Source organism: Heliconius melpomene, chromosome 20 (assembly GCF_056956725.1).
Source record: "Heliconius melpomene rosina isolate 202511_hmr_F chromosome 20, ASM5695672v1, whole genome shotgun sequence".
Classification (NCBI taxonomy): domain Eukaryota; kingdom Metazoa; phylum Arthropoda; class Insecta; order Lepidoptera; family Nymphalidae; genus Heliconius; species Heliconius melpomene.
Window position 1 is genome coordinate 7,952,955 of NC_140408.1, and position 72,089 is coordinate 8,025,043.

Below are 72,089 nucleotides of genomic sequence, written 5' to 3' on the forward strand. Positions count from 1 at the left end.
ATTAAAATATAACTTCTAATAATATATAAAAATATATATACGAAATATAATTGATTATCTTCGTTCATAAGTATAAAAAGATAAATAAGATAGATTAAACTAAAAAATGCGTCTCGATAAAACACATTACAGCTAAACGACATTCTAGGTAAATGTTATGTTATATATTCATATGTCAAACATCAAAGTTCATAATTTAACAACTACCCTACCATATTCATTTTCGTAACATTCTTCTCAAGCTATCGATCTAACGTATAATGTAACAGTATAATGACATCAAAACTAAACCAGGTTACGCACTCATTTCTTATACTGACAATAAAACTCAGAATAGTCATGTAAATTCATCTTCTGGATGGGAATTAAGCACACGAATTGTTCAGTAAAATAACATAGTTGGCGCAGTTCCAAATGTTCCGACTAAAAGCCTTACTGCTCAGTGAATTTGTCAACGTGGTCTCCTCGTTTTTGGAAAGTGTTCGTTTAATAAAATACTTGTTGTATTCATTATAGTTATTATAAAAATAAACATCGACATAAGTGTGTGATTGTGGGGTCGATTACCGCTCGAGGGAATGAAATATTTAAATTTATTTTTTTCATTTTCGCTCTGGTGTCTCTCTCACTACCCCGCTAGGGAGACAAGATAGACAAAATAGAAAATACAAAATATATAGGTACAAGTAGGTACTTATATGAAACGTCATGTTGTCAGTGTACATAAATATACTAAAAGTTGAAAATTGTATTTAATTTCCCAGCTATCAAATGCAGATTGTGCGCCGGAGGCAGCCATTGCTAACCTCCACATGCTATATTTTGAATTTTGTACATTCAATGTACATAAAATATTAACAAAAATTGGAATAGATTTTTTTTTATTTTTAACTTAAATTAAATTGAGTGGTATTTTAAAAACTATGACTTCGACAATAAGCAAGAAATAGCAAATTCTTTGTGTTTTTGAAACTTTTTAGAAATATCTCGAAAAGAACGATCGAATATGGAATTGTTTCTTTCTCTAAATTGCTCTCCAGAAACTTGCTTCAATAAAAATGACAAAAATGGTTAACCCTAAAGATTTTTAATTTTTTTTAATTAATATACACATTAGGTAATATGCCAGGAAAACTGAAACAAGCCTGATATTTTACTTTTAAATATACTAAAAAGATTTAAGTCTATAATAAACGTCCGTACTTTCAAAATGCATCTAAATGAACATATTTTTAATAGTTTCATTGAAATTACAAAATTATAAAAACTTTACCTGAGTAGAAACGAAATGTAATATTCACGTTATTATATTTTGAAGGACCCAGGAGTACTCTGCGGACATTTTATTAATTTAAGTCCCACTCACACTGCCAAAAATAACAGTTTATGTAAATATTGTATTAAATCAACTTAATCTAACTAATTCAGGCCTGTCCTGGTGCAAGAGTTCGACTGTAAACGCGACGGGTTGTGGTTTCGATTCCCACTTGAAGGAAAGCGCGGCGTTGAGTTCCGCCACTCAACATGTAATGCTTCGAGAACTCGGTGGTGGTGGGAAGGTGGAACGGGAATAGAGTGTTTTAACACTAGGTGTCAAGGTTCCCTCTAACCTAACTAATTCTGTATATAGAATATTACTTTTGAAATTACTTTTGATTAGATATGTTAAAGGAAAATGAAAACGGTACTTCTTCAACCCACGCAATAACTTTATGTAAATCCAATAATGGTTTTCGGGTTCCATACATTAATTCCATCATCCGAATTAATAGAATATAAGAAAATATGACAAGGATTTGTGTGTGTATAGAAATGTAAAAAATCGTTTATATAAAATGTATTTGTATAACATACAAAAGCTTTCTTGAAAATTAAAAATACCTACAAGGGGAGTAAAAAAAATCTTTAAATATTATTTTTTCCGCATTCCGCATTTTAGCGGGGTAGGCAGAGGGAACTTAATTTTAAGATACTTCCCTCGTTCCCCACTTTCTGCCGAATTTTCGAGAAATTGCGTGTTGAGCGCCGTTACCAGAGCGAAGAAATGAAAATATTAATAAATGATAACAATATTATTTTATCATATCGTGTTTCATTAAGCTCATCAAAAATGCCTTACAAAAGGATCAGTCGTTTTAATATATTATTAAAAGCTTAGTGGTAAAATATTCGTTTATAATGTAAAAACTACAAAAGGGCTTAAAATGTAAAGCAAATTAATAATGTAGCGGCACGTCAAATATGAGTCTGACGATAAAAAAATTATCTATCCTCTTTAATTTTCACGTGTAGGTATACTTTTTTTATTAATTTCACTCTGTATCCCGCATGTAGCACGGTAGGCAGAGGGAGCCTAGTGTTAAGATATTTCATTTTACACTTTTCACTGAATTCAACCCCACGCTTTGCCTCGACGTCAAAGCGGAGAAGTAAAAATATTAAAAACTAATAATTCCTTCCCCCGACTGGGAATCGAATCGATCGTCACGTTACAATCGTACACTTTTTTTCCACATGTTTTAATTATGTTTAACAACTCGTTATATTTACAGCTAACGACGAGAAAGAGGTACCATTTAATGTTATCTGGTCGACACAATTATACCACGCTTTGTGTTACAAATAAGGGAAGGTTTTGTTTATCTTGATCTTCCCTCATTGTTAGTTTAGGTTCCCATGCTTACAGTCCCTTGTAATATTTTGGTTGTAATTTATTTCGCTATAAAATAACTAAGTGTAAAATTATTCAGTTTTCTCGAAATTATTCATTGTAATGGGTCATTTGAACGGAAATGATGGAATCGATGAACGGTATTTTAAATAAACGTGGCGAACTGAATCTTATCACCAGGTTCCGTTTGCCTGCCTATTAAACAGCGGGATACACCGTGAAGCTGATGGAAAAAATATCTTAAATAAGCCATACAATATCAATATTTTGATAAAGAAAAAATTGACCAAACACGAAAACCTCTAACATTATGACCTAAGAGCCAAACCAAACCAGAATTCGTTATTTTATAAAGCCTTAAAGTTTCTGTCCGCGTACATCCAACACTGGTAAGTACTATTAGGGAATAAGGATCTTAGATGGTAGTTTTAGGTAAGTAAGATGCAAAAAATAGTACCTAACTTTCGTTAAATTATAAAGCTCATTTTGTAATATTTTCTTGAGAATATTATTAGAAATTACTCTTTCGTTCTATTGGTTCTCTCTCTATTAGTTTCATCAATCATCTATTTCACAAAACAAGGCGTATTTCATAATAGAACGATAACACAGAATTTATACGTGAATCATGCGCAACTGCATTAGCATATTGCTATTCCATCGTCCACGGCCAGGCAGCATATATTTGCATAAATTACCTGAAGAATTCATGTCATATTGGATATATGCTTCAATGTTAACCAATCTAGACTTTGAAAAAAATTAAAATGTAATTTTCAATATTCTTGTTTTAATATCAACTTGAGGCCAGTTGTGGCGCAGGTGCACAGGTGTGACTGTAATCACGACTAGAAGAATGGTTGTGGGTTCGATTTCCACTCAAGGAATTGAAATATATATTTACAAATAAAAATATATAATGAAACCATGAAGTTATAATTGCAAATATTATTACATGATTATACAATAATTTAATCAAAATAGTAATTTAAAAATAACTACAGACGAATTAATTGAAATTAATTATTTAATTTCTTTTTAAATGTTTTATTACGGTCGTAATCAACTCTAATTTTAAAAAATTGTGAAGCGGTGGATTTGTATTAAGCTTAATTAGGTTTATTCAAAAAGCTAATTATATTTTAAGTTAATTTAAAATTATTAAGGTTACTTTAAATAGATTATTTATTGCTAATACGTTGTCATGAAAACTCTTTGTACAACAACTATTTTACAATAATGTAACTGAGAAATATGTGAAATTTATGCATATTAATAACATCTAATGAGGCGGTCTTGGCACAGTGGAACTGACTGTAAACGTGTTGGTTGTCGGTTCAATGGCTACTCGGGGGAATAGTCAGCCATTCGTTCGCGTAGCGTTAGTTTTTATCATTTAATATGCAATGTCTCGAAAACTGGTTAAAAAGTAGAGATGTCTTAAAAGGTTATTCTTTTGAAATATTAATTTAAATTTATATTTTCATTTCTTTGCTCTGGTATCGAGGTAAAGTGCGGCGTTAAATTTCTCAATTACCCGCAATACTTCAAGAATTCAGCGGAAAATGGAGAACAGAGTGTCTTAACACTAGGTTTCTTCTGCCTACTCTATTGTGTATGGGATACAGCATGATTTGATTTTTTTTTAAAGTAAATAACTAAATGACGGTAAAATTGCCATAATAAATAATATAAAATTTCAATTTACATATACAATTCTACAAAGGACCGTTAATTCTTTTAATGTTTCTGCTTGTGAATGTTTCCTTAATGTAATAAAATTAAGAGGGTTTCGTTTTCTACGTAGTAATGGAAATTTAAATATAGCTTACGGCAAAATTATTCTTGCTAAATTACTTGAATTCAAAAATATCTTTTCTAAAGTGGATGAATGCTTTGAATTTATGAATATATTTTTATTTTTTATATATATATATATTTATCACTTATAAAAAGTTTATATTGAGGTTATTACGTGAGACTGTACTTAATTTGTATAAAAATACAGTGTTATATTCTTTTAGAAATTTCGAAAGACTTAAGAAATACCAACATTCTGAATAAGACTACATGATGAGACACCACGCTACCAAGATAATCTTAAAAGATAAAACGTTAATGTAAAAAAAACATTACTGCCATTTCATAGAACCATACTTAAGTGAAGAATAGATTATTACTTTCTCCAACTTCAATCCTTTATTGAATCAACATATTCTCACGTAATTACCTCAACGAAAACAAATCTCAACCATTTTTCTAATAATAAACACGACAATTCACACAATAATACACCTAAGAGCTAAAAACAACGTTATAATTTTAACAATCGAGCTCTGATTCAAAGTGAGCGAAATAAAATCCAGGGCTAATAAAAGCTATGGCGCAACTAGGCGACGGGCACATCCGGGAACGCGGCCGGGTCAAGGTCACGGCCCGCGATCGATGCAGCTACGCCGCTACGCCCGCTACGACGCTACGTAACTACCGCTTTACGATATAAATGATACACGGTTTATATTTAGATTTTTGATGTTTTGCTTTTTTTAAATTATTTTCTTATCTAATGGCGTAGTTGGATAGTATAGTGCGTATGGCTGTGAGTTCAATTCCCGCTTTGATGAATTAAATATTTTCATTTTACGGATCTGAGCGTTGAGTTTGACCATTCAACACCCAATGTCTCGACTTTGGACGGAGAAAATGAAGAATAGAGTATCGGGACACTATGTTCTGTCTACCTTGATGCATACCATAGATATCAACTTAAAGATAAAGAATAGTTAATTTTAGGCATTCTTCACACATTATATAGAGTTCTAAATCACCACTTTTAAGCGTAGCTTGTGCTCGCTTGGGATATAAACTACTACAAACATAGATCTCTCATATCGCAGCAATTTCACGAGTTTATGTTCTTTGTTATTTTTTCTGTTAGTGCTTACAAAACTTTAATATTGGGCAGAAATGTTTGTATAGGGTACTGGTACAGATTAGAAAAATATAGAAGATCTAAATTACTAAAATATGTTTGTAGCCTTAAAGCAAAAGTTTTCTTTTGTATTAATATTTGTTTTAATACAATCATATACATAGGCAATTATACTTAAATTTGTTATCTTTTCTTTATATTTAAAACACGTTTCTTTTCAAAATTATTAGACGAGTGTAGGCCTATAAATGGCTTAAGTATTACAGATAACGTTGTTTAGTTAAAGTGGTTCCATTATTTATCACGCAATGTTAAAAAAGTGGGCCGAAAGTAAAGAGCGACATGAATTATGATTAAATTTTCTCTACCTTTCTCATAAAATATCGGGAGCATATTATATTTTTCTCATATAATACTAGCTATTGACTTCGGCTTCACCCGGTCTAATAGAAATAACTGAAAGATGTATTTCACACAGTATAGGTATTCTAAGTTATAACTTTGACTAACTAACTCTGACTGTAAGTATATTATATAGAAATATTTCTTGATAAAAGAATTATCAAACACAAAGAATTTTTCAATTCCAACCAGCAATTCCCGAGATGATCGTGTTCCCTTAAAAAAACCTGTTCAGCTTAATAAAATAAGTAAAAATAAGTAATTAGGTCAAATATAATAATTATAATATTATAATGAGATCTAATTAACAGTATATTTCAAAAACATTCATTTAATATCACCATGTACGTATATGTATTAGAGTACTTATATTATAAACTTTTTTTTCAGCTGTATCCTGCACACAGCAGAGTAGGCAGAGGGAACCTTGTCTTAAGACATTCCGTTCCCCACTGTCGCTGAATTTTTCTAGACATTGCTTGTTGAGTAGTGGAACTCAACGCCAGGCTTTGGTTTGTTACCGGGGCGAAGAAATAAGAATATTTATAAGAAATAATTAATTTCCTCGAGTGGGGATCGAACCCATAATTATCAAACTCAATATAGTCGCGTTACAGTCACGAACTTATGCTCCTGCACTACAATGACTTAATAAATAAGCTATACACGATAGAGTAGAGAATATTTCTTTTATTCTCACTATTTTGGTCCTAAACGTCTCCATTTATAAAAAACTACAAATTGCTTTAGTTAAATTAAAACACTCCCAGCTAGACGTACAATAAAGCTTAGAGTTTCTGAGGTAATCCATCACGTACCTCGTCACAATTTGGCAGGTATAAATGTCTTATATAACTCTAACTCTCGTTTCTAAGTTTCGTATCTATATTAGAATATTATATTTTAATTTGATATACAGTAGATTTAAAAGTAAATTGAACTAGAATATTAAAATTTATATAGAAAAATAAAGTTGTGTTATAATTCAATAAATAATTAGTTGTTTCTATCGAGTCTTTTTTCTTTATACGACCTTCATTAATCGAATAAGGTTTTATAACGATTGAAATAAAATGTAGGTATAAATCTTTAGTGGATAATCATTTACTCACCTTACCTTACTTTTAAAATGTTACGTTTCAATACAAATATTCTACATTACAAATCCATTAAAATGAACGAGAAAATTTAAATAAGGATACAAAAATACGAAATACGAACAGACAAAGAAATAAATGTACTGAAACATCTCAAATTCGTATGATTTTTAAAAAAAACAAAGTTGCATTCGCTTTGTTTGAAAGGTATTCAGTTTTGTGTTAACATTATTCTGAATTCGTTATAATATGAACATTAAAAATAAGTGCACTTTTACATCACAGTTTGCAGAGGTAATGTATAAAAACTGCTTCCGTAGTAGTTTTAAAAGCTGCTTTAGATAAAAGTTAATTGGGTTTTTGTCGTTTCATTTTAAATTGAGTACGATGTAATGGAGCCGTGCTTTCCGCATGCATAACAAAATTATTAGCTTCACCCTTTACCCCAAACACAGCAAAGGGCAGAGAGAAGAACTCAACCCCCGACGTAAATTATAAGCGAAACATACCCGTAACCATATTATATCTATACTAATATAATAAAGCGGAAGAGTTTGTTTGTTTGAACGCTAAGATCTCTGGATCTACTGGTCCGATTTACTTTGTTTTTGTTTTGTATGAAAGCTGCATTCTTCAGAAGTGCTATAGGCTATATAATATTACATTACACATATATACTAATAAATTAAAATACTTTCTAATTTGACATGCAATTTATTCTGCCATGTTAATAACAACCGTCGTCGCTACGCGACCGCGTTCCTTACCGCGTCATTTTGATATTCATCCTTATGAAAATAAATATAATAGTCACTTTTAGCATTTCATCTAGATTGAAATTTTATTTCTATAGAAATTATATTCTTATATTTCAAGCAGGCGAAGCCGCGTCCGGGTCCACTAGTGTTGAGATAAGAATGTCTAAAATACCGGACAAACGTCGGTAGAATAGGGGAATATTTGTTATGTCAAAAATACGTAATACGCCAGCACGCCGACTACGGAATTCGAAGCGCTTTGTACGTATTACGTACGCAAAACACGGCCTTTGAAGTTTTATTGGGTCATGCAAAAGCATTTGTGAAATAGAATGCGGGTGATTTAAAAGTATTCAATTTGATTTCAACTTACTAGTTTCATATATCGATTAATCATATCGTATGGCCTATTTATAAACAATAATATTATCTAATGACGTAAATTATGGTTATTGTGTAATATTAACCCCTATGATACAATCCTTTAAAGCATACAATCTTGTATCGTAACCTTGAGAACGCTTTTATAGCGAGCGAGCGTCCACCCCACACTTGAGGCGGTCACGGCCGCGCTAGCTTTGCATTGAACGAGCGGCGTCCGTCCATCTAGGGAGCCGGCGGCCGAATGGCCTTCTGTTAGACAGTGGGGTGTGTTTACCCGCCTACCCTCCCCCCCACTCCCCCCGGTGCCAGCTGAGCAGCGGCACGCTATATTTAGGTTGCGCTGTAAATATTCGCTCCAAGTACGGAAAGCACCCCCTACCCCTTTGGGGGTGGCAGGTAGAGGTGAAATCCCGCGCTACACAAGCGGTAAAAGTTGAAAGTTCACCAACGCCCGGCGTATTCCCGTTCGAAAAACGCTTTCTTTATTTAAATTCCAACTTATTTGTTATTTGCCGTTGTAGTTTCAACTGAGTGTGCACTGTGCAATTGTATAGCACCGACACACACTAATTTCTTTTAGTAGCTTTTGTAAGGAATTTTATGTAACTAAAATGTTAGAAAATTCTTACAATCTGCTGTTAGAAAAGCAAATGCTGTATTTTAATTAAAATTCAAAATAAAATTAATCAACATAGAATGTTAAGAAAAGTTACAAACATTCTTTTTGATATATGTAAACCAATAACAATTAAAACAGATATCAATGAAAATAGCCTTTCTGTCCGCGACATTGTCCAATTTGGCCGACACGTCTGAATATAAACTCGGATAGAAATAAATTTGCTCTGTATGAGGATTACCAAAATATGAGTTTCTCTTTGGCTAAATTAAAACAGATTACCTCCACCGTGATGGGTGATTTGCGTGCGTGAATAACTGGGAATGGCGGTATTTTTTGCTATATCATGCGTCATTCGACAAAGTCATTTCGATAATATAGTTTTTGTTTAATATTGAAAATTATTAATATTTTCCTTTTAGGAAAATTCCTTACGAACAATTTTTTTTAAACGGAATATTTACATGTTATTGTATGAAAATTAGAAATATTCAAATATTTTAGAGTATTTTTTACTTCGCTTTTAATCCTCTACCAAATGACTTGCATTCTGTTTGTATTAACCAATATTGGTTATCAAAGAGGAAGCCAATGGTACAATATGACTAATGAAACATGAAAAAGCTCTACCTGTAGTGAAAAATTGGAACCTAGAGCCATTTTGCATAATTAAATATATTTTTAATGTACTAGGACGATGTCCATTTTTGAGTTGAAAGCATGAAAAATCATAAAATATGATTAAGAAGCTTTTAAAGTTTAGTTAAATTGAATTTATGAATTTAAATGTCTGTTCCGAATCCGCTTAAATGGCTTTGCTGTTGAGTACCTAAAGACTTTATTCGACTGTAAGTAGTTTTCAGTCAAAGAGTTTTTGAAGGACGGCTAAGGTCACATTCAGTTCTATTTAGCACTAAATTTTAAAAAGTGAACTCCTATTTTTTTTTATTAATAATTATTTTATACCATATGTATACAATGAATAAGAAAAAATTTACTATAAATAAAGAAATATAATTATTACCATGATATTATCGATTACAATTTGTGTCCATAAATTATTATCAGACAAGTTGATAGTAAGAATCAATCCGAACTATCTTCAAACTCTTTAGGCCAATTAAAATTTTTAAAATTAAATTCATATTCTGAATGCTGTTCGGATTTATACTTCTCATGTTTTGGATCATGGAAACTGACAATGTTGAGAACAGGAGCAGTACCGCCAAAGGCAATTTTGTCCTCGTGACTTGCTACAGCCAAAATCGAACCTGGAGCTTCATAGGAGCAAGCAATGTATCGGTTGTGAAGGTTAATTACTTCAACACAGTTGGTGCCACTGCCACCTATAATAGCATATTTACCTTTGCGATTGAACTGGAAGAAAAGGAAAATTATGTAAATACTATTACATAAACATGTTATCATATTTGATGGTAAGATCGTATATTTGAATCTCGTGTTGTGCAAATAGCTTTGTATAAACAACTTTGATTTGTCAAAATTAACGTAAACTCAAGAAGAAAATCTCAATTATACAATATTTTGACTAATAGGTGTATAATATAATCAAATAATGTTTATTAATATTTTTTTTGAGCTTCACGCCGTACCCCGCATATAGCAGGTTAGGCAGAGGGAACATAGTAAATCCTACTTTCCGCTAAATATTTGAGGCATTGCGTGTTGAGAGGCGAAACTCAACGCCGCACTTTGCATTGGTACAAGAGCGAAGAAATAGAAATATTGATAAGCAAAATAATTCATCCCCCTGAGTAGAGATCGATTCTACAACCATCGCATTTATAGTCACATGATTGTACTACTGCGTCACTACGGCGTCGTATAAATAAAAAGCAATTAACTATTCACCGTCCAAAACTCTTGAAAGTTGAATTGAACTATCCAAATAATATTTAAACAAGACCACAGTCGACCTTAGAAAGCATAAATTTCAGCTTACACAATACTTAGTAATATTCTCGGAATTAAGTCGAAACACCCACCCTAAAATCTTGCCCCGAGTATGAAAATTAAAATTACAATATATGTTTATTTTGTTATTCGTTTAATACGGAGAATCGTCGTTAAATATTAGGTTTTATTTGTCTAGGTTTCATGTTTCATGAAATGTGTGGGGATTTTTTGTTTAATTTTAATAATTTATTTACATGTATATTTCCATTTTTTCGCTCTGGTGTCGAGGCAAAGCGTGGCGTTGAGTTTTGCCATTCAACACTCAATGCCTCCAGAATTTGGCAGAAAATGGGGAACGGAGTGATTTAACACTAGGTTCCCTCTGCCTTCTCTGCTGTCTGCGGGATACAGCGTGAAGCTGATAAAAAACTACACAATATTTTAAATAAATATACCATTTTAGCACAATTTTAGATAATTATATTTAGCATTGTTTTGGCTAAGGCACTTTTTTCAGTAAATCACATAGGTATTACCTACACATACAATTTCATATTTTAACAAATCCATCGTATATTTTTATGAATCACCTGAATTTACGGTCGGAACACAGCGTGCCTACCGACGGTAAATATAAACGCAATATCCAGGATAAAAATGAAACATCTCCAAAGACCAAAATTGAACTAACCGACTTACCATATTACTAACATAAATATAAACATTCTTTATTTGACAGATATATATATATAATAACCTGTTTAGACCTCCAATATCGGCACGCGTATATATATTCTCCGTCGACATCAGGACGCCTGTTCTGCACTCGTACGACGTGTAAACGCTTCTTGGCAACCAAATCCCACACCGTGAGGGCCTCTGTGGGCTGCCAGCTGCCAGCAACGCAGTGATCCCGCTACAAATATTTTATGACTTTTTTGTTGGTTCCTTTTTATGAAATTAAATATTTTGATTAGCTTCCTTGTGTCATCCATGGTTGTGGAACTAAAGATCGTGGGTTAGATTCCATCCGGATTTGGCGGGATCTTAACAGTAGGCCCCCAGGTTCCCACTGCCTACCTTGCTATTTGCGGCATACAGCACAAATACAAAAAAAAATGAACGAAGGATTTCGAATTAAAATTATAATTTCTAGCGAATGAAAGAAAAAAATATCGACTTGTCAATTATCCTATAAATACAAATGAAAAACCTTGATACAATTTTTTTTATAATAATAAAATAATTTCTAAGTAGGCTTCCTAGAATTTATATTATTTAAAATAAAATGTTATACTACTACTACAATAAAACAAAAACCGAAATCGTAGAAAGCCTCTACGGTACGGTACGTATATAGAGCACCGAGATATAATTAGTTTTACTCGATTAAATAAAGGCGGTCCATCCCAGTGACCTTTCTTTCAGTAAAATTAAATTTTACGAAACGAGAGGTTTCATAATCTCTTTAGAGAGATCTTATAAATACAAAATACCGAGACGGTTAACTTCTCCATGAGCACACACTAATGGAAAGTATTAAAAATAATATACCTCAAAGGCTCCGAATAAACTATGAGGGAACGTCAAAGTTGATAACGAGGGACAGAACTGGATGAGACGAAGTTCTCGACAAAGGCGGAGTTTTTAATTAAAACTACCTTGTCTTAGCTATATAAACATCAAGTGTTGCCAACTATAGCAAGTGGTTCAGACCGAGATTCAAATTGGGGGTTTTATTGTTTGTCGCGATCCAGACTTTTTGGATGGACGTGTGAAGGTCACTGCGACATTAACAGAAATGTCAAGATTTTACAACAGATAAATTATGCCTGATTATCAATATACTAATATAATATATATTTTATGCAACACATATTCACATAGTCTAAATAGTCATAGCGCAGGGGCACGAAGCCGTCGTGGCGCAGCGGCGAAGGGTGGGGCAGTAACGCGACGGTTGTGGGTTCGATCCCCACTCGAGGAAGTAAAATATTTATTTACGCTTATATTTCCATTTCTTCGTTCTGGTTTCGAGGCAAAGGGCGACGTTGAGTTCTGCCACTCAACACGCAATGCCTCCAGAATTCGACAGAAAGGGGAACGGAGTGCCTTAACACTAGATCTCTTCTACCTAACCTGCTGTGTGCAGGATACAGCGTGAAGCTGATTTTATTTGATTTATCATTCATAATACTCGTATATAGAAAATAAACGTAATTTCATCTACTAAATAATAAAAAGAACCATTTTTCTGTTAAAATACATTACGCTGAAATCCTTTTACTGCCTGTATAGATTAATTTTTCCGTATAATTTAATCCCAAACACAAAAAATGTACATACATATTGAACACAAAGTAAAAGATGCCTCGAGCACATCAGCCAAAATGCCTATCTATAAATTTAGCACACGATGTGAATACGCGCGCGTAATTTCATAACAGCCTTCATTTATCACTTGCCTCCACAGTACAAGAGGAGCCCGTATTTTTCGATTAATCTTACAAAATCCACGTAATGTGTTAAATATACGAAAGCGGCTTTATCATTACGAAAATGTGTATATACAACGGAAACGCCCGTCTCTTTGTGTGTACGCTAATTAATGTTAGGAAACATTGAAAGGAAATGTAGACAGAATCAAGTTAAGATTTAACATATAGTATACGTGTGCAATTATTTTACATTCATAATTGACTCGAGAACTTGTTATGTTGAGAAAGAAATGTATATGAAGGTATAATAAGGTTTTTATGATCCTTTTAAAATAAAGCCTACCCTTTTATTTATTTAGTACAACTCTTTAAAAAACCTTAATAAAATGCTAATATCTGAATCGTTATAGATTTAACTCGAAAATTGAGAAATATTCTTACATTGTCAATCTAAAAATAATCTTATTTGAATTTGTAAAGGAAACCTTTCTAGGTTGCCTAAAGTCTGCAAATTACACGAGGCCGCTATAGAATAGTGGCAGCATTCAATACGTTCTTGACGACGTTGACAATAAAGAAACGCTAACAGAAAGAAAAACATGGCAAGATCGTCAGACACATAAAATATCTTGTTTTTCTCGTAATGATGTGCCTACGAGTATGTCTACTAACCAAAACCTCGTAGAAAATAAGTCAAATAAACAATGCTGTATCTATTATTTCATTTTATACATTATTTAAATATTTTCTTTTCTTTTTTTCAATTTAAATGTTTCTATTAGGATATTTTAAATTATTTAGCCCTGGGCACTGTAAAATATATAAAACGCTACTTTTCTCACATATTATACAACAATATCACCAATCTACACATAAGTATTATACAATGCTGAATCAACGTAACATACTTATTATTTGCTTAATAAATACATAATCAAAACTCATATATCTTTTTCATTTCTAACAAACTTAATATTTCATCACAACACAAACACTAAATTACTCAGTACTAAAATTTAACAACGAAAGTTTCTACAATCTAGGCTAGACTACTTGCACGATAAATATTCTATTACATGTTGAAATGAGTAAGGCTACCTACAATAGTGTTAAAAATCTTGAAGGTGACCTAGAAATCAGTATTAAGACAACTTTCAGACATGTAATCAGATGGTAAAATAGACGTAATAACGTAAATTGTTATGCTTCAGGCCATGAAATGTAAATGTCGTCTACAAGTGATAAAAAGTCACAGAAAAAAGATCGTAGTAATAATAGTAAAAGAAACAGTAGAAAAAAATCTTTGGCTATGATAGGATAATAAAATTTTGGATAATTGGGTAATTGTTGGGCAAGACTTTGATTGTGTGCATTAGTTACGGGTTCACATCTTAGTAAATGAGGTTTAAATGTCTTTAAGTGTAGAATGGAATTGTATATCAAGCGGTTCTCTATGAAAAATTGGAAGGGAAAAAAGCTTTTAATTACCGGTGGTATTCTTATATTTGTTTTTTATTTTTTTTGTAAATTATGAAAAAAGTCTAAGGTAATACCTAAAACAACATTAAAAAATTATATTTGAATAGACCAAACAGTCCAGAACTCGCAAAATATTTTGAAATATTTATTACCTGTAATACTTCTATAACCTTAAATTTTACATAGCCCACCGTCCAATAATATTTTATACGTGTCGTAAACTCTAGATAAAATTATATTACATCAATTTCACATTCCTAATAGTCTTATCTTATGCCTATTTTCAAATTAAACTTTGATGAGACATAAAAATTTAATAGATATTAGACACTTACATTGAGATCAATGCTATCGCTGCATATGTTAACCCCTTCGAAAGTCATCACACACCCGACTGGACATCTTATATCCCAAATCTAGAAAAAAAGTACCTTTATTATATCAATCTATCTCATTCATATACTATAGTCTTAGCTCAGGGGCACAAGCATGTGACTTTAAAGGCGACAGATTGTAGGTTCGATGACCACTAAATTAATGAATGAAATATTTTAAATTTTCATATCTTCGCTCGGGTGTCGAGCCAAAGTTCAACGTTGAAAGCTGAGTGTTTTAACACTGAGCTCCTTCTGCCTATCCTACCACATGTGGAATACAGCATAAAGCTGATTTTATGTTACAAAACCAAAGAATAACGCCAACTCCTTTGTGAATCACACTTTATAAATATTTAAAGCAATAAAAGCTGCAGAAATGTTGCTTTAAAAATAATGCATGCACGACTCATTGTTAGATCTAAACGTTAAAGGGGCGTTTAATAAATAATTTGAACAGTTAACTGTTAAGCAAAATATTTTAATCTCGACAGAGACGCTTTTGAATTCGCGGTCATTGTCCGCCATGTTTTATTTAAGCTGCGTTTAGACGCCGACAGTTGAGACTGACTACTAAACAGCCAGCAAGTGTACTAAAGCACACTTTGAAAAATATTTACATATTTAAACATGGCTACTTGCTGACCTACTGGAAGGGTTCAAACGAGTCATTAGGAAAAAAGGTTCGTTTAATTTAATCGTCATGTCCACCACAGACCTGTGTCAAAGAGACTTTTTCGTTATGTTTTTATTGTATTGTGTTTTTAGAATTGTCTCTTTCAAAGGGGGAATATATTACGTTCTAGCTCTTTTGAACGTTTAAGAATTTAGACCTCCATTTAAGATAATTTAGGAAATGACAAAGTAAGATCATTACTTATCTACTACTTAGTTTTCTAACCGACTTCTTTTTTTTCTTAAGAGAGGAAGAGGGCTCATATCATAGGGGATGGTCCGGTAAATATACCCAATATATAGATCTTTTAATTTTTAAAGATAAAGTATATTATAAATACTGAAAATTATGCTAAAAATAATTAATAATTCTATGAAATTATGGTAAATATTACAATGCAGCATATAAATTAGATATTTAAATAGATAAGATAACCAAACTAATTATTATGAAGTATTGCCTAAGCTTGGCTGATATTTCGTAACAAATTTGGCAAATATGTTAATGTTCATTTTATAGATTTAAATTGCTAATTACAGAATAATGTAAATAGATTAATTTCTCACAAACCTGTTAGAAAATATTTAATTAAATAAAGAAAGAAAATTTAAATATTAATTTAATTAAAAAAATAATGGTCTTATTAACGTTACTGAAAGTACCTTTTATTTATATAGGTAGTGTGATATTCTTAGGCCCTTGCCTCGAGGATGGTGAAGTTGAAGGGCTGTTAACTTGTAATAATATTAGAGTGGAATTTGTTACCACAAAATTTTGAGTTATTTCACACGTTAATTTCTATCCTATTCTAATAAAATTCATGTGTTTATCAGTGTCTAAGTAAGTGAGTTATTAATAAAAATAAATAGAATGTACCGTGCCTTAGTGTAGGATATATTAGAATTTAGACATTGTTTTCATATTTATACCAGAGCCCCAGGGCCTTCTATTATCATAAAATAATATTTTTTCTAATAGTCCTCCACATTAAATGGATATGCCACGAAAATCATAACCAGCAGCTAAATACCCGAAAAGGATAAATCGCCGGAATAAAAAGGGAATAAAAAAAATCTGGAGGTAAAAAAATATTGTGATGTAGGTCCTAAAACCTTATTTAAATGATGTATTTGCCCATTTGGAATTCCCAGTGGGATTATTACAATCATAATTTGAATATAACGATAGTGATTAATCTCTATATAATTCTAATTACATATTCCAATATACTTTATCTGTTTACCTAACACGTTACGTAATTTAACGCCGAATGTGGAATCACCACTCCCACACTTTCCGCAAAATTCTGACGGCATTGCGTGTTGAACGGCGGAGCGAAGAAATGAAGAGATTAAATATTTTAGTTTCTTTTGTGGGAATCGAACCACAATCTGTAGCGTTTACAGTATACACGCTTGAGCCACTGCGCCACTAGTGGCTTCCAATATGAATTTACAAGCTATATAAAGTATTTGCCAGCTATATAAAGTAAAATCAAACTATTCGTACTCTCAAAGTGTTATCCCACGCGCCACTCGCGAACATGAACTGCTTCTGATCGTGACATCGCAATGCGCACACCTGCCCAAAGTGCATTCTTTGAAGTTTGCTAGGAATGAACTGCAGGCGCAACTTATGCACTTTGTACGTTAGGTCCGTCTGAAAGAGCGTTGCATAACTTTCACCTGCTATTTGAATAGAGTTCAACTTTTAAGTTCTGCCAAAATCTGTCTATGACCACTTGCAATGCTAAATATGTCGGGAAATAAGTTTTTATTTTGCTAAATGCTATAATACGAAAATATCTTATCAATTCCAAAATATTTATATGAGAATTCTAAAATATTAATATGATATTGTGGGTTCGGTACCCATTCGAAGAAATGAATCATTTATTTAAATTTATATTATCATTTCTTCGCTCTGGTGTTGAGTGAGGTTGAGTTCCAGAATTCGGCGGATAATGGAGAACGGAGTGTCCTAGCACTAGGTTCCCTCTGCCTACCTTGTTGTGTGCGGAATACAGCATGAAGCTGATCTTATAATGTTCATATTTATGATTTATAATTTATATACCTATTTTAGTATAATCTACTTTACTAAGTTTAAGAGAAAAAGATAAACAATACACACAACATTAGTATACGATGACAAGCTAAATCTAAATCTACTTTAACATCAGCAAAAAGTTTCATTCATAGATTTTTCACTATCGCACTGAACGAACATACAAAATCAGGTAACGTTAGTCCTCAATTTTGTTATTACGCCACCGTCATCTGTCCCGGCTGTAACACGATAACGGAATCCTTGACCAGCACCAGCGACCCAGTTCCGAGGGTTAAGGACTATCGAATGACTCGTAAAATTTATCTCATATAGCCAATAAACTGAGATTATGTTGCTACGCTGAAAACAGTTTATTATAATCGAGTAATATAATGAGTTCAAATAAAACTTCACATTGTCCATTTTATTGAACCTTTATATTTTTTTCTTCTCAGCTTCACGCTGGTACGTTTATAGGCATGACGAGCCTAATGCCAAGAATCGGGGTAATCCTTACATTCTTTCTGCCCCAATCTAAAATATTAAGCGTTGAGTGACGGAATTCTACGGCGCATCTTTTCTTTACATACATAGGAAATGAAAACGATTCATTGTCCTAATTAAGTATCGAACCCATAGCCATCACGTAAAAAGATTCTGTACTACTGGGCCACGACGGTGTATAGATAGATGATAAAATTAATAAATTTCGAAACAACCAAATAGGAATCAAATTTACTATAATTAATTTCCATTGGATATTTTATACTTAATTTATTTAATCAGCACAGATAGATACCTACCTACTAGACAAACAAACTATTAATAAGTTCCACCATATTAAATAGCAGATGTTAAAATACTCGTTGAAAGCCACATTTCATTAACATTATTACCTGCCATATTTATTATTTTCTAATTAAATGTATTCTGTATTCTCTTGTTCAGTAATAAACGCAAAGTCTAATGCATATTCAGTGAACGGTAACTAGAAAATGTAAATGTTAGAGAGCTAATAACAATAAATTTAACACCTGACGTATTTCATTCGTATTTCTTTACGAGAGTATTTTATTTTTATTGGTAATACACGAGTATATATTTTTGTAAATGGAAAACAAAAGCAAAAGTTTTTAGATTATTTAAATTTTATTTAGATTTCTTTATTTTAATTTTCAAATGTATCTACATAAATGTGTTTATATTTAAAATTAGTTACACAATTTAGTTAAAAAAATTAAAAGATCATCACTTATTACAACTGATAAATAAGATATTGAAATTACGTAAGAGTCGTAGCGGCACTGCGTCCTGTCCATGTAAACAGGACGGTCGTTGGTTCGATTGTGCTCAAAGCGCGGGGTTACGTTCCACCAATCTACACAATATCTCGAAATTATGCGAAAAATGGGGGACTGGGTTTTTTATACTAGATTTCTGCCTACCTTGTTATACGGGAAACTGCATGAAGTTAAAAAATGCTAAGGACGCGTGCTACCTAAATCCTGCTACGTCTTACTTTAAATTGAAACTTTCATACCAAATTATTTAGAAACAAATAAACACTTGGAAATCGCTAAAACTTTACATACATCTAAAGAATTACAACACAAACAGGGCGAAAATCGAAATAAAATAAAAACAAACTAAATAATATATATTATGCTACGTGCAACAACTAAAAATACTTTAAAAGTGGGCTAGTATAACAAGTAGCGATCAAAACGACAAAGCTATTGAACTAATAATAATGGACCTAATAAATGTACTTTGTCACGAAACACTCGAGAACATCTTTACTTTATTTTATAAGGATACTTATTAACCTCTTGAGTTTCCATATCGTAGACTTTTATGGATGTGTCAGCATAACCAACGATCATTTTACACTGATCAGCTGTTATATCCAAAGAGAGGGCAGGGGATCTCTCTAAAGTAAATAATATTCCAATAAAACATTTCTAGCAGGCAATATTTCTGAACCTGGCATGAGATAATGGATCTCAAGAAAGCTCTATAATTCTTAGTCTGCAGCAAAGTTACTTTGATATATTTGCCTACCTTTGACTGGTTATTTAAATTTTATAGTCCTAGATATAACTAGACCTATACTTATGGGACTAAATTTACATTTTGAATGAACTTAAACAAAAAAATACATTTCTTTTTGAAATATTCTTACAATTTCTATTATTTATTTGTTACTTACATGTTATTTTATTATAAATAATTTATTTACTTTTGAGTTGTAACGCTAGGCAAGCAAGCTTTATTACTAATATATATTTAAAAGTAAGAAAATCTAATATAATAATTGTACATACGAGTGATAAACGGTGTAGACGATGAGGAAATACCAGGGGCCCCGTAAAATTGCGTGTTAAGGCATTCTAGTGCGGGATCTGCACGTATGCAATATCCTGGAGGGTCATCTGATGACGGACATAACTATAATAAGAAAAATCATTTTTCGTAATATGTAGCTTTCGGTGACTTAGTAACTTAAGTAACTGGGTTTCATATCATATACAAAATTATGAAACATAATATTGTAATTTGAAACCTTTCTTAAATTATGACGTAAATATAAACTGATCTTATATTTTATAATTAATATCTCATTAATTTAGCAAATAAACTTTATCTTATTAAAGCCATAACATAAGAACCTTCAATTCAAATTTAATTCCATTGAATTCTTCGTTCACGGGTCTCCTACCTTTTGTGAGGTTACTTAGATAGAGACCCAAGTGATAAGACAAAATTTCATTGGAAAGATATGAATATATACATATAGTATACTAACATTGGGTATTTCGATGCGATATACTGCTCCATCAGTGCAACACGCATAGCATATTCTTTCTTCTGTAAGACTATACTTCAGGGCATACACTGGTTTTGGCGGGAATTGTATGTTACGTAACGTGCACAAGACCACCCCCGTACTGCCATGACGCATCTAATGAATTTGAAATTTTAATATTTATTAAAAAGCGTTAATTAATAAATTTCATTACTTAACTCCATTTTTTAACCTTTCTTAAACAATAATTTTACCCTTATCGTATGTTTATTTAACACATTCATATTATTTAATTCTATAGGCCAGCAGTTTTTACCAGAAAAAAAGTAAAGTGTAGGTATTAGGTACAGAAAATTCTACCTGCACCACTCCTGACGCATGGCCGACAATAATATGGGCCCCGTTAGGACAGTAGGTCAAAGCCGTTATGGCACCCAGTTCAGAACAATACCATCGATTGAACAATATCTTATTTCTTGTATTGTTCAAGAAATTCCTTTCGTTTTCTTTTATCCATGCAAAGCGATTACTTGTTTCCGTAGGGCCTTGATAAAACAAGGGATACCAAATATTCGGATATTTCTCATTTTTATAATAAGATAAAATGTTGTTGACATATTCCGAAAGAATTTCCTTTTGTTCCTCCATATTTTATTCGTGGCGTAATAGATTGTTATGCCAATGATCTATGTATTACACAATAACAATAACAGTATTTTCTCATTTTTTGTACCTAAGTCAAATGTAGGTAGGTACTTTATCTAATTATTGTTTTTTTAACATTTTATAATGAAATTATCCTTACCTTAGATAGGTACAATCAAAAATGTGTCGAAATTATAATTTGTATTGTGTAAGTGTGTATCTAAGCTAGGAAAAAAAATACTAAATGCACAGTTAAAAAGCGCTTATTATTTACTTAGCATTTACATTGCTAATAAAGTAAATCTGAATACTAGGTCAAGCTTTATTTGATAAGTTGATATATAATACAGGTACCTTTGTATTTAAGATTCAATATTATTCAAGATCTTACATATAAAAATTAAAAATAACGATATATAAGTATGTATAAGTAAACAAAGATAGGTAGGGGAAATGTACGAAACGATCTCTTGGAGTAAGATGATCCTTTGCTATTCCAGTGAAACTACAAGCACTATCATTATTTTTTTTATGCGCTATTTTTTTTTCACTCTCACTCTTAAAACCCGTACCCCTCAGCCAAACCGTAACGGAGGGATGAACAGTGATTATTTTTTTATGGAAGAAGAACAATATGTAGTGATTTCGAACTAAAGTGGGGTTGATTGTACCTACATCTATGATTCGGTCTGGTTATAATACAAGGCGCGACATAGTGCATTAAATTCTTTATGAGAATTCTTGCAGTACCAAAAAAATACCTGAATTAAACCTGTAGAATGGCCCACCACCAGAAATTCTCCATCTAGTGTATAAATCATGGAGGTAATGAAGCCTGTTTCCGATAAATAGCTCAAGCTGGATACTTTCTCATTTGGAGTATCATGAAGAAATCTTGTTTGATTGTCTTCAATCCATCTCAGATCGTTGAAACTTAAACTTTTCTCCGCGAAAGAAATAAAACCAGATGTTCCATTTTCTTCTTCCCTCGCTAGCTGCTTTTTTATTCGGTAACCAAATTCTTTTAAGAATACTTGAATATCAGATTGACTTTCTGATAAATTAAATCGACTATAAGTAGAAATATTGAAGAGACTAGAAGCCATATCTTTATATTATTTAATATCCCTAAAGTTATCAATTGTAACGTAACAATAATATTCTCTTTATTTACAAATAATACGTGCCAGAAAACGTAAAAAGTTATTGCTTTCAGGGTAAGCTTATATATTATAATTTAAGATTTATTTTTTTTATATTTTTCTAAATATCTTTAAAAATGAACATCAAGTAATAAAAATATAAAATATTTTTTTTTATACTTTTTAAAGTACATAATATACGGGATACTTAAATGCGTAAAAAGAAGCGTTATCCTAAGAAATCAATTTCGACGAAGGGAGCATGAGACAAAAATAGTCAAATACTCTTTGCTAGAAAGAGATGCCGTATAAGCGTCTAGTCAATACCGAGGACTAGCGAATTTTGCCGACTACGACGCCATATTGTCATGTCAGGTTAGGTGAAGGTGGAGAAAGCACTTGCTAATTTATTTACTAATTTTTTCTATATATCGTGTAATAATAATTGTGTGTGGCTTAAAATTTCAAGGTACGTAATTGACGCTATATTCCCAGTATTATTGCGTATAAATCTTAAGATCGTCTAAAAATCAATTTCTAAAAATTGTCGGGTGTGGTATTTAGTTCATATGATTTGCTACATACTTTGTTTATTTTCTTAAATCAACGCAAGATATCCATCAATTCGTAAATTGGTTTGATGAGTGAAGTTTAAAGTGTTTTCAAAGACTTCCTTTTTCATGTTTTATAGAATTGTTTGTAAATCAATAGCCTCGATTGCGTCGTGTACTAGCTTTCATAGTTTATTTTTTATAGGCGCAGGGTGCATCGCTGCATCCGCTAAACCATGAGCTATCAGATACCAACATCTCAGAGTCGCACAAGTAAGCATATTCTACAACTGTACATTATAATGGCTAATAATAGTTAAAAACATGATATTAGTAGTGACTCATTCAATAGATATTGCTGTTGCGTTATGAATTATTATTTTATAATATTATTTATTATTTTATTCTATTGTTTTGAGTTTATTGACTGAATCTTTAAAAAGATATGTCAAACTTTCTTAAAAGGATTTTTATGAAATATTAAAAGTTAAATATTCTCCAATAATTAATTCATGTTATAAATTCCAGTGTCTCACAGTAATTATGGTGGGTCTGATGTGCCTATGGCACCAAGCAAGGAGCAACAAACCCTTATGTGGCAGCAGAACTCCTACTTGGTGGACTCTGGTATCAATTCTGGAGCTGCTACTCAGGTAATAAAATGTCTTTGTAACATCATTTATAATATGCAGCTAAATTGTGTTTGTAATAACTAGGTTTTAAAATTGAAGTCTAATGTTGTATCCAATTAATATTTATATGCGTCTTATTGATAATTTCTACTTTATGTAGTATAGACACCAGTATTATAAATGTAATCTAGATCAAGTATTATAAAATTATAAATGTGCAAGTAACTTTGCCTTATTATTTTGGAGTTTTGGAGGCTAAACTATTGAAATGATATAAACAAAAACAAAACACTTATGACTAGATAAATTTTAATTTACAATATTATATGCAGCAGAGTGTGACTTATAAACACTCATGGGTTTGATTGACTGAGGAATATTGACTTGATTTGAGGAATATTTTTCAGATTTACTTACCCTCTCTAGCTATAGATAAAACCTGAAATACTATAAAACATCATTTATAAAAAATATACTGAAAATACAATATGTTATCTTAATAAAATACCTTATGATTTTAGGTGCCATCACTCACAGGCAAGGAAGATGATGAGATGGAAGGCGATCAACTTATGTTTGATCTTGACCAGGGCTTTGCTCAGGGTTTTACACAAGAGCAAGTGGATGGTAAGTTTGTTTCCTCTAGTAAATTAATGTTTTTTGATTAATTTAATCATGTTATTACAGTGGTTCCCTTCTAAATAGGGATTCAAATTGGTCCTGTATTTCCACATGATAATAAACCGCATGTATATTTACTAAAACCTCATAGTGCTCATTCTCAACCATCTAAACTATGAGATAAAGAAGTTACAGCAGTATTTTATAAAGAACTAAATTACAGTTTATAAAATGTTATTCTGCTTATAATCTCTTTTGATTTATAGAAAATGGTAAAAAATAAGGCATTTATTTCTATATAATAAAAAAATAATTTAGCATATTTTATTTTAGATATGAATCAGCAGCTATCGCAAACTCGTTCCCAGCGTGTCCGTGCAGCCATGTTTCCTGAGACCCTCGAAGAGGGTATAGAGATACCGTCTACACAATTAGACCCGGCTCAGCCGACAGCTGTTCAGAGACTTTCTGAGCCTTCTCAGATGTTGAAACATGCTGTTGTTAACCTTATCAATTATCAAGATGATGCTGATTTAGCTACAAGGTAAATCTTGAATCTATATTTAAAACATATTGTTCTTATTAATCCAATTTTATTTTAAAATCCAATTATTTAGGAGTCATTCAATATGTATTGTGAGCATATAGTAGTGTGTGTTGTGCTTATTTTATTAAATAAATTAATGTATTTTTATACTTAACTTTAAATAAAATATTACCATTCAGCACTCCTCTATATAAACAATAGTTCTCCTGCACAATTTTCCTAAAAAAGAGTACATAATTTTTTATAGATAAATACAATTTTCTAAACATTATTAAATTTTCTTCTAGGGCTATACCTGATTTGATAAAGCTGTTAAATGATGAAGACCAAGTGGTTGTATCTCAAGCTGCCATGATGGTCCACCAGTTGTCCAAGAAGGAAGCATCTCGACATGCAATCATGAACTCACCTCAAATGGTGGCTGCTTTAGTACGAGCCATATCTAACAGCAATGATCTTGAAACTACTAAGGGAGCAGTGGGAACTTTACATAACTTGTCCCACCATAGACAAGGTTTGCTGGCCATCTTCAAAAGTGGTGGAATACCAGCTCTGGTCAAATTACTGAGTTCTCCAGTTGAATCAGTTCTTTTTTATGCTATCACAACACTTCATAATCTGTTGTTGCATCAAGATGGTTCCAAAATGGCTGTTCGTTTGGCTGGAGGCTTACAAAAAATGGTTGCGCTCCTTCAAAGGAATAATGTGAAGTTCCTTGCCATTGTCACTGATTGTCTGCAAATTTTGGCTTATGGGAATCAAGAGTCAAAATTGATAATTCTTGCTTCTCAGGGACCTATTGAACTGGTCCGCATCATGCGCTCTTACGATTATGAAAAGTTGCTGTGGACTACATCCAGAGTTTTAAAGGTTAGTAGGCTTTTAAAATTAATCCTGCAGAACTAGGGAGCTTCGCCCTTCTGGTCAAATTATTTTCCTGAGAAATCTTTGTTATACTCTATTCTGTATAACAAAGATTTTTTTTTATTTTCTGTAATGGTCCATCCATTTAAAGTCGATTTATCTATAATATCCATCTATTTCAAATGTCTAATCTATACTTATATATTTAATTATCTATCTATACTTATATGTCTGTCATAATATGCTTTATTTTGTACCCTCAAGCAGTAAATATGTGTTAATTCATTGTATATTAAATTTAATTTAAATGCATTCGTTTTCTAGGTATTGTCAGTATGCTCCAGCAACAAACCAGCTATAGTAGAAGCCGGTGGTATGCAAGCTCTTGCCATGCATTTAGGCAACCCCAGTGGCCGTCTAGTGCAAAACTGCCTTTGGACTTTACGTAATTTGTCCGATGCTGCTACTAAGGTAAATGTTTATAAGTTGTTAAAATTAAGTTAATTTATTCCACTTAAAGCAAAGTGCAAAGAGACCAAGGTCTGATTGTAAACATGGATTCCCTTTGCCCTTAAAATGACTTTAATTTAAGGATTATAATAATTGTCTTTAACTTTACTAATTATTTTAGGTGGAAGGATTAGAAGCTCTACTGCAAAGCTTGGTGCAAGTGCTTGCATCCACTGATGTCAACATTGTGACTTGTGCTGCTGGCATCTTGTCTAACTTGACTTGCAACAACCAACGCAATAAGGTTTGTGGTTTTTTTTTTTTCATTGTAATTTTTATCTAAAAACTCACTTTTTGATGTAGTGTTTGGTTTGATAATAATAATACATTCCGTAAATAAGTGGTTACGTAAATGTATTTATTTTTCATATTAAATAATAGATATGTCTAAGAGGTATATATTAGTTGAATTTCTTATCATATTTTGGGAAACCCATATCTTTTTGATATTGATCATTTTTTTGTTTCACTATATTAATGTTATCAAATAATTTATTGAGGATCTCTGCATGTTTGGGACATATCTAGCTGAGTGATAATATGTGTGGGTTTGATTCATTTGCTATTTGCTAAACTAAATATTCATGTAAAATTAATATTTCAGGTAACAGTATGCCAAGCCGGTGGTGTAGATGCGTTAGTGCGTACAGTGGTGTCAGCTGGTGACCGCGAAGAGATAACTGAACCAGCTGTGTGCGCTTTACGCCATCTTACTTCAAGACATGTTGAGAGTGAAATGGCTCAGAATGCTGTTAGACTGCATTATGGATTGCCGGTAAGTTATTTTTTTCAAAGTGTCATTCACATTTTGGATAGAAAGATATTCTTTATAAATACACTAAAATTCTTGTTATATGTAAATAATTTTGGCATGTTTGACTAAATGTAATGTTTGTGAGTTTGATTCCTATTCAGGGTAAATATTATAGTTGAATACACATTCCTATCTGCTGTAGGACACAAGGCGTTATCTCCATGCATACTTAGCATCTCAAAATGGATAACTGCCAGTTGTATTTGTTCTACTCTGTCACATTCAGAAAATGAAAGTTAAATAACTTAAGATAGATTTGTTTTTGTGACAGATATCCTTCAATTTATTTACAGTTTTCTTTGCATGATTTTATATTTCTGTATTTAAATTTTTTGGTTATGCTACAGGTTATAGTGAAACTCCTACAACCGCCGTCCCGCTGGCCCCTCGTGAAGGCGGTGGTGGGTCTCGTGCGCAACCTGGCGCTGTGTCCCGCCAACCACGCGCCGCTGCGCGAGCACGGCGCAGTGCATCACCTCGTCAGGCTGCTTTTGCGCGCGTTCAATGACACACAGCGGGTAAGTGTTGTGTTTTTTGTTTTTTAGATTTAGATTTTGATTAGATAATATTATAATTGTGTGTTAAGATATAAGCAATTATAATAACATTAACATTAAAAAGAATCTATAATAACATTAACAGTCATTCAAAACAATGTGTAAAATTTTATAGCATAGTATATATGAGATATCTTTCGTATGTTAAACTACAAACAACCTCATTTAAAACAACCATCCTTTAGAATCAATATAAAATTATAATGACCCACGCGTGGCTTCGCCTGCTTTACATTATAGCCGTGTTGTACAATTTTTGTTTACCTTTACATTATATCGCACACATAGCAGGGTAAGTAGAGGGGAGTTCCGTAGGGGGGTTCCGTTCACTACTTTCAGCCTATTTCGATTGTACTGCGTGTTGAGCGGCGGATCTCAACGCCGCGCTTTGTCCATATTTGATACGACATATGTTACATTAAATTACATACAATTATTCCAGCAACGTACATCAGTATCGACCGGTGGTACCACAACGTATGCGGACGGCGTGCGTATGGAGGAGATAGTCGAAGGTGCTGTGGGAGCACTCCACATTCTGGCAAGGGAAGGTCTCAACCGCACCTTGATTAGACAGCAGAATGTCATACCTATATTTGTACAGCTGCTGTTTAATGAGATTGAGAATATACAGGTTTGTTTGTTATCTTGTTTTTTTTTAATTAGTATGCAATTTTGTCTATTGTTGTTGTTACTTTTCGATGTTTTGACACATTCCTTAAATTACGCTGGAGCATATTTAAACGGTGAGAAATCAAGATTTTTTGTGAAAAGAAATAATCTGACTTAGTAAAAAATTATGTTATTAACTATCTCTACTGTATATATAAATCTGCACAAATGTTTTGAAATTGAATTAATATCTTTAAAATTTTTTGTTATGTACAGCGCGTAGCAGCCGGCGTGCTTTGTGAACTGGCCGCTGATAAAGAAGGCGCCGAAATGATAGAAGCCGAAGGGGCGACAGCGCCGCTCACTGAACTGCTGCATTCACGTAATGAAGGTAATGATTGGTTTATATTGCTTAATTTAAATATACAGATAGGTGAAGGAGGTTTAGCTATTTTGGTGAAGAGAACGATAGTAAAATAAATATTCATTTGAGATTTATGTTATATGGCGGCGTCGGCATCGAGTACTCAACAAGTAGAGCCTCCAGGTTTTGCTTTGTTTTGTTGTTTGTATCATCTCTGTTTAAAAAATAAAAAATAATGTAACTACAAAAATTCTCTTGTCTGTATTTAACAGGGTAGGCGTAGAGAACCTTATGTTTAGGCACTGTTTCCATTTTTCCTCCAAATTTTTAGGGGGACGAAATTACCCGCGTCCGTAGGACTTACCACCTAATCCTAGGCTCACCCTACACGTGTTCCCCGGGTGGTGCCAAACGGGTAATAACGCCGAGCAACAGGCGGCGGTACAATAACCTGTCTTCACCGGTAATCCACATGCCAAGAGGAACTAAATACCCTCTAAAAGAGTGGCAATAGCACCCTGGATAAGTGTTATTAGAAAACCTTCCACCTACTTTTTATGGTTAATGACAGATAACGAGAGTGATATGTCATGCGCTCCGGCTGACCCCCGGCGCCCTCCGGTACCCGGGCTGGAGGGTGAGAAATTTGCTACCGAAGACTACATAGAAGTGGGCGACCAGGCCTCTATGGCAGTGAATGTTACTGGCAGCAATAAGAAATTTGTGCAACAAGCCTTCCACAGAAGCTTCTTCATTACTAGACCGAGAAGTGCTTCTCTTGGCAACATTAAAAACACCACCACCAGTGAGATTCTTGATGCCTCCAATATTAACCAAGAAGAGAACACGGATCTAGCTGGTCCTCCTGATTGGCAAAGAATTCCCACGCTCAGAAATCCTAAGCGAAGAAAAACTTCTACATCACCATCTCCAGAACGAGTATATACTAATAATAGATTCCACATCCTACCTGTAGAATCAGTTAACGAAAATGAAAACTCAGGCCAAGTGAGAAAAATAAGCAAACCCCCACCTATTATCCTTTACGGAATTGAGGATATTAATAAGTTAACAGATCTGCTAGTAACAGCTGCAAATCAACAACAGTTCACCTACAAAATTGTCAACCGAAACCAGCTAAGGATAAGCTGTGTTGATGTGGAAACGTACAAAAATATTATCTCTGTAATCCGCGAAAACCAACTTATAGGCCACACTTTTAATAGAAAAGACCAAAGATGCCACAGACTGGTAATAACAAACCTACACCACTCTACACCACATGAAGCAATAAAGGAAGCTTTTGAAAACACTGGCAATAGTATAACTGGAGAAATTATTAACGCCAAGTATGGTGCTGATAAAAAACCTACGTCTACCTTCTTTATTAATCTCTTACCAGGCCCCAACATTAAATTAGCTAAAGATATCAAAGTGGTATACTATCAAAATGTAGTGATTGAAGACCCAAAAAAGCGGAAAACAATAGTACAATGCCAAAGATGCCAGCAATATGGGCATTCAAAAAATTATTGCATGCGGCCTTACAGGTGTGTAAAGTGTGCTCAACCACACAAAACAGCAGACTGCCCTAAGAAAGACCGCAGTACTCCAGCGACTTGTGCATTGTGCTTAGGTTCTCATCCGGCAAACTACAAGGGGTGCGAAGTATACAGGGAAATATTATCTAGGAAGTCTAAGAAACAAATCCCTAATAGACGAACCATGGAATCGCTTGGCTCAAAAAGAACTGAGACTATACCTCCAACCAAGACATCTACCGCAGAAGAAAGAAACCTATCATCCCCACAAAAAACTTATGCCCATGTTATTAGAAACTCTCCACCTAGAAGCGAAGAAAAATCAGAAAAAATTACAACTCAAAATAAACTGGAACTTTTATTCGAGAAACAGTCTGAAAAAATGGATGTTATCTTACAACAAATGAGTACCTTATTGAGTCTCATCACAAACCTGCTGAATAAATTAACAAAATGACGTCTCTTAAAATTGCTACGTGGAACGTGAATGGGTTAGCACCAAATAAACATGAAGTAGAAGTACTAATTAACGTCCACAAATTAGATATTCTACTTCTACTATCAGAAACTCATTTCACAGAGCAAAGCCTAATAAACATACCTAATTACAATATCTATGCTACAAATCATCCCGATGGCACGGCTCATGGAGGCACAGCTGTAATTATTAGAAAATCAATCCAGCACCACCAATTGCCAGGGTACATGACTGAACATATCCAAGCTACTACTATCTGCATACATGACAAGGATGGAAACTTGAATGTGTCAGCAGTATATTGCCCTCCAAAGCATAAAATGACAGAAGAATTATTCACGCTCTACTTTGATACATTAGGCACTAGATTCCTGGCAGGAGGAGATTGGAATTGTAAGCACACGCACTGGGGGTCGAGACTGGTAACTACACGCGGGAGAGAACTCAAGAAAACATTAGACAAAAAATATTTGTCTGTGTTTGCAACTCCCGAGCCAACTCACTGGCCTACAGATCCTAAGAGATTACCTGATCTTCTCGATTTCTTTATTTCTAAATCTCTATCTTGCTTTACCAATGTTGAATCTTGTTTAGATGGCTCCTCCAATCATATACCGGTCATACTTACGGTGAGCAACTCAGTCTTATTTTACGATAAAAAGCCAATGTTATATAATAAATTCACAGATTGGTTGTCATTTCGCGATGTGGTCCAAAACGAGCTACATCTGAAAATATCTTTAAAATGCGCAGATGACATAGATAGTGCCGCAGAAAAATTTACTCTTGTAATTCAGAACGCTTGTTGGCGATGTACTCCAGAAATCGTCTCAGATAATAATAGTAAACAACAGGTAGTTCCAATAAAATTACGAGAAGAAATATTAGAGAAACGCAGATTGCGCCGAGTTTGGCACACTAGCAGACATCCGTCGGACAAGGCAAAATTAAATAAAGCTGTCAAAGACCTTAAGAAAAGTATTCTTGATGCTCATAATGCAACAGCTGAGGCTTTCATGGAATCCTTGACTCCAACTGCTTCCACAAATTACTCACTGTGGCGTACATTTAAAAGTCGCCATCGGCCGCTGATTTCAAAACCCCCACTCAGAGGCCAAGGTACCGAATGGCTAAGGACAGAATCACAGAAAGCTGATGCTTTTGCTGAACATCTAGCAAAAACGTTCACTCCTAATCCTAAAATACATGGTATTGATGATTCTTACATACACAAAAAACTCCATCAAGATCATCAATTGGACCTCCCGTTGCAACCTACAACACCGAAGGAATTAATTAAGAATATAAAAATGATGGATAACAGAAAGGCACCAGGATTTGATTTAATTGATAAAAAAGTACTTGAAGAATTACCCCGCAAAGCGATTGCATTTTTAACCAACCTTTTTAACGCAATCATGAGAGTTAGTTACTTCCCTGCCATGTGGAAAGTTTCTCAAATTATCATGATCTTGAAACCGGGAAAACCAGTTCACGACATAACTTCATACCGCCCTATTAGTCTTTTACCTGTTGTTTCCAAGTTATTTGAGAAAATATTTCTCTCTAGGCTGCTGAAATCCATCAATGAAAGATCAATAATACCCAAACACCAATTTGGGTTTAGGTCAGAACATGCCACTGTAGAACAAATACACAGAGTTTGCAATGTCATCCGGAGTGCCTACGAGTGTAGAGAGTACTGCTCTTCAGCTTTCTTAGACGTACATCAGGCTTTCGATAAAGTCTGGCATACTGGGCTACTATTTAAAATAAAAACTCTCCTACCGCATACGTTCTACAGTTTCCTAGAGTCTTATTTATCTGACAGAATATTCCAGGTAAAAGAAGGTTCTGCTACTTCAACCTTTTATGATGTACACGCTGGAGTACCCCAGGGGTCAGTCTTAGGACCCATACTGTACACAATCTTTACATCTGACTTGCCTGAGATTCCTGGTGTTACTGTTGCAACATTTGCAGATGACACTGCACTAATGGTTAGGGCTGGATGCCCCAAAGCAGCATCTGAGATTCTGCAAAATCAACTTGACGAAATCGGGAAATGGTTAGAAAAATGGAGGATCAAATTAAATACTACAAAGTCATCACATGTCACTTTTTCATTGAGAAAAGATAATTGTCCACCTGTTACTCTAAACGGTCATCCACTTCCTCACGCAGATTCGGTCAAATACTTGGGTATGCACCTTGATCGTAGATTAACATGGAAAAAGCACATAAGAACCAAAAGGGAAGAATTAAATTTAAAATATAAAGGATTGTACTGGCTACTCGGCAGGAACTCCAAATTATCTCTGGACAATAAACTATTGATTTATAAAACTGTACTAAAACCCATCTGGTCGTATGGTATACAACTGTGGGGCTCTGCTTGTGATAGTAATATACAGATGATACAAAGAGCTCAAAATAATATTCTCAAACAAATAGCCAACTTACCCTGGTTTATAAAAATCAATGAAGTCCACGAACACTTAGCTATTCATACAGTGAAGAATGAAATAATTTTTTTATCTTCTAAATATAAAACCAGATTGTTCAAACACCCAAATCCACTGGCTAGCCAATTAATCAGCCAGAACATGACAAGCCGGCTAAAGAGACGCTACATTTTGCAAGCGCCACAGTAGTTAAACTATCTATGCGAAGCTTTATCTAATGCGATGCAAGCTTCACCCGCCACATTCTTTCAACTAATCTGCTCATAGTCTTCGGACTGATTGCATGATGAGCTCAAATTAAAAAAAAAAAAACCAAAGCGAAGGAATGCAATTAATTCATTCCTCCTAGTGAGAATGGAACCCACTACCGTCACATTTACTGTCAGACTGTATAGTCTGGTGGTAATGGTATCGGTGTCCCCCACGTAATCCTCAACACATACACGTATTTGCATGTACAAAAACATTTTAAATAAGTAATGGTATAATATTGTCAGGTGTAGCGACGTACGCCGCCGCGGTCCTGTTCCGCATGTCTGAGGATAAGCCGCACGACTACAAGAAGAGACTATCCATGGAGTTGACCAACTCGCTCTTCCGCGACGATCAGCAAATGTGGCCCAACGATTTAGGCATGCAGCCCGATTTGCAAGTGAGTTCTGAGGTTTTTTATTTATTTATTTATGTGAATTTTAATTAATTTGTGAGTGAAACTTTGTTCTTGTGTTAGGAAATAAAAGTAAGAATGTGTACAATTGTTTAGATTGAACGATAATTTTTGAACAAGAATTAATATTATTTTATCTTGTCCATTTCAACTTCAGAAGATAGATGGTTGTTAGACGCCGTCAATGTTATATATGACTATCATAAATATTTTAAATATCGCTTATTTTATTTTTTTAAACCAATTTATAGTCAATTGTAAAAAGTCATGTATTATTACAAGCCCACTTTAATTGATTAACTTATATTCATTTTTGTATCATCAACATTTTAATTTATTTGCCTAAAAATAATAGATTTGTTTTTTTATTTTGTTATTGATACTATGAACGTTAAACATTACTAGGACATGCTCGGGCCAGAACAAGGGTATGAGGGCTTGTATGGGACGCGACCATCCTTCCATCAACAAGGTGAGCATTCAAATTTAGAACATATGTTTGGTACTAACTTGGAATATATAGTAGATCTATATGGTATATGTAACAGATAATATATAGGTATAGTGTAGTAGATTAAAAATATTTAAACTATTATAATCAATTGAATTAATATATTGTTTTGTACAGGGTGAGTCATATTGAACTTTCCGATTTCAATAAGGTGTGTATTAAAAACAAAGCGACATGCAGTAAAAATTATTTTATTGTTTGAAAGCACATAACATGCAGTTTTAATTTAGTTGGTTTTAAAAATGATATCCTGTAAATGTCTACCTCCATTGACCACACACTGCTGAAGCCTTTCCCGGAAGTTGTCCATTACTCGTCGAGTCATATTCAGCGGAATAGTGTCTAAGTCTCTAACTGTTAATTCTTGCACTACCTGAATCTTGTATGGGTGAAATTTAAGGTCTCTATGCAGTATTCTGCGGACACTACTGAAAGATAATCCTAGTGAAGCGGCATGTTTCCGAACAGAACGCCGAGGGGATTGTTGAATTGAAGCCCGCACTCTATCCACGTTTTCCGCTGACGTTGACGTCCTAATTCGGCCTTGTGGTCTTGTTTTTAATGCTGATGATGTTGCTCTAAAATTTGATACCCAATTTCTGATTGTTGGTCCAGTGGGAATGGGATCACGTCGACCAATAGCAAAATGTAAACGGAACGCACGCTGTGTTGTGATCACGGAGCCGCCATTTTTAATAAACTCTTCAACTACGAACGCACGATGTTGTCCCGACCAAGCCATTGCTCACACTAAAACTGCATGTCATGGCGCGTCTAATGACACCATCCCCACCCTTCTACTCCTTCCCTTCTTCGTGCAACGTCCTTCCAAAACCGGAAAGTTCAATATGACTCACCCTGTATTAACAATAATGACGACTTCTGTTGAACTTCTGACTAGACTTCTGTTATTATAGTAGAATAGATTTAGCAATGTTTTAATGAATAATTAGTACTTTTTTCATGTTACCTAAACTTTTAAATAAAATATGTGTATTTTGAGTTTATTTAATATTCACCTTTTTGTTATTTGTCAGCTAAATTTACAAAATTAAGGATTTTATTATGATTATAGTATTTATATAATCTTCTTTATAACCAGTTGTACATTTCACCGCCACATATTAAAATATATTAAATATTTTTTATATGAAACTCTTACATATACCATAAAGTAGCTAACATGTCTAGTAAATGTAATAAGCACTTATGTTGTATATGAAAATCTATGTATAAATATGTTCTCTCTCTTCTTTACATGCAGCTTAATCCGGGACCTATTTATCACTGAACAGGTGATGGGTATATTATTTATTATTTTGTTTTGTGTTTTTGTGTGTTTCTATGTGTACATATGTATATTATATGTGTTTAACACTTTTTTTTTATTTGTGTGAGTTTTTGAGTGCTAGCTTTTATTGCTGGAACTTCGGTCTATTACTAATAAAATAGCATTTAAATTGATGACAAAGTATAGGAGACAAACAAATTTCATTATAAAGAAGACAGAGATCAATACATTTGGTGTGTTCTTCTGTGGCAGTTGTTTGTATATTTACGATTTTTTTTCGTATATGTTCTATAGTTATTTTTATGTGTATTTTATATAAAATAAATCAGTTGAAGTTACATTTTATATTAGTACTTACATACCTTATCTTCAATGCTTTGTTATAGGTCCTAGAAATATGAATCATTTTTGTTTTTGATTATGATTAATTAACACATTCTTAAATGCTTAAAATACATTAAATGTGAATGAACTTATTAATTTAATTATGTACATTATATATGTAAAACTGTAAAATAGTGTTCATACAAAGTCATATAATCAAATAAAAAGTATACGCTTTATTTTTACGCCACCATGTTATAAATTGTTTATAAAAACAAAATTTCATTATAGAAATTGTACTATAAATATTTAATAACCATCTTAAAAATATGTCTTAAATAACAACAATATTATTTACTAATAATAGTACATAATAAATGATAGGTATAAGCTATTAGCTTATTCGCAAACAAACAATCAAACTAATGTCTGTATTAATTTCTATATTTACAGGCTACGATCAAATACCGATAGATTCAATGCAGGGCCTAGAGATAGGTAGCGGTTTCGGTATGGACATGGACATGGAGGCGGAGCCCGCCGGCGCCCCCTCCGACCTCGCCTTCCCCGAGCCGCCGCACGACAACAACAACGTAGCCGCCTGGTATGACACCGATCTGTAAGGGGATTCAAATTTGGAACACGTTCGAAAATTTAAATGGTTTTTAAATTTGGAATGTTTCTATTTTTTTATTTGTTGAAGACAAAGAAACATTCCTAATTTAAAATTTGCAATTAATTCAAAATATGTTAATTGCAAATTTTAAATTTGAAATGTTTCTTTTGTTTTTCGTTTTCTTTTTTATGGAATGTTAAAAGAATATGATTTCCATAATTCAACTGTCAATTACAAAGTTTAAATTTGGAAAGATAGAGACATGCTTTGATGTTGGTAAGGAATGTTTGTTTTTCTTTATACATTTTTTTAAAATTTTGTGTGTGATTGTCAGTTTGTATAAACTTGTTATGCAAATTTTTTTTTTAATATAAATTGAAATATGAATGTGAAACTATAGGATTATTACTTAGTTACTTTCAAATGAGTAACTTAGCTGATAGCCCAAAATATTTTCTAATTGATTATATCTTTATTATACTTTATTTGATATCTTAGTTACATTATGTTTAAATTGAAGTGACGTGTAGAAGTAACCTCAAAGTATGTCTTTACCTAAAACATTAATTAACAGAATTAGAAAAATAAACACAAGTAAATTACATTACATCGTTACATATTTTGTAAATCTTATCATTTTTTAATTTGCCATATAAAAATTTACAGTTTCTTTACGAAACAGAACAAATTCAACTCTGTGATATACCGGTTTTTGAACATGTCAAGGGCTTCTAAATATTTTAATTGACACATACAAATATTAGTGGTGCTATGTTTGAAAATTACACAAAAAAATCAAAAAAGGAAACCCTGTCGCCCTGCATTGATTATATCGTTTTGTACGCGAACGTATGAAATGCGTAATCGGAACATAGGGTATACTATACACTAAGTATGTATAGGCTTTACAATAATATCTAATATTCTATTTAGAAAATGCTTATTGTTTACTGTACTTACAAATTAAGTAATATTTTTGGGCTGGGATAATATTTTCGTTAACTTAACTCAAAATCAAGTATACGGAATTGTACGCATTGATATTTATTTTCTCTTTTGTAATGTTAATGTAAACATGAAGCCGTCTTGGCGCGACAGTTGTGGGTTCGATTCTCACTCGGGGAATTAATTATTTTCATTTCCTCGTTCTGGTGACAAGACAAAGCGTAGTGTACCAAAAATTGGGCGGTGCGTAAGGCAGGCACAGTGTCTTTACAGTAGGTTCCCTCTGCCTCCATCCCCGCTAAATCGCATACTATGCATTTTCTAAATAGAATAAAATATTTTAGTGTTTAAGTAATTTGATTTGTCTAATTCGTGCATTTACGTTTGTAGTGTGACTTTACATTATCGGCTGAATGACATTTTATTTAATAACGCATAAGACTGTTTGATTGTGTAAGGTTGTATTTTATACGCTTGACTGCCATTTTGTTTTTATCTAAATCATTATATGTTTACACTTGGACACTTGATAGTGTACCTGATTTATTTAATTGATTCATAACAAATAAATGAATCGAAAATTACTTTTGATTTATAGAAAAGCTTTTCAACTTTTTTTTTAAATTTTATAGTTTAAAGTACTAACTTTAAGTGTCCAAGTGTGAATATAACCACATTATGACTGTATGAATCGGAATTAGCAATTGGAAAATATATTTAAATTTAAACATGTTTAATTATAAAGATGTATTTGAGACTCTGGTTTCTCATTAGATGATAGCGAAGTAAATGGAATAGAAGATAATTTGTTAACAGTAACCGAGTTTTGTGTTAGAATATTCTTCTTTTTTTAATGGAATCTGTAGCGACAATAGAAGTGTTATGATGTGTGTACACTAGCGAACTGGACTTTTTAGTTTTGACTGTAAAATGATTTGCACCTTTGCTTTTAATATAACATCTGCTTAAATAACGTCATTTTTCAGTTAAATATTTACTATGAAATAATAAGACGAGTGTAGACCCATCTTAATAAGTAATGTGTTCTATCCCAAACATATGTAACTTAGTACATGCACAAGTAAAAAATACACACGTAGTATTAGAGTAATGTAACCGTCTAATATAAGATTTAGTATTATATCGTAATTCCTCTAGGGTCCTTATATAATTTTTCTATTTGATATTTTAAGTACCTTTACCAATGTTTTTATACAATTTGACATATGAAGACATTGCTGAAGTATCGTTTTGTGTCCATTTATGTATGGATATTAAAGTAAATTTTAAAATTATTATGTGTTTTATTTATGTATATTTTTTAATCCTTGTAGTTCAATTTCTTAAGTATATAACACATATTATGAATTTTTGACATAAGTTTTTGTCATAGTGGAAATTTTGTTTTGGTCACAGAACTAAAATTACATGAGTTATCTTTTACTAAATGCTCTGTTCCGATTGCTACTAATTAATATCAATAAGCACAAATGAATTAAAAGACAATTATATTTACATACCGTACCGGTTGTGGGGTCGATCCCCACTCGAGGTAATACACAATATTATACTTATACTAACATAATTAACGTCATTGACAAATCATATTTTTTATCAATGCACAATGCTGACTAACTATTTTAGTGACCATCAATAGTTTCGTAATTTAATACTATGATGTTACTTTTTGATAATTAATGTTCACTTTAGTATAGGTACGTATAGTAAAAACAACATTAAAAGTGAACTAAAAATAAAACTAATTTAATAAACATAATGTAATACCTTGGTTCAATAACCAACGTGTAAAGCTGATTATTATGACTACTAGTTTTGAGTTAAGTAAAGGCATTGCATAACTTTTACTATGACAAACACAATAATATATTTCCTGGAGTGGGGCTCGAACCCATAACCAGTCGCGTTTAGACACTGCAACTACGCCACAACGGCCTCCTAAAAAAAAATTAAACAATATTGTTAGCGTACTCGTGTAAAAGTGGGTAGATTTAAGTGAAAAAGACAATAAAAGCAGTGGAATTGTATAATTGTATGTGGAATAGTTGCTTGTAAGCGGAAGCCCTGATTGGAAGGTATCTAGTGTGTAGTGTTGTTATTGAGTGATACATGTCACTTATTGTAATTACGTGGAACCTCTATCCGTACTATCTAGTACGTTAAAAACAAATAGGCGGTATGTATTTTTATCGTAGGTATTGTTTTAAAAACGCTAACCGCTTCTGATTTCTAACAATATAATAATCCACCATCTAAGGCTCTCTTCTCTTCTCTCTCTCTCTCTCTCTCTCTTCTCTTCTTCTCTCTCTAGCTCATCTATAAAATATCATATTAACACAGCACACGTCTAACAACGACGCTGTCGTCACCGCAACAATTAGCCGTCAACTATTTTATGCATATCCTACGTAGAAGTTAGAGCAAGATTAGAGCCGCGTGGTCTAAGTCCTAATTGTACATAATAACTGTCGGGACCAAGGCAGGGAAGTTGGCTGCGGTTGCGGTCGCATCTACCTTCGCTAACAATTTGCGGGTTGGGAGTAATGTCGTCTTACGATATTCGTTGGGGGGTTCAACATTTATATGTAGATTGTGAGTTAAGTGGGGGGTTATAATTTTTTTGTATATTTACTTTTAATGGTATATGTAGGTACTACTTTAGAAAGCTAGTTTTCGTCTTCCTCAATACATGAGTTGCTGCGTGTTTAATGGTGGAAGAAGCTTTTTAAATAATGATTATATTGTTAGCGTACAAATTTAAAAGTGGGTAGATTTAGGTGAAAAAGACAATAAAAGCAGTGTAATTGTGTCAAACGGGAACAGTTGCTTGTAGGCGGAATCCCTGATTGGAAGGTATCTAGTGTGTAGTGTTGTTATTGAGTGATACATGTTACTTATGGTAATTACGTGGAACCTATAGACGGAACCTATAGTGGAAAACATATAGACGGTATGTATTTTTATCGTGTTATTTTAAAAACCCTAACCGCTTCCGATTTCTAACAATATTATTTTCAATGTTAGTTAATTTCCATAATGAAAAAACTAAATTACAATTAATTTGTCACATACAATTATACTCAGTTCAATCAAACATCACATACGTGACGCATCCTACACTCCTGCATTATTCACAAGGGAGTTTCCAAATCACAGCCTCTACCCGACAATCATAGAGAAATTTACTTATGTATATTTGATGGCGATTAAATAGTTTTCGGTCATTTCCCACGCGACTTATAATTAGTATATATGTTATTGAACTCTTATTGCTACCGAATAAAGGTTTAGTTCGTGAGGAAAACGGAATAATTATTAAGGAGTGAACTGTTGTCGATAATTACAGTCTCGGGACGTAAAATATACGTTTACTGGATGAGTTTGAAGTTTGCTTTAGTGAATAAGTTTTGATGTATTGCTTGTATTTCAAAATGGGGCAATAAATACTGTTAGTTGTGTGTCTGGATGTAAACGTATTATATAATATGGACAATTATTTTTTTTATTATTGTTTCGTTTTCATCAATCAAAATAGTAGTGTTTCAAAGCTAGGAACAGAGGTAGGTACGTCTTGAATTCTTAACACTGCCGTCGTCAACTGTCTTATTTTGTCTATTAATTTCTTCAAAATTTGTAAATTAAATTAAATATGTGGGTGACCTCATGGCGTAGGGAGAAATCTCTCTGTAAAACGTAATGGTTGCCGGTTTGATCTCTCTAGAGTGAGTTAAGTATTTTTATTTCTTAATTTGGAAATCGAAAATTGGGAATATATACTATTCAAAATATTTTCTAAAGTTGTTTAAAAAAACTAGATACATACATACATACAATATATAAAAAAACTAAATACATATTATAACTAGATACAAACACAACGTCTGTGAAAATAAATAAGATTAATTTTAACGTAGCTTTGTAGGTATAATAGAGTTAGAGTACGAACTATGAAGAGGTACCTATATTAAATATTTCGAGACCGCGCATAAGTAAGCAGCTTATAATTATACATTTCCGTGAACTGTGGGTGTATCGTCTAATTTTGTGTATAAGCGTAAAACTTTCCACCATTATTTGGAAAAGACCCTTTTACTGCTTTAATTTTTAAAATTTTTCTATGTTATTTTCAAAATTACAATATCTGTCTACATACTGACTGATGACTTTTTTCTCCTTTAGCTATATGTAAGTTAGTAAAAGTTTGTAATGTTCAAAGCTCTAAAAAAGTTGCTCAAATTTAGGATTTGGTGAAATAATTCACATGAAGATATTGTTGTTTATTTATTATTTTTTTTATTTTAAAAAAGCAGCCTGAAAGCACATATATCTAAACACTAGGCTCCTCAAAAAGTACAGTATTTACTTAAATAAATTACATAATTAAAATATTTACAATATTAATTTAAACTATAATATTATTTGCTTTAAATTTCTTTAATTTTTATAAACGAAAAATCTATATGTACCTACGTTGTTATATCAAAAGGCCATCATTAGCTACAAAGATATAAAAAAAAGGCAGATGAAAAATATTTTATGCAAGTGCTATTAAAAACAAAACGACTTTATGGACAGGGGTTATGGCTCTCATTATGGGTTGCATCGTATCTCCCCTGCAGTTTGCGTTTACGACTCTTTAATAAACCTTCGTTTGTGGGTAGATAACATAATTTTTACGATTTACACAGGAAACACATCTGTCCAGATTATTAGAGCTTTTTGTATGAATCTCTCTCTCTATTTATTCTTTTATATTCATGTTTTTCTTGCTTTTTGTGGCGTAGGCGGAGTGAATTCGATTAAAACAAATAAAAAAAAGTAAAACTGAAGAAATATCTAAATATTATATTTATTATATATGTAAGTACAATCTGTAGTTAGTGGTCTCTCCCAGCAATAATAACTATACATTAATTTGTATACTTAGTTTAGTAAATGAAAACTTTGAAATTTAATTAAATTAAAATATTCAAAAACAAACAGCGCCGATCAGGTCTCACCTGCAAACTGTTACCGGATTTATGCCTTACTCTTTACTACTTTTTAAAAGCATCTTCAATTTTACGATCCACTCCAATATTATTTTGTTGGTGTAATATATTTTACATGGCTCACCAGACTCATTACCTACACACGAAATACATACAGTAAGTTACTACTATTTATGAATACATTAGAATATCATTATAAATATTCAAAAACTATGGTTAAGATTTCTCTTGTATATGGCACGTTTTTGATCTTGAATATGGCAGGGTAGGAATAGGGAACCTGGAAACCGAGAAGACACTGCGTTCCCATTAAGACATTTTCGTTTCGCACTTTCCGCTTACTTCTGGCAATATTGTGTTGAGTGGCGGAACTCAACACCGCTTTTACCCCGATGCCAAAGCTAAGAAACTTAAAATATTAATATTCTATTGACTCGAATGGGAATCGAAACAACAACCTGTTGCTTTCACAGTCAAACGTGGTGGAAAAAATATTAGTCACATTGTCATCTCGAAAATTCGATCAATATCTTTAATTTGTTTAACTGAATTTCTTTTTTTAATTATAAAAAAGATAAGTCTTCACAATACCAATTAAAAAAACTGTATATAGCAAATCCAAGTTGTTCTGACATGACGCCCGCTGGCATTGACAGCCGCGATTACCACTGCCCGCTCGGCCCCGGAATGTTAATTAAATTCACGAAACACTGTACCAACTTTCATCAGTTTACCAGTTTTTATTTAAGATTCATTTCCGAGTTGGAGAAGTCAAATGAGAAATTGTTTCTAATTCTTTCTTTGTATTGTTCGATTGTAACGACAACTTACATTAACTTTGTTTAGAGTAAGTTCGTTGTAAAATGGTGTTTTTTAAAATATAATAAAAACTATTCATCACGTTTATTATATTCTAAATGTATGAATCGAATAGTTCAAGCAACACAGAGATTTTATAACGACTTTAAAAGCTGTTTAGGATGCCTTAAATATGTCTTCGTGAAGTAATAAGCAAATTAATTATAATACAAAACAGAAAATAGGCCAGCACAAATTTTTATTCGACCACGATTTCTCGCGGGGAAAAATATGATACAAATTTACACAAAAGAAAATATTAATTTCTTGAAAACTTACAAATACGAAATGCTTTATTAGTCTACGTGCGATATTAAGACTTGAAATATATAAATGTACTATAGATATAAACATTTGTCGTTTTTGGCGAACTGCCCAAGCCCAATGTGAGCTTCTTTTTCAATTTACTACATTAGGTATGTTATTTAAGAAAACTTTTGTTAAGGTAATATTAGGTCGTTATATATTACACGTATAAGGTAATATTTATTTATTGACAAAGAGAATGTTATATAAATGATTTCTTTATTTACAATAAATCCATTTAAGAATGCGTCAAATAATTCCCTGGAAACAAATTCGAACCCATTAACACAGCGTAGCTTAACATGGCAAACTAAACTAAAACTAAATCAATAGGCATGGTCAATAGGCATAAAACATTTTTATCCACCCCCCAACCCTTATATAATAAGGAAAAAAACATTAGATGGGATCTATCCCACTGCGTGTGCTAATATGTAATCTAAAAGTTTCCAAACATAATCAGCACTTACCGTTGTTTTCTTTTTGGCAGTCTGATACTTAAAATTATCCACTCTCTTGAACCATAACTGCATAGCACTCAATTCAAATTAGGCTCACTGCAATAAAGCGAAATGAGATTTTTTACGAAGAGAGAAGTTGTTTTTATTGTGCAAAAAAACCCATTTCTCCCTCTGCACTGATTAGGTAGTTCATTAACTCGGGGTGGATTTATTATGGGATTATTTATTCCTTCCTTCATAACTTTCGTACAAATCATGAACTTGGCTCGAGTTGTTTACCATTAAATCGATTACAGGTGAATGCTGATTGTAGTCGCCGTTCAAATTTAAATTATTTTTTAGACGTACCTTACTTCGTTCTTGTTTGGCGTAGCCGTAGAGTTGTCGAGTTTATGTATTTATTACTTGTTTTTAGAGCAGTTGTAAGCAACTACCATTAAAGTTGTAATAAAAATATCGTTTTAAAATATAGATATTTGTTATTTCCCTATATATATTATAGATTTACTCGTATGATTATTGAAACCACTATGTACTGACATGAAATAATGAAGTTCGTATTTCATGCAGTGATAATTTTAAGTGATTATTGAACGATATTTAAAAAATATTATTATTAGGCTAATATTCGTGTTTTAATATTATTTATGGTGTTTGTTGACGATGTAATTGAACGAGTTTTGAAAATTCTTTTAGTTTCATAATGTCTACGAGATAAGTGCTACGCCAGTTTTAAAGAAGTATCTTATCACATATTTTGTGCTTACCATAATTTTTACAACTATGATGAGGATCTTCTTCTATGGGCGTACTATAATAGTAATTACTTGGCGACAACTACACAAATCGATTCGCAATACCAAAAACAATTTCACACAATAAACACCACAAAATCGAACTCCAGTCCACCATATATAAAAAAACGCCACCCAAACGTTGACTTCCGCTTCTGGTTTCCAAGAGCATTGTTCAACCCCACTTCCAGCCAGGTATTGTTCCAGTGCTAATAACAGAATCGACTCGACACCAATTATAAGTTGGGGGACACCTTTCAAATGAAACACAAATTGCCTTACGCTTTCGTCCCAAAGTTGTCATTGATTGACGCGGTCTGTAAAGGCCTCTGACAATATAATACGGATTCATTGTCAACTTGTCGTCACAAATTTTAATGAGATATATATTTTTTACGTAAATTTGAATGTAATTGCCGTAAATAATTTTTGATTCCGTAATTGCTATGATATCAAAAATGTTAAATTTGGTTCATTCTTTCGCAGTTTAGGATAAAAATAATATATTAAATCGAGAAGCTCTTGGGTAATATGAAACAAGTTGTAATAACGTTAGAAGTTTCATGAGCGGAAGTGAATTTAAATTGTTAGAGATTGTATTTCAATGACACAGGCTCTTTAAGATTAAAAAAAATTGGGACTCCTACGTAAAATTAAACTTATTCAGACGGAAAGTGGAGACACTCCGTAGTGTTTTGACTCGAAACTTAAAATAAATATTACTAAACTTACTATTAGACATGTAATCTAATTTTTTTTTTCAAACTGTAAATGTCAAGGAGCCAGTCTTTACCTAGAACTAGATAAATTAATATGTAATACTTTACTTTCGCTAGATAATGAGGCTGCGCTAGGATTAATTGGATACAATAATAAAATCCAATGGACTACTTGTTAATCTCGTTGAACTATTTACTTTTATATAAATGCAATTTAATGTCATAGATTACGTATGTAGTTTAATCCAGAGGGTGTCCAGACTAATACCTGTCCGATATTGGTTTGTGGGCATACGGGTACGCGACCCCGGATCCTCGAGCCGCCACTCTTATATCCTCATCCAGTCCGTAAGAATGGTGTCCTCCCCCCCCCCTCTCCTCCTTTCTCCAGCTCCCTCCTTTACCTATCCTACCCCCCTCTATTTTCCTCTCCCCTCGGTTTTTCCCCACAAAGGGGGTTTTGGAGGTCAGACGGCAGTCGCTCCAGGAAAACCACAAACAGCCACAATATGGAACGGACCAACAACAGACTGGGTACGGCTAGGGCGTCGCCGCATAACGACGCGCAGGCACATCGCCCTACACCTGCGACAAGTGGGCAAGGGCTACCGTGTCAAGTACGGGCACGGTTAAAGACGCAAGTACCCAGACGAAAACTCCGCTTTGCAACGTGGAATATTGGCTCTCTAACCGGACGATGCAGGGAACTCGCAGATGTACTCATGAGACGTCGGGTCCAGTGTGCTTTCCTCCAGGAAACTCGCTGGAAGGGCAATAAGTCCCGTAACATCGGACAGGGTTACCGGCTCATATACACTGGGTCACCTTCGGGTAGAAACGGTGTAGCGGTAGTGCTTTCTGAAGAGCTTCAGAATGGGCTCCTTGAAGTTGACCGTCGCTCCGACCGCTTGATGCGAGTGAGGGTACTGATTGAGGGCGTTATCACAAACTTAATCAGTGCCTATGCTCCCCAGGCGGGATGTAGCGCGGCCGAAAAGGAGACATTCTGGGAGCAGTATGAAGGGGTGCTACTTGCTGTGCCGTCTACCGAAGTGGTCTTAGTTGGGGGGGATTTGAACGGGCACGTCGGTAAGGCTGCTGAGCCGTATGAACGTGTTCACGGGGGTTTTGGGCACGGTCTTCGCAATGCAGAGGGAGAAAACATTCTGAGAACCTGTATTGCGTCTGATCTGGCCGTCGTGAATACGTTCTTCCAAAAGAATTCTCAGCACCTTATCACGTATAAGAGCGGGTCCCACTCAACTCAAATAGACTACTTATTGACCAGACGGTGTCATATGGGCAGGGTAACTAACTGTAAGGTCATTCCAGGCGAAAGCCTAACGGCCCAACATCGTCTTCTTGTCATGGACTTTAACGTCACTCCGAAGAAGAAAGTAGCCGAGAAACGTAGGCCTCGGATCAAGTGGTGGTTGCTGAATGGACCGATGCAGACCGACTTCCTGGCAGAGGTGAAAAGTCACGATATTTCGACTAACACCGAGACTGCTCAGGATGCTTGGGATCGGGCTCAGTCGGCAATCATTGCGGCGGGCAGGCGAGTTCTTGGCCTTTCTAGGGGAGGACGTGTCATCGACAAGGAGACATGGTGGTGGAATGTCGAGGTGCAGGAGGTGACTCGTGAAAAGAAGGCTGCCTTTAAGAAGTGGCAGGAATCCAACTCTCCTGAAGACAGACTGGAGTACACAGTAGCTAAACGTGCCTGTAAAAGAGCTGTAGCCAGAGCCCGCAGTGAAAGTTTGTCACCATTGTATGATAAACTTGAAACTGTGGAGGGGCAGAAGCTCATTTACAAACTGGCACGTTCCCGGGATAAAGTGACGCAAGATATTGCAAAATGTCTTTGCGTCAGAGATTCCCAGGGCACGCTGCTCTGTAATCATGACTCTGTGAAGGAGAGGTGGAGAAGCTACTTCCAGGAGTTGCTGAATACTCAGCACCCATGCAGTCTTCATCACGACCCACCGCCTAACCTCGGACTTATTGCCCCAATAACCCTTGACGAAACACGTAATTGCCTTCGACGCATGAAGAACGGAAAAGCGGTGGGACCTGACGACATTCCGATCGAAGCGTGGAAATCGTTGGGCTCTCTTGGTGTGCTCATGCTTACTGACCTTTTTAACCATATCTTGAACACTGGTAAGATGCCGCATCAGTGGCGGCTTAGCTTCATTACCCCTATTTACAAAGGAAGGGGCAGTGTTCAAGATTGTGGTAGTTATAGGGGCATTAAGCTTATGAGTCATACCATGAAGCTCTTCGAGCGCATGATCGACCTCAGGCTCCGCCGAGAGTGTACTATCTCTGAGTCTCAATATGGATTTCAGCCAGGATCGGGCACCATGGACGCCATTTTCGCCCTCAGAACTTTGATGGAGGCATACAGGGAAAAAAGGAGAGCTCTGCATGTGGCCTTTTTAGATCTGCAGAAGGCCTTTGACTGTGTGCCTCGTCAGTGTATCTGGTGGGCATTGCGATCCAAAGGGATCCCTGAGGCCTATATTGAGATTATCAGAGACATGTACCACGATTCCGCTTCTATGGTTAGGACTGCTGTTGGCGACACTAGACCCTTCCCGATTACAGTGGGGGTTCACCAGGGCTCGGCTCTTAGTCCGTTCTTATTCAATGTAGTGCTCGATACTGTCTCGGCTCACATCCAGGACCAGCCTCCATGGCTGATGATGTATGCCGACGACATAGCACTCATTGCCGAGAACCGACTGACGCTGGAGCGTAAAGTGAACCTCTGGAAGGGTACGCTTGAGAACGGCGGTCTTAAACTAAATGTGTCGAAGACAGAGTACATGGCCTGCGGGAGCCGGGACTCGAGCACCATCCTTATAGGTCCTGAGCCAGCCGTTAAGTCGGAGAAGTTCAGGTACCTTGGATCCGTTATGCACGAGTCTGGAGGCATCGATCACGATGTCCAAGGGCGGATAAGCGCTGCCTGGGCCAAATGGCGGGAGGTCACTGGTGTGGTCTGCGACCGCAGAATACCGCCCAAGCTCAAGGGGCTGATATACAAGAGCATCATCCGACCGGTTCTTTTATACGGCAGCGAATGTTGGCCGGCACTATCTCGGCACACTCAGGAGCTTCACGTCACGGAAATGAAGATGCTGAGGTGGATGTGCGGCGTAACGCGGTCTGACCGCATACGCAACACATTCATTCGAGGTAGTCTTGGGGTCCGTGACGTAGCGGATAAGCTCCAAGAGCGCCGCCTGAGATGGTTTGGCCACGTTACGCGCCGGCCTAAGAACTATGTCGGATGCAAGTGCCTTGCTATATCAGTTCCTGGAGTGAGACCTCCTGGACGCCCAAGGAAGCGCTGGCTGGATGTCGTGATGCAGGACATGAGAGCCAATGGTCTAACCACCGAGGACGCAAAAGACCGTGCAAAGTGGAGTAGGTTGAGTAGGAGGGCAGACCCTGGCAATAGCCGGGATTAATGCCAGGAGGAAGAAGATTACGTATGTAGTTTAAAATAGCGTATACAATCATTTCAATGAAAACATCAGTTGTGAATTTACATATTTTAATCGTATATTCATATACTTTTGTTGTCAAGGAGAAATAAATTTTACTTTTTTTAATATACATACATATAAACAAATGCATTTAAAAATATAAAAAAATACTCTTCCGGCGATGGGACAAGGGTCTAGGTCATCGGTGGGTAAGTCTCCAGAGGTTATTTAGAATAATCTAGAAGAAAGACGCATGAAGACATTTATTATTAATTATTATTGTTCTTCTCACAACTTGAATGAAATATATGTAAATAATAAAAAGTTTTACGCCGCTATGGTTTTTTCTTACTTAGAATGACGTCCATGAAGTAGAAAATTTTAAAAATTGTTTGTTCATATAGCAATAAAAAGTTAACCTTAGATTTATAAAATTGTGATATAACCATACAAATGCTAATAACTAGGTACTTTGTCGTCCATCAGATTAAGGTATTTTCTTCAATGTTTTTGCGATACGATCGCAGCTACAAAAGTTTTAGCTCCAGAGATCGAGGTTTTCTTGAATAACTTAAAACTTTCTGAATACGCTTTGCAGAAACCCTGTTTCTGTGATTTTCTTTATTTATACTAAAATATTTATATAAATATATATATTTTTGCTATTACAATATGTTCCTTGCCATATTTTAAGCCCATTAGAACGGTCATAGCTTCATGATAGAATTTTATTTGTAGGTAAACTATAACTCTAGTCAAATCTATACAATTGAATAAAAAAAGTATATTTACTGCCCGATTCATTCGACGATTCAAAAGTCTATATCAATATAGTCATAGAATATTTTCAATTTAAATATAATATAACCGAAGAAGACCAGTCGTGGCACAGGGACTCAAGTATACTATGACTGTAAAACGTAACTGGTTGCGGGTTCGATGACAACTCGAGGAAACGAAGTATTTAATACTTTCATTTCTCCGCTCCGGTACGGCGTTGAATTCCTATTCTCCATTTATTGTCCTGAAGCACATTACGACATTTAAAGTGAAAAATAAATACTTACATACATATTGTTAGTAGTTTAAATATTGCAAACTAAATTTTACATACAATCCAATACACCATTCACATTACACACTATTCCATACAAATCCATACAAAGTTTGGGTCAAAGCGACCCCAATTGTCACGTGTATTTCCCAAAAGACCCATTCTCTCGCAATCCACTACCATTCTTGGATATTCGACAATCATATATATGTAATTGGCGCTGAGAGATTTATTACTTCTGTCTCACTGACTCCGCTGTACTAACGTTTTATCTAATCTTATGCCTCATTATTTCTTGATTGAGTGCTATTTTGTTCTGTTTATTACTATTTCATTAGATTATGTTCTTGTTTAGATATATAAGTGTTATTGTGTATGTTAATGTCAGAATAAGGGTGTGTAAGGGTTTTTGTAAATGGTTTTATCGCTTTTTCGCGTATTTAATTAGTGTTGATTATTGAGTTGATTATTTATTATTTTGCTTAATTTTTTTTATTAATATTAAGAGACAGAGAGAAAGAGAGATTTTCACTAATTGTTTAGATATCGTATTTAAGTTTAAACTAATATGACTATCGATCGACAAATACATTATTAATTATTAATAATAAAATCAATAAACATAATTATGTAAAATACTACAGATTTATAGATACTTGAAGGAACAAAAAATATTTACATAAATTTCAAATTCGCTTACGAGTTTAAAAGCACCGTTCTCTATATTCGACTACAGTTCCTTCATTGTACGTAGTTTAAAGTAGTTTAGCAGTAAATATTGAGGTTTAAACTTTTAGCGTAACTCGTATCATACTGGCTTATATATTTTTGTGATCACGAAACATTTTCGTTATAACTTTATGTCAAAAAAGGTTTTAGATTTCACTTAATACTATTATTAATAAATGTACTAACCTATATCTTTATTTTTTTTGTTTAACGCTATATTCCACACATAGCAATGTACATAAATATCTGAGATTTCTACGTTTTTAAAAAACATACTTTTATAGTTCTCTCTTAGCTCTTTTTATAGTCCTTTCTTTGAGTGGGAATCGTACCCACAATTGTCACGTTACTATCAGACGGCTTTGCAGCTCGCCACGATAACCTTATAAGATTTAGATAACTTGAGGAATTGATTGTAACTTCATATAAAATTTTATTTAATCACATATTAAAAGATTTCCACTGTTACTTTTATAAGTAAAATGTATACTTTTAATAAATTATCTAACAACCCTACATAAAAAGTGCAAATATACCTCAAACGAATCGGTTTGCTTCTTAAAACGAATGCCTTAATTTAATCATAACTAGGTCTACTGCATTAACCTTGCCCTAAAACGGCCTTGTCAATATGAAATCCGATATAAAAGTTTGCAAAATAGCCTAATCTTATTGTCTAAGTAATCGACATGGATGACTTGCCGAATTTTCCTAATAGCACTAGCGTAAGGTGACTTAGAGGGCAAATGGAAGTGTCACGCGAAGATATGCTGATCTCTCAACAAAACAACCTTTTTTTATTCTTTGGTGTGGCGTTTACTTTTAATAATGCTTTCTATGAAAATATTTCTATAAATGCTATATTTTATTTGGTTCCAATTACTTCTTTACTCGTTCGCTTCGTTATTGATATAAAAATGTCAACCTTATCATATCTCTCTCCCTTTCTCCACCATTTCTCTCTCCCTTTCGCACAGCACATTACGTTTATATTATGTTTAAATCCATTATGCAAACTATACGAGTGATGATTTTTTTTAAATTCTCAATTTTTTTTTTATTATAAGATATCTATTTGGAAATCTTCATGTTCAAAGGATTTATATTTATAAACTCTACAATATCGAATTATTATATTACGTATCGAATCATGTTAAGATAATTTAAGAAAAGTAATTATTGGAAAAAACATTTTTTTTAGTTAAATCAATTTCTGTAGGAATTTCAGGTGAGATAGAAAAACACTAACCTACATAATTACTGAAATCTCCAAATTTTAGGATAAATAACATACAAAAGCACGTAAAACTTTTAAATAAATATTAATTACAGGAACCCTAATTAAGTTTTCAACGGGAACGAGCAGTCGGGAAGTCGTGACCGCGCCGCTACACCTCATATTAAGAGCAAATCCTTTTAAATGCATAAATAATTTAGCTGACGTGGATTAGGAGTATTAGTGTTCACACCGTTCTTGATATTTTGTTTTTTTTTGTAGTAATAAAAATGCAAAGTTTTTTTAACTTATTCAATGTAACAGTGTGAAAATATAAAAAATATTGTGTAAAAGGAAGCACTATTGATATTGTTAAAAACTCGATTAAATGTGAGTCGAGCTCGCTCACCGAAACTTCCGTACCGATTTCAGGATTGTAGGTCAACGGGAATTAAAAGGGTATTAAAGTTTTACTTAATAAAGTTTTCGGGCATATGCACTCATTTTGTATGAAATTAACTACAAATATAAGCTTGTAATTATTTTTTCTATGAAATACCTATAATATTTAATTTGGTTTTTTTTTTCCTTTATTTGTATTGTACTTTTCACTTCGTGACAAATTCCTGAATATATGTGGGTTCATGGGTGTGTTCATTCACCAAATGGCTTTTAACTAGGCGGTGAATTTCATACAAAATGCAACAAAATCGATTAATAAATGCTTGTATGTTTTGATTGCGTTGACCTAGAAGCTTGATTTTTTCTGTGCTTGAATGTACCATAAACTTAAATATTTGATATTAGTTTCAACTTTGTATCTTATTTGTATGTAGAAACATTACAATGAAATATTGGTTCTAGTTTAAATATTTACTAGGAATATTAATATCAATATTATTATGTAAAAAAAATATAATTACAATTTTGAAACTGTACGGTGTAACAGTCACACAACGTTCGTATGAGACGCAACGACCCTCGTCTTGGAGCTGCATCATAATCCTCTTAATAGATTCCGACGGACGGCGCGACGTACCTACGAGGCTCCAGCTTATATTATATGTAGGTATATTTACTTTGCGGATAGTGTCAATATAGATTATTTGAAATTAATATGTTAAGTTTATTGTTCTTGAGGCCGTTGAGGCGCAGGAGCTCAAGGGTGTGACCACCACTCGGGATCTCGGGTTGTTTATCTAATTTTATTGTGATAAAATCTATCTCGGTAAATAAGGACGCCGTAACAAATAGTATATGCAATTGGTACATATTTTTTTAAAATTAAAATACATATATTTTTTCTTTATTTGTAAAATATATATAAATTACTAAAAAAATAAAAATACGTGTAAAAATTTTACTGTTAAAAAATGGTAGACTGATATTGAAGTATTGCTACGACAGCGTAGCAGATTCGTAGACTGTAGATACAAATCCTATTCGAAAGAAATTTTATATTTAAAATATTTTTTTAATCTTAATTTTATCTTTTTAATAAGTAATAACTTAATTTGCCATTCGTAAAATATTGGTTAAGACGAATCTATGGAGTCCAACCTCAATGTATTTATCAGTAGGCGGTAAAGGAATTAAGCATCACCTTCCAGTTCTATTTCAAGAAACTTAAAAGAATATGTCAGGACTAATCTAATGATTATAAAAACTCAAATATTTTAATTTTAACCATCCCGGGTTTCCTTCTTCCATCTTCCACCTTCAGTCCCCAGACCAGCTCCAGACCAGCTCGATGGTGCCATATTATCGTTCTCAGAACAGCCGACAAATGTGCTCTGCAAATAGATGGTAACTCATCGAAAGAGAACCTGATACTACTCACTAAAACCCAGCGAGGACCTATTTTCTTAAACTGTTATTATACTTTTATATAGAGTGAGAATCGAACCCACAAGCTGTCGCGTTACAATCACACGCTTATGCACCTGCGCCACCACTAACCTCACGTTGTTATATTATCGTATTCAAAAGTAGGAAATAAAACTTTACTTTTAAAAACTTACTCACGTTTTAATAGAAACGTTCTCACAACCATAAATATTTCTAGACTATTGGAACGTAAATAAAACGCTAAAGAATTTAATTCAATGAAATATTTTATATTTATTCATTCAATTTACACATTCAAAAGGGTTAAGAATGTCAGTTGTCCGGATATAAAAGTGGGGCGAGAGCGAATACGTGTCAGTTGATAAATAAATAATTAGATATAATTCAACTGAAATATATTATTTACAGTCTGTTTTGGCGTATCTGCCATTTGGAATTATATTATAAAAAAATATTTAAAAAAAAAATTAAAAAAAAGTTCTACTATTATATCAGGATTTAATGAGCACCTATAAATAAAATACATCGTTATCTGACTAATTTTTTATATTTTTCAGCTTCACGCTGTATCCCGCACACATAAGGGTAAGCAGAGGAAATTTATTGATAAGAGATTCCTTCTTCCATTTTCGCCGACTTCTGGAGGTATTGCGTGTAGAGTGGCAGAACTCAACACCACGGTTTGCCTCGATACCAGAGTGAAAAAATGAAAATATTTAATATTTAATTTCCTCACATGGGGATCGAACCAACGACCTGTCACGTTTACAGTCACTGGCTTGTACACCTGCGCCACAACTGGCCTCAACATTTGATATTTTTATTTACTTATATATACGTCACACCTGTTTTTACATGTATCATTTGAATATATGTGACGTATAAAAGGTATGACGTGCATATAATGTACCTACAATATTTTTTAATTCTTGCTTTACCATACACAACGATATCGTTTATATCCAATAATTATATACTACATTTTTACTAAACAATCTTTACTGACAGGTTATCTAGGAAAAATGAATACAGTATTATTTATTATAAAAGAAAGTCGAGACAAAGACCTGAGTTGTTTTCAAAGTACCGTTGACAAGCTATATCCGTGAATTTGTAGAATTTGTGATTGCACTCTTACTACGAAAAAATTGGATTTGAGTATGAGTTTATAATGATTTTTAAAAATAATTTATTTAATAATATTTTTTTATTGTTGTTTTCAAAGAAACCAAGTTTTGTGACCAAAAACCAACGCAAATGTATTCTTTGTAAGAAATTGTAAATTTCTTTATACTATCTTTACTCTTTCACAAGGTCGCAAATAAAACATGACCGCTCTTAAATCTCGTTTTTGATTAGCATTTGTCTGCTTTTAATATATAAAAGCATATTTATGTTTTATTTAGAGGCCATCGTGGCGCAGCGGCACAAGGGTGTAACGCGACGGTTGTGGGTTCGATCCCCACTCGAGGAAGTGACATATTTATTTACGTTTATATTTCCATTTCTTCGCTCTGATGTCGAGGCAAAGTGCGCCGTTGAGTTCTGGAGGTATTGCGTTTCCGCCACTTAACACGCAATGCCTCCAGAATTCGGCAGAAAGTGGGGGACGGAGTGTCTTAACACTGTGTCCCCTGTGCCTACCCTGCTGTTTGCGGGATACAGCGTGAAGCGTGAAGCTGATTTTTTATGTTTTATTTAGTGAACTTGTGTTTTATAAATCTTTGTGCAAATGAGAAAATGACGTATTCCACGCCATAGCTACTTTGTTTTTTTAATATAAATCATGATATAACATTCTAATAAACAAAAATGTTAAAGATATTATAATAAATACTATATACTATGTAAATCATCAAAATTGTATTATGTTAATCAACATTTAATGAAACTAAAAATGGATGTAAAAACGGACATGACAATGAAAGAGAGTATTCTTGTATTTGCTCTTGTAACTGCGAGAAATTCTTGAGTTTTCTATAGTAGGGTGTGGATTTGCGAGTGCTTCCTTTTGAATCCATATAATTTCGTGATCGAATTTCTAAAATATTTTCTATTTCGAGCAAATAACGTTTAACTTTATTTTGTTCAATTATGTTTGCTTTAGCTCACATTCTCTCCACTTAATGAAACAAGAACTATACTTAGTTAACTTATTGGCTTTCTTTGTATTGATAAGATTTCTTATGCTCATACTTTAAGGTTGTAAATTTAATAATAACTCGTCTGTTTTACTTTTTAGCCACTTAATATGTTTTTGTTACGCAATAGATTTATGTACCATTTTTTACCTTCTTCTTCTTCAGTTTTTCGATATATTCCGTATACATATACAATTGGGAAGATAGAAAGAACTTATTATTAGGACACCTCGTACTCCGTTTTTCTCCGCCAAAACTTGAGACAGCTATAGACTCAATTGAGTCAAAACTCAATGCCATACTTTGTTTTCAAATCTATTATTTTAGATGGGAATCGAACCTAAAGCCACTATTACAGTCAGACCCTATCTTATTATCGATGATTACCTACACTATTATAGTTATAGCATGTGTATATTTTTTAAGCAAAATTAAAATAAATATTCCACAATAATAAATGAGTAATAAACATTTATGTATATACTTTAATTTCGGTATATATTTTAAGCTTACGGCTTTACGTCTGCGTAGAATAACAGTAATTTGTCGTTTGGATAGAATTTGTAACTGCTGAAATAGTTGGGGCTGACATCGAATAAACTACTCGTAGTTTCCAAGAGAAGGGTAAACAGTTTTCGTGAGTTGCTTTATTGGAAAATTATATATCTAATGTTTTTAAATTTGAAATTATATACTAAATACCTTTTGATAAGAAATATTTTTTATATGGACGGATCTTCAAATATTTTCATAATTCGTACTACAATTACATATTGTTTAAAAATATACCTAACTACTTATATTGTATTATAGCAATAATTTCTATTGAATCTAAAATATATATAACTGCAATTCAACAAGCCGAAGTTATTAACACAACTATCCTAGAACACTTACGTTCACATTCAAATAGTAAGGACTAATATGGAAATAGTGGAGACCTAGAAACTTGCTCTCAGAATCAACTATATGTGCATAAAGTTTGCTTTACTGAAACGTGTTTTCATATTTCACTACATTTTCTGTTTTAGCAAATGTATACTTTGAAATTACTTATAATAATATAAGTTAACAACTTATGTGAAAAGCTAGGAGAAATACCGAATATTGTCAAAAGAATTATATGAAACTACATCTAAAGTAGATCCAGTTGATGTACAGAAATCTGAAAGAATATTTTATTTTCATCGTTTTCCATTTTCCACTCACTCTAGGGCTTATTCTCCTATTTATTCCCTAAGATATATAATTTGTTACAAAATCAATTCATCTCATTATTAAAAATAAACCAGATAACTATTTCATTAGAATAACACAAAGTAGAATTGAGTAATAGCCACTCCAACTTACACAAAAATCCGTACAAACGTCAACAGTCTCTTATAAGCTAACTTTATTTATCTCGTAAAGTACTTGTTAATACTCAACCCGCGGGGGTGGTAGAAGTCTGGCTTCCCCGACTTCAGCGAGCCCGATCAGTTGCCCGACCTGTCGACAGAATTCATAAAACACCAACTTTATTAGACCTGTCTTTGAATATTTATTTGTACAGACTTATCATATTTGTAAGGTTCCGTTGCATATTGGAGTCTTGCAATTTATATGTTTTACAAACTGGTCTATAGATTTGTTTGACGATTGCCACCGGCCCGAGGGGAAGTTAGGGCGCGTGGAGATGAACATTTATAGACAAAACTTGTTTACACTACTTAAAGAATTAAATCACTTTAGTCGATATTTTCTGTTGAGTGGTGACTTTTGGGACGAACAAATTATAGTACAAACTTGAAACTGTTTAAGGTTGTTTAATTGTCTTTGTTTCTATTTTACAACAAAATAATTGTTAAGTATTAAAATACTATAAATTAGAATTTTAATATTATTCAATATATAACGTCTATATATCTACTGATAATAATTTATATAATTTTTGAGAACCAATATGCTAATTATTATTTTAATTACAAAGAATAAAAATAACTCATAATATAGAACTTATTACAACAAATTCCAGAAATGATTGTTCTATTTAATCACAACTTCGCGTTTAATCGCGAGGAAATTTAAAACTAGGACAAGAACTTAATAAACAGCCTTACAAGTTATTAAGCAAACTTTTAATTTGATCTTGCGGCGGCCGATAACAATGCAGCAAAGTTAAGTTAGGCGGAGGGGGCGCGGTCGCCGCCAATCTTTCTCACATTGCAGTACAAATTCGTACTTCTCAGTAAGAACACCTCGCAAAACTTTATTCTAAGTAAACTCGCGAAAGTGGCCAACGAGCCGCCCGCCCGCTCCGCTCGCCGGTCCGCTGGCCACTCCGCCCCGCCCTCCCCGCCGCCGCGCGCGTCTCGATCGACTATCGCCTCCCTTCTCAAACAAACGGACAAGTTTTAATGTTTTGCTCACAAAGTGTATGATTAAACGTAGAGAGCGGCGGAGAGAGTCGGCCGTAACTTATTGATTTTCCCCGACCGAGCCCCCGTCGAGTTCGCGGCTCGCGGACCGATTTCATAATTGTACGTCTAGCTTGTTATCTAACTTGTATCTACGAGTATAATATACAAAACTACTTTTGTAAATGAATAAGAGTAATAATTCACTTTCGGAGGCCCATCAAAAAGTTTCCCAGTAAAAACTAAGTGTCGGCAAGTTTTTTCGTGAAATTGTTATGAGAAAAGTTAGTAGTGACTGCGCAATCGTACCGCGGGCGGCGCGAGACGCGCACCCTACAACTTCACGTCGCTCTACGTTCCGAAGTTAACGCAAAGTTCCGCCATTTTGGAACATGCTCACAACCCACTTGTTTTATAAAGAAACTTTTTATTAATTCCTGTGGGCCGCGTAGTGTCAGTAACATGTTTTGAGGTTATGCTGTGACTCCATGAACACTTCTCTGACTGGAATCTGGTGTTTTTTCATGTTTTTCGCGGTGTACGTGGCCTTTGTGTGTGTTTTCGAAGATTTCAGATGTTGTTTTGAAGTGTTTCACGAGTGACGTTTCCCGGATGATGCTCTTGTAATTTGTGTTTACTTCAGCGAGCGCGAGGACGCTAACATCACCGCTTGACCTTGCTTATGGACCGTGCGTACGGATAAGTGACAGGTGATAACAACTTAACTTACTTTTACTAGTTTTTCCATAGTTGAAAAGTTTTCAAAACTAAAAGTTTGAGTTAAAAGTAATACAATCATTTACTTGCGCGGTCGTAAAAACTTGTAGTGACAGTTGAACAAACTTCTTTTATATAACAAACAAAAGAATTCAATTGAATCAATGATGAATAAGAGTTAACTTTACTTAATTCGAATATATAAATGTGTATATTTTCGTTTGTTTACTTACAACTGTGAGATACAGGATGTGTATAACGAGTGTACAGTGCATATTTCTTTTTCATTACAATTTTTTAAAACAACAAATAAGTATAGCAATATATAATTTCAACAAAGCTGATTGTATCAAGTAAATAAACCAAAAAATATTTTTTTTCATAATTTATACATAGTTAATGAAAGACACAAGCAAGACGAAGAATTGTAAAATCATATTAAGATGTGACCTTGTCTTAGCGTACCGCGAAATCAATATCTTTTCTTATATAATTATCTTTATCTCATAGACTCTCGACTTAAGTATCCTTTGTTTGAAATATTATGTTAATTGGAATATTTATGAGGGACAGCTTTCTCTTGTTATGTTATTAATTAAAATAACTTTACTTTATATATAAATTATAACTTTTATCTAATGAAATTGTTATGAATTTGTTGCTTAACGTTATATAAGAAATGAAATAAAATATAATAACCTAATAAATAAGGAAAGATGCCACTTTGAATATATAATGTTTGCCCTAAAAACTCTTTTTGATCGTAAATAAAATGAAAAGCCCACGATATTGAAGATCGTTTTATTGAGGACGCCATTACAAAGTCATTTTAGTAACCGGCCCCAGTCTCTCTTGTAGAGAAGGAAAATCTTTCTACAGTCACGGTTCTCGATGGGATAACGCAGACGAGCCTCGCCCGTCAAAGGTCCTAACTAAACTTTGTCCCACAAACAATAATTAACTCAATCCCCACTACTCAAAGTATAAACTCGCATAACAGTCAAGAAAGCTATGAAACTTTGTTAAATAACTTTTCAGATAACTTGAACTTGGTCTATTTGCGCAAAGTTGTAAGCGCAATACCACCGCGAGCTAATTCAATCTGTGCCCCCTTGTAATAAATGTTGTTTTCGCGTAATTCCAATTGGGGAGTTAGTATACTTCGCTAAGTTAAAAGTTCTGGACTTTACGAAGCAAAACGCGAACTTTTGTAGAACATTTCAGTGTAGTTAGTACAATGTTATAATGGAAATAAGCACTTCAAAATGGCTGTGCCTGCAGCTGTGCTCATAGCGAGGTATGTATAGCGTATTGATTGTTTGTACTAATAGTGCTATCACACAGATTAGCAATCGATAGTTATGTATCAAATCAGAATTGAACTTGTGACCCCAAAAACATTATAAATCTAATAAGCCTCATATAATTATGAGGTTTATTAAACCTACCACCACCATTCATACAACGTTATTAGTTTTACATCTGTCGGGACCTATATACAAATTGATTTTCTAGGAAATACAAGATATAATTGAATCACTTTAAATCTACCGGTGACTGAAAGAGCTATGAATAAATTATACGAACCAGCATAGAGCGAGTTACATAATATAATTTAGTACAAAATAAACATAGAAATAAAATGATGACATAGTGATTTAATTATGCATTTTACGTTTAAGTTTGAACATTCAGAATTTGCTACTGTGTATAAATTCTAATAACCGGCTATGCGAAATAGACTATGCGATATTTGTTTACATAATCGAATGCAGCTCTCGTATAATGGATTTAGGGTTGATAATCGTATGATAGAAAGTTTTGCAGGGACGTTACTACTGTCTCTTTATATTTGCCCCGTTTCTTTTTACTCGCTTCGAACAATAAATGGCCCTCAGGGACCCAACTGTCTTTTAAGTCTGGTACATACGCTCAACGTGTGCCTATTACTGCATGAAGGATTTTTTTTTAATATTAAATTAATTTATGAATGACATGGAGGTCTGACAATGAGTTTTTTTTTAAGCCTAATTAATATTATTTTAATTTAGAGTGAAAAAAATTGGAATTCTTTTAATAGTACATAATATATTTATATTAAAACCAAATTTCTAAGTACTAAAGTGCATAAAAGTAATAAAAAATTAACGATAAGTATTACGTTTAATACTCGAATTAGATAGTCAATACAAACTACAAGCGACTGTAAACAGACTGCCTCGAATTTATTGGGCACGGTTCATGAATAGGAAATAAGCTTTACTCTAAGGAAATTAGGTTATGAAACTACGATTTGCGGTAAAAGAAACTTATAATTTATATGATATCGATTAGTGTTTACATCATAATGTATATTTACCTTAAATGCTATATGACATACTAGCGAGTTAATCGCGGCTTCACCCGCTAGCTAAGTTATGCAAAATGTTTGCATAAATTATAGCTTATGTGTTATTCTAATGTATAAGTATGGTATAGTATTGGTATAAAGTTTTATGGAAATCTGTTCAGTATTTTTTGCTTGAAAGTGGAACAAACATCCATCCTCGCTAATATTGACATTTATAATATTAATAGGATGAAGAAATATACTAATAATATCGTTATACTCGTATAATACGAGATTGGCACGTATGAACTAATAATAAAGCATTGACTTTCTATACGTTGAATGTATGCGCTGGGGGCGAATCGCGCTGTTTGTATCTAGATCAGTAAACGACTTTTGTTCTGAATATTAATATTTCCTGAAGTTGGATTTGAACCCACACTAATAATTTTAATTTAAACTACTTAATGCCACTGTGGCATAGTAGGTCAGCATCTAGTTGTAAATGCTTCTAGGTCCAATTTTAAATATCAGGATTTAGTTATTAATATTTCTTCACTCTACAACGACAAAGCTCAAGGTCGAATTCTGTCTTTCCATATGCAATATCTTGAATTCTGGCAGAAAGTGAAGAACGGGGTACGCTACCTTCTCTACGCCCACCCCACTAGATGCGAAATAAGGGATGAATCTGATAAAAATATTTGCTCCTTTATAAACACATAAATATTTTATTAGCTATTATTATTTTTCCCAGAACGCTAAGCCATTTTCTGTTTACTCTAGATATACGTAGGTTGACCGCTCTACAGAATTCTTGCAACAAGGAAAACTTGTACTTGACCGGGATCTTAAAGAAAGTACCGAGTAAGAAACTTTCCGTAAACCTTTGTAAGGATTTATGTTTCAAAGGATCGCGTTTTAAATTTGAAATCTTTCAAAGTTATGATTGCTAAGTTTATATTGGTTTTTAATATAATTGTAATGTTTTTTCTTAATTAATGAATACCTAAAATGTGATTAATTAATAATAATTGATTATTTCTATAAGTTCACCTCTTCCTTACCTCGATCTCTTAATTCTTTTACACTCTTCTCACTTTTGTTCTCTTTAGCTGTTAGCTTTCACTTAATTTTGTTTTCCACTTTTGTTCAGCTGATAAGACACCCTGCATCTCATTTTCCGCAGAATTCTAGAGGCATTGCGTGTTGAGTGGCAGAGCTCTACGCCGCTTGCCGTTGCTTTTATACATTTTCCTCACCATAGTACCTTTCGATCTTGTTAACATCATAAGAAATACCCAAGAGAATTCCTGAACTTGGTTTAATATCGTTATTAAATCTTAACCGATATTTCATATCAAGTCAATTTAAATTTGGTGCGAAGTATACGTGCGTGAAGTAACAATCCTGAACTAATATGAATTAAGTTGAAATATGTTTATAATAATGGCACAACGTCTTACTGTAAACGCTACGTTTGTGGATTCAATTCTTACTCTGGGGATGAAAATTGGGGGAAAGTGGGGAAAAACCTATAAGGGTTATTAATACTAGGATACCTCTTGCCATACAGGAAAAAGCGTAAAGTTGCGTCTTAGGGTTCCGTACCAGAAAATAAAAAAAATTAACACAGGGATCACCATAAGGAATGGACAACAAAGTCATCCTATAGAAATAATAGTATAAATTCATTACAAAAACACATTACAAACTTATATTTGTCGTTCACGTCACACAAAACGATACGTCCATAAATGCATACGCTCGCCATTTTAAGTTTGTCAACTCTTATAAGTGGTATTTCCCGTTGACCTACAATCCTGAAATTGTTACAGAACCGTCGATGGGTGAATCCAACTCACACTTGACTGATTCTTTATATATAAGTCAAATATGTACTATAAAACAATAACAATTTTAATAAATTACACTAGTATGTTCATTAATTAATAATATAAATTATAAAAAGCAAAGATCGGCTTAAAGCGACCGTGGACCAGTCTACAGTCCAATTAATCCTTTCTCATTACCGAGGCAGTACAACTCCGAAGTGAGAGACTACTTAGCGAAGTTTGTGTTATTGATTGCTAAAGTATACAGTTTGAACACTTATATAACTTATATAACTTTCTTTGATAAAGTTAAAGAGTTTTTTGTATTATAATATTTGAAAAATTTGAGTGGTTTATTTAAATAAATGTTTTTTTTGGCAATCGTATTTCTAAGCGACATTTGTATCTTTATTCTCAGGTATACAACATTTAATATGATAATATTTATTAATTTAGGAAATAAAAACCAGCCCATAAAAAATATATGGAATCTGTGTAGATATTTTTTGTATGGTTATTTCATACTATAAAAGTACATTTCTATAGAAATATATCCAAATTTCTTTACATAAGCTACGAAAATTGATACTGTTTCAAGTTTGCCAAATATCAGCATTACTTAAACTAAGGTGAAATGTAAATTCCCGACACGCTTACGTAACTTAAGCCCGTACGTCTAAATTCTGTGAGTCTTCGTTTAAAATTATATTATACTATATTTTTAGCGTTATCTAAAAATTATATTCGTTTCGTTAGATAATAAAGTTTCAAATATATCAATATATCTATGATGCAACCATTTAAATTAACTATTACTATAAAAGTAAATTAAATGATTCATTCCATTACGACCACGTCATTTCTCACCTTTATATGCACTTTAAACTTAAAGAATTGGAACACAAATCTACTTGCATTTCCTTTTACTGTGTGGAACGTTTTCGCTTAGCTAACTCCACCTTCTGAAGAGGACAAATGAACTAAATATATCCAAATAATATGTTTTTAACCCCGTTTTTTTCTCGTTGACAAAGTATTTTTATGTTTTATATATGTCTTTAGAAATGCCCTGATATAAGCACTACTATAAGTTATGCTATGAGTAGTTTTCACAGGTCCATAAAACTGCTTTCCACTATTAGCACAATATTTTTGCCAGTTTTACGCTGTTTCTGCACATAGCAGGGTAGGCAGAGGAAATCTATCGTTAAGATACCCCGGTTCCCCTTATCCTCAGATTTCTTGAGGCTTTGCGTCCTGGTATCGAAGCAAAGAAATGAAAATATAAATAAATAATAATTCATTACCCCGAGTGAAAATTGAACTCACAACCGTCGCGTTTACACACGTTTGTGCGCCACGACGCGACGGCCTCAGATTATATATTAATCTTTTTAATTATTGACTTTTACAAAAAATAATGTCTTTATATTATCAAGAATACATTGAAGAAAAAACATTTGCAGTCTACACAAGGAAACTGTTTATATTAATATCAGAGCTGCATTTATTGGTCTAGTTTAGATATATCGCGGCTTTGGAACTCGATACTCTTATCTTGGCGATAAAATGGCGAACCAAACTATTTTGCTTGTTACAATAATTTATTATATATTTTTAACACTATAGATTATTGACTAGACTGACTAGAGATTAGAGACTATTTTTTATTTATATTTATACTATTTATATTAATAGATTTTTCTATTTATATTTATACAGCGCCATGATATCTGTTCTTGCTTTTGTAAACTTTCATATTGTTTTCTGATCGTAATTGCGGAAATTTTGCCATGAAAAGTACAATATATTAATAGTTCAGGTTAGAAACTTTAAACATCAACCTTAACTTTTAAAATTAGGCGGAGAGTGGAGAGCTGAGTGTCTACACTTTGTTTTCGTTGTCAATACTGCACGGGTAATGCTGGCAAATAATAAATAAAATATAACAAATGTTCGTAGATGTGGATTTCCTTAAAAATTTATTACCATTTAATATCAACAACTTGTAAAGGATTTCAGATTCTAGGGACTTCAATCGTAAACAACTTCTATTATAAATTTTTCTCCGAGAAATAAGCTACAAAGAACTTTCTCGAATAATAACATACCTTATGCATCTAGTCTGTTCTCTAAATAAATACTTAGAGCTGTAGTGTTTATATTTTTAAACGGTTTTATTTAGCTCACCCCGTTTGTTTGTTTGTTTGGGTCAAATTTAGTAATTGAAATTTAACCCTCTTCCCGTTAACCGATTGATCTGAAATTTGGTATACGCCTTTGATTCTGGTGACAATACAATTATCCATATTCAATATTATTGTGAATCCAAGATGGCCGCCGCTACAAGATGGCGGACAACTTAGTTTTTTTCAATCCCATCAATATGGATATCAAATGAAAGGGCTTGTCAAGTAGAATTCAGTGGACTATACAAAATCAAAATCCAAGATGGCCGCCACTATAAGATGGCGGACAAGTTAGTTTTTTTCAATCCTATCAATACGGGTATCAAATGAAAGGGCTTGTCAAGCAGAATTCAGTGGACTATACAAAATCAAAATCCAAGATGGCCGCCGCTACAAGATGGCGGACAAGTTAGTTTTTTCGATCCCATCAATATGGGTATCAAATGAAAGGGCTTGTCAAGTAGAATTCAGTGCACTATACAAAATCAAAATCAAAGATGGCCACTGCTACAAAATGGCGGATAATGTAGTTTTCAATCCCATCAATATGGGTATCAAAATAAAGGGCTTGGTAAGTATAATACAGTATACTATACACAATTACAATATGAATCTCCCACCTAAGTCAAGATCTGGTATCCTGTCGAGGACTGTGTGGCTATAGGGTGCCTAAAAATGATACGTCGCTAGGGGTACCACCCAAGGTAAAAGGTAAAAGCGCGCCGAGAACTGTATGGCACTAGGTGGATAAAAATGATATGTCGTTAGCGTTTTCCCCTCAAGATTCAGGCACATCTTGTTGTACATAGCCTTGTCCCTCTATTGGACCTCTGGGGGGGTCGTTCGTAACATTCTCCATTAACCTTGCAATAATGAGACATCGAGCCTCATTTCAACGAATTGAATAGCATGAGAAATAAAAACTAAAAACTTAAAAATAAAAAAGTATAAAAAAAATTTTAAGTTAAACGGTTTTATATTGCAGATAAATGTACTAAAAGCTAAAAAATAATTTCATAGAAATTATGATTACTAAAATAAAATCGTGGGGACACTTGCTACTTACCACTAGGTGGGTGAAGTCTCACGCTATGTCTTTCAATTGTAGATATTGGACGTGCCCCACGATTAAATTTTAGTAATCATAATTTCTATGAAATTATTTTTTAGCTTTTAGTACATTTATCTGCAATATAAAACCGTTTAACTTAAAATTTTTTTTATACTTTTTTATTAAACTACTATCTTCACTTAAATAATATATTTTATTTTAATATACATTCAAATTTATTGAATAATTTAAAATTGTAAAATATTTTTGTAATAAAGATTTGCACAATCAACTATAATTTTTCAGTAAATATTTATAATTTATTATTAATTTTAGCCATATAAGTCAAAAAATCATAATTTATGTTGTTACTATATGAATTGTAATTAATTATCGTCAAGGAATTGGAAAGTGTCCAACTGTACCTCGGCAAAGTTTCGAGTTTAAATTCCAATAGAACTTGGTGGTAATTTTAATTAAAAACATAGTAGGTAACAGTTTTTTTACTTATTTTTACAAAAGGAACAGTTAGCGTACGTTTTGTTCAAGTTTATTTGTATTTTAACTTTTGATACACATATGAAAGTTTAGATTACTTTGACTTTGTTTTTTCGTAACATTCATAATTTCTACTTTCTGTCAAATTACTAATAGATACACTGTGAGGTTGCGGACCTTAACGCCGTGCTTCATCTTCAAGATAAGGGAAATTAATATTAAATAAATATAAGTATTCCCCTGAGTGACACAATGGCCTCTGTCTATTCTAAACAACAAAAAATATAGAAAAGAGAAAAATATTATTTGTTAACTTGCAATTATATCGCTACAAATATAGTAAAAACTACATTAAAGTAAACTAAATTTAAGTGTGACGCTGATTTTTTTAAAATTAATGAATAGGCCTCAGTTTTTCAGTTATGGCAACACACAATTCACTTAGCCAATGTCACAATGTATGAAAAAGACATGAAGGAAATTGACAGATAAAATATTTTTTGTAAATTCATTATTTTTGTAAGAAAATTGCTTTGAGGCAAAGTATCAATTTGTTAAAACAACCAACTTCTAGGTAATTTTTAATGATCATTTCTAAGTAATAAAACTCGCTACAAAGTATTCAAAGACGCTAAAGTTATTGGTTTTCCCTAGTGATCATGTTGCACTGACATTGAATATTTGCTAGGAAGACTAAAAACGGTCATCGATTGGCTTTATCGTGTACAATATTGGAGATAATACAGGGTGTTCTTGTTAATCAATCTCTTATTGTAAATGTACTTATTATAATTCCTTGTTGAAAATTAATGAGGCTAGTTCTGGCGCAGGGATTCAAAGTGTGACTGTAAACGGTGAAGATTGTAGGTTCGATCCTCACTCGAGGAAATGAAATTTATATTTTAATGTCTTCGCTCAGCTGTCGAGGCAGAGCGCGGCGTTGAGTTTCGTCACTCAACTTTCAATGCGTCCAGAATTCGACCGAAAGTGGGGAACGAAGTTTCTTAATACTAGGTTCCCTCTGTGTATGCTACTGCTGGTGCTATGTAACAAAATATCAACTTCTTGCTATGTGTATCCTGCACATAGCAGAGGAAATCCGTATCCCACTTTCCGACTAATTCTGGAGGCCGCAATGCCTCAACGCCTTGAAACAAAAGCGAAGAAATGAGAATATTAATTTAAATAAATATTTAATCTCCTCGAGTGAGGATCAAACCCGCAACCAGTGGCGTTTACAAGTTGCGCCGCTGCACCACGACAGGCCTCAATTATAATTTTTTTTATAATTTATTAGCTCTGTCAAAATAACAGTTATTTTGTTCCAATCGAAGACTATTTACGTAAATAGATCTATATTAAAATTACTTAAAATCCATGTCTGAAATACTAAAAATAATAATTCATATCAGTCGTAGCTATAAATTTAAAACTTGCAAGCCGAACGCTACCAGAAACTAGAATAGTCAAAGAAAGATATTAACTGAAATATATCCTAGAATATCTCATCTGGAAAATTCCTTTGAACGTAGATATGTAACTAAATTACACGTAGAAATGTATTTAGAAAGTTTTTAATATCTTTCCTTCATTTGTCATGCAAAGTGACGTTCGAATTTATAATACGAATTTACTTTGAACGAACTTGTGTAATGAAGTTTTTATGGAAGTTTGTTGTTTGCTTGTTGGTAATGTCATTATTTACTTTATGTGCACGATCTTGTGAGCGGTTATTTAACTGTGATTTTTTCTTAGTAATCACTTTTTAACAATACGCCATATCCCGCATATAGCAGGATAGGCAGAGGGAACCTATTGGTCAGACATTCCTTTCCCCAATTTCCTTCCGATTTTCCAGACAATCCGTTGAGTAGGTATCAGTTCTCAACACATCGCTTTGTTTTGGAAAAATGAAAATAAATCATTCTCCAGTAGGGATTGAAGTAATAACTGTTGCGTTTACAGTCAGACAATATGCCACTGCGAAGGTTGTTCTTAGAAATTATTTTCATATTATATTTATTTAAATTCTTTCTTTGGCTTTGTGTTGTATCCCTCACATACAAGAGTAGGCAGAGAAAATTTGGGAACCTAGTGTTAAAACCTTAAAAAATAGACGGAAAGTGGGCGGTGGAGTGTCTTAAAATTAAGTTCTTTATGTCTACTTTTTGGGGGAAAAAGCGTGAAGCTGTTGTTATTTTTTACCTACTTCGATGGGAAGCAATTTTATCTTATTATTTTATATAGAGTAGAAAAAATGAACGTAATAACAAAAGTGGAACTTGATACATAAACTATAGTAGCAAGTTGGAATAGACAAAAGAAAATTGATTCCCTTTATAAAAGAAAGGTCAATTTCCTCTAGAAAAATAAAGTCATTATAAGTTGCATAGTCACTGCAACAAACAGTATTTTATATTTTATTCAATAACGTAGAACCAAAGAACAAATAGATAAAAGTAAATTCTAGTATTCTATAACCTCTTTATAAGATAGAATTTACAAAATCTTTTCAAAATTTTCCGTTATGGTGTACTGGAACAGTGTTTGATTGTATACACAACGGTGGTGGGCCCTACATTTTTTAAATATTGTCCTTAAATACCTTTAAATAAATTTTATAAATAATGTTATGTTTAACATAAATATAACATATTTTTTCATCCCTTTACTTTACTCTTTAAATATTTCAATGAATAGCTGCAATGCTACGCGCAGCTTTAAAATAACTTATAACGCCGCATATAAAATGAGATTTTTGCAAACTGAATTTTAATATGTGAAAGCATACAGGAGGTTAAATTGGAGTTGTCTAGAAGTTTCGCCATTACTAGTTAACGAGTGCACGTAGAATATACACATACATATATATGTCTGTAGGATATTCTATAATACAATTATATTATATGTTATATATTTTTTAAATTATAACATCCAAAAAGGCGCTATATAAGCCAAGTAACTAATAAGTAATGTTTATAAGCTACAAATAAGTAATGTTTATTTTACAGGAACTATTTCAAGCAAATTTTGAGCCCTTCATAACTCGTAAGTCTCTATAGATGAAAATTAGCAAATTTGTTAGAACTCCGTAGCTTGTATAACGTATTATGTTATTCAGGATATAAAAGAATAGACTAGAGCGTAGTCACTATTTATTACTGGTACAATAGTAGTCACTACACAATTTCTAGTTCTCTCCCATAATTATATTCCGCGTCGCCTTTTATACTACAGCGTACCAAGAGTAACAATTAAATAGACATTTCGTGCAAAGACTAAGCTACGTGTGATACAAACATTAATGCCTAAAGGATATGATGCCTATGTGAGTACGGCACTCTTGTAATATATATAAAAGGAGAGATGTACCTAGGTAGAGTTATATAATAATACAAATATTGAGGTAAAAATATGAAAACTACTAAATTAGTTACTTAATGCACTCAATACAAGTTAAAATTTATAGTTAGTTTTTTTTTTAAAATTAACAGTATTTATCCGCAAAAGTGTTTAGTTGAGGAATAGTTAAATCCAATCTTTGAAACATTTACCTTAAGAGAAAAAATCTCTAAAAACTTGTAGTTTTGTTAGTAGCATCTTGATAACGTGTTTACATTATAAGATTAATACTGTTTTTTTTGTATTATTTGATAAAAATTACTAAATTAAATATACTGCATAATACAGCATTAATTTATTAAAATTTTCATGCTGTTTATTATACTGTAAACAGTGCCTATTGCTAAAGAGTTTAGCAGATTTAAGCAAAATTGAATTACTACAATAATAACGAAAATCATTAACAATGATTTAATAAAAATGAAAAAAATAGAGAAATAAATAAATATTCTTCTGTATAAAAACTTAATTATAAGCTACCTAATGTTAAGCAATTAAGTTGTTAAAGTGTAATATACTTTTGTTTCAGAATGTCACGTAAATCACGACAAGGCTACAGTATTCGCCACTTGCTGCAACTGCCCAACGCGCGTTCCTCCCCCGGTCCGCACCCACCGCCGGGGAATAAGGTTAGTTTAAACATATATATAGACATACAAATGGAATTAACATAATATATATTGATAATTATGTGTATAAGTTTATTTTTGCGTGTTGAGTGGCGGAACTCAACGCCACACTTCACCTCGTTACCAGAGCGAAGAAATAAAAATAGTAAGAATCAACCCCACAACCTGTCACGTTTGCAGTCGCACGTTTGTGCCCCTGTACCACGACTGACCTCTGTAAATAGTAAAAAATATATATTATCATAAAATCAATGTTTTTAATTATATTAAAATAAAAATTAAGAGAAATACCTGTAAATATTTCCAAGTAACAAGCTTTTATTAAAATTAAACGGAACATTCTCCTGAAATCACTTCTGAGAATTTCATCATAAATAGCACTCACTGCAAAGCATCTTATTACTCGCCCACGTGTAAGCTTTTTCAAAATGTAGATCACGATCATGAAAATAAATTTTAAATGATACAGGTATTTTCTTGTTATAATAAATAATAACGGCATTCTCATTATAACATATATAAAAATATATATGTAATTGTATAATGTTAATTGCTATATTAATTTTTTACTTCCATTTTCTTTGCCCTGATTTCGGGGGAGAGCTTGGCGTTGAGTTCAGCAACTCAAGCCGGCCAACCAATGTTACTAGAATTCGACGGAAAATGGGGTGTGGAGTATTTTTTTTCATAAAAAATAAATAAAAAAAATTAATAAATAATACAGTCGAATTGATAACCTCCTTTTCTTACAGAAGTCGGTTAATAACTTAAAATATATATTTTAACGTTTTTATAATTTGTTCCATATTCACGTTTATTTAATAAAGAGAATTGATTTAGCTTTGCATGTTTGTTTGCGGGAAAAATGCCAGCTTTTTCATTACATTACTTTAGCGCTGTTAAAAAAATGTAAAATCAGGTATTTGGCGTGGGTTGTTGGTTCGATTCCCACTCGAGGAAATAAATTATCTATTTATGTCAATATAAGGAAATACTCTTCTTTTATTTACTTCATAAAGATTTTTTACTTTTTGAATTTCACAAGTCTCTACATAGAGATTGACGAACTAGTGGCGCCACTAAAGAAATACAAACACAGTAACTTATAAGTA

General features: G+C 33.3%; 2 protein-coding genes across 4 annotated transcripts; one reads left to right on the plus strand and one right to left on the minus strand.

Moving 5' to 3' along the window:
* Positions 1-9,894: 9,894 nt before the first annotated feature.
* On the minus strand, positions 9,895-22,353 carry LOC146527817 (uncharacterized). Its single transcript, XM_085205116.1, has 8 exons — positions 22,009-22,353; positions 20,603-20,758; positions 20,121-20,244; positions 19,623-19,726; positions 17,257-17,406; positions 15,033-15,113; positions 11,538-11,696; positions 9,895-10,240 (listed from the first exon to the last, which is right to left on the minus strand). Exons 1-8 carry the CDS (start codon positions 22,351-22,353, stop codon positions 9,950-9,952), a joined length of 1,410 nt encoding a protein of 469 aa, XP_085061242.1. The 3' UTR covers positions 9,895-9,949.
* A 366-nt stretch (positions 22,354-22,719) lies between these two features.
* Positions 22,720-38,594, plus strand: arm (armadillo). 3 transcript variants are annotated; one of them, XM_085204004.1, is made up of 16 exons: positions 22,720-22,858; positions 23,146-23,213; positions 23,469-23,593; positions 24,094-24,199; positions 24,527-24,737; positions 25,028-25,610; positions 25,929-26,075; positions 26,236-26,358; positions 26,719-26,889; positions 27,276-27,446; positions 27,928-28,119; positions 28,374-28,488; positions 33,443-33,597; positions 34,018-34,084; positions 35,388-35,418; positions 36,192-38,594. In XM_085204004.1, exons 2-15 carry the CDS (start codon positions 23,177-23,179, stop codon positions 35,390-35,392), a joined length of 2,208 nt encoding a protein of 735 aa, XP_085060130.1. In that variant the 5' UTR covers positions 22,720-22,858; positions 23,146-23,176; the 3' UTR covers positions 35,393-35,418; positions 36,192-38,594. The 3 variants fall into 3 exon arrangements, with proteins under 3 accessions (XP_085060130.1, XP_085060128.1, XP_085060129.1); XM_085204002.1 differs by lacking the exon at positions 35,388-35,418; XM_085204003.1 differs by lacking the exon at positions 35,388-35,418 and having other exon boundaries at positions 33,449-33,597; positions 36,192-37,151.
* Positions 38,595-72,089: the final 33,495 nt, after the last annotated feature.

Bases quoted from the DNA above. Each gene is read 5' to 3' on its own strand.
- arm (XM_085204002.1), top strand. From the start codon at position 23,177: ATGAGCTATCAGATACCAACATCTCAGAGTCGCACAA. The intron at 25,611-25,928 runs GTTAGTAGGCTT...TTCGTTTTCTAG, and splicing joins CTACATCCAGAGTTTTAAAG to GTATTGTCAGTATGCTCCAG. The intron at 26,890-27,275 runs GTAAGTTATTTT...GTTATGCTACAG, and splicing joins GACTGCATTATGGATTGCCG to GTTATAGTGAAACTCCTACA.
- LOC146527817 (XM_085205116.1), bottom strand. From the start codon at position 22,353: ATGGCTTCTAGTCTCTTCAATATTTCTACTTATAGTCGATTTAATTTA. The intron at 20,759-22,008 runs GTATTTTTTTGG...CAAATTCATTAG, and splicing joins ATTCTACAGGTTTAATTCAG to ATGCGTCATGGCAGTACGGG. The intron at 15,114-17,256 runs GTACGAATAGTT...CTTTTTTTCTAG, and splicing joins CGTGGGATAACACTTTGAGA to ATTTGGGATATAAGATGTCC.